Below are 72,089 nucleotides of genomic sequence, written 5' to 3'. Positions count from 1 at the left end.
GCACTTTCCCGGTGAGATCCACGACATTCGCCGGCGGCAGATTGCCGTTTAAATCAATTGTGCCTGAAATTCCGCCGGTGTTTCTCTCCATAGCTCAGTTGATTTGGTAATGAGTAGCAAAAAAAGCCCTAATTTTAGTTAAGCTTCTAATTTCCCGCGCTTTTTCCTGAATTTTATGTTTATTTATAGACCACTTCATATTAGCAAAGCTTGGAAATTGGAATATTATCTAGTTTCGAAAAGTATAAAATTGTGACCAGATATATATAGCCTGTTTGGCCAAACTTTTTTGGGGCCAAAATATTTTTTTTTTTTTTTTGCCAAAAGTGCTTTTGGTAAAAAAATTGAGTTTTTTGGCCAAATTTTTAGAAGGAAAAAAAAGTGTTTTTGAGGAGAAGCAGAAAAATGCAACTTCTCTCCAAAAGCACTTTTCTGAGAATCACTTTTGAAAAAAATACACTTAGAAGCAGTTTTTAAAAACTTGGCCAAACACTAATTACTGCTCAAAAGTGCTTTTCAAATAAATTAGCCAAATACAAACCGATTCTCACCACTTTTGAAAAAAATATTTTTCAAAATAAGCAGATTTTAGAAGGTTGGCCAAATATGATTTTTTGAGAAGGCAAGGTGGCGGAAAATACGGAGCAAGTGAGTAATTTTGTTTTTCCCCCTTTTTGGTACTTGGAAAAGAAAATGTAGTGAATAATTAATCTAATTACAATTAAGTGTATCATTATCAAATATCTCTCTTTGATTATCTTGCCCTAGTAAAATCTAAGAATTGGAGTGCTCAATTACCACTCTATGTTGGTGGGAAAAAAAGGAAAAGGAAAAATATTATGTCCCTCATATTCTCTGTACTACTTTGCAACTTGTAGATGATAATGTGTGCGTTTTATTTATTTATATTATATTAAAAGTACGAATGCCTTTAACGAAATGTCGTTCGTATTTTTAACCCTTTAAAAATAGATTTCATATTTGGTTAAATAGTGATTTCATAATTTTTTAATATTAAGAACTTTCTAATCAAATAATATTCTTTTACTAAATTCTTTCCTTATTTAAACTTTCTAAAATAACCATAATACGTTACTTTTCCTTATTTGAAGTTAACGAAAGTTCCATAATACATTCCAAGTTACTTTTTCTTATTTGAAATTATGTTTTTACTATCAAATCTAAATAAAATCCACACTTAGGGTTAGAAAATCACATCTATAAAAGAGCAATGAACGATAAAATTGAGTGTAGCCACAACACCCATAACTGTACTGCTTATCAAGTTATCAACTACATTGCTTTATCTATCTTTAAATTGGTTTGATTATCGGCTTGATATTAGACGCTATAATTTTATAAATTTGATTATGTATTCTTTGGTTTTGCTATAATTTGTGTGGTTTCCTATGTTCTATGTTATCTGTTGCTATAACTTGAATATTTTGTTTCGGCGAATATCATTCTTAATTTTTGCGTTGTGTTTCTAATTCCTAATAATTCATGGTGCTTTATCTATGTTTTTTATTTCATGTTTAGGTAATATTAATTTGAAAATAAATTGGGAATGTCAAGATAAAGAAATTATTTTTTGGGGATGAACTCTATTTTCTAGCAAAATAGAAGTTATGATGATTGGTGGATGTGAATCTTAAATTCTCTTCGTTAAAAACTAAATTTTTGCATTTTAGATTTTATCAGTATTAAACGTTGAGTTAAGATAAAATATTTTTCATACTCGTGGATTGTTATGGTTTAGTACAAAATATTTTTCATACTCGTGGATTGTTATGGTTTAGTACAAAATATTTTTCATACTCGTGGATTGTTATGGTTTAGTACTTTTAATTAAGAAATAAACTTTAGTTGGTGTTGCTTTAATGCCAGAAATATGCACTGCTCCATTTAAGTCTTGAAAATTTCTACTATTGTATCTTCGTCCATTCAGGTATGCCATACAATGCTATAATAACGCTTCATGCAGAATTACAATTCGTTTATGCTTGAATTAGTACTATTGTATTAGTTCGATAGTAATTTTAATATATTGCATTCATGGGTTGTTTAATCATTAGGAAAAAAGCGAAGTTAAAAATCAATCAACCTTAATTCTTCTCACATCAAAAAGTTTCTTCTCTAAGTACGCAGATTTTAAAGATTAAAAAGAACCTCACAAATTCAAATCTTTTGAAGGACCATTAAATAAAATGTTAAAAGAGTTTTAACTTATACGGAGTATTAGATCAAATAGCAAGATTTTTAATATAGTTAGGTCACTTTTATTAGGTTGCAGAATTCTACTTTTATGGAGTGTTACCTATAGATATCTTTTGGATGATCCAATAAAATAAAATTTCTTTAAACTCGGCGTATTCAAGTTAACTCATGTTAAAATTCTTTTGTGTGCAATTAATTTCAAGTTGTTGCCCGTGGTATTTTGGGTTTTAAAAATTTTTTATTCCATTTTTATGGATATGCAGGGTAAGTCCTTGAGATGTCGACATGCTTCGCTATGGCAGACCAGCTTTATTATTCGTAGAATCAGTTTGAAACTTTCTTACATGATTTCTTTGAGAAAACACATAATGGGCATAAACTAAAGTAGAAGTACCATTCTTAATGTGCAGAATATCTTCTAATATCTCACTCACTATTCATCTAATAGCCAATTTAATCAAAGTGCTGCAAGAAGCATATCTAGATGTAGAAGATCAATAATCTCTCCATTTTCAGTTTGATAAGTTTATTGCGTATGTCAGATATATTTATCATCCGATCTTGATATTTTTCGATTACTCTTTTAAAGAAATTTATACTCTTTTTTTAGAATTCGTTTGATTGTTTTGTACTTTTAGTTAAGTTATTAATGTGTACTTCTACCAAATAAATGTGCATTTCCTACAAATCTAATAGCAACTGATTGTATATAATCAAGTAGCCTCATAATATTTGAATTTCAGCATCCTATTGATTTGTTGTGTTATGACTTTTAAAATTTTGAATCCATTTAAAATGTCAATCACTTAGAGATTTTTCTTTGTAGGTTCGTTAATTAACTTCCTCTTTTTTTTGGCTTTGAAGTTATTATTACATTAAAAAATTTAAATTATACTGAATCGCTATCCTTCATTAATTATGTTAAAACTAGCCAACCTTAAACAAATAATCAAAATGCTTTTTGTTCTTCTTCTCCTAGACTTTTTGTACGCACAATCGCACATATATGAAGTATTTCATAAATATGTCGAGTAATTTTCTTTATAATTTTGTCAAGCGGAGAACGCACTCTTAAGGAGTGTATATTTTTTTTAACCTCAATAATAACATACTTATCTGAATATGATTTACAAGTAATTAAGACAATATGTGATAGTTGGAGATGAGACGTCTAAATGAAACTGACACTTGCAGAAAGAAGTTTTACGGCGCATTAAAAAATGTGGCTATAAGTATTGTCAATAGTTATCGTTATTAAAGTACCTATTTGTTAAGTCTGTGAATAAAAAAAGAAAGTCTCACGTGTAGAAACTTTATGAAGAAAAATTGGTAGAATGTCTATGATCTAGATTAGATATCCCAGATATTTAGTATAATTATTTTGATTTCGGTATTAGTCTTATGAGGAGTGTGTTAAAGAAAAATCTTTTGGGGCTTAAGTGTTTAGAACGGCTATGACTGTCGTGGTGTATTATGTTTGGTGCAAGAGAAATTAAAGGGTATTTCAAAATACAAAGAATGACTTTTGCTTCACCATAAAGCAAATTATTCAAGATGTGCATCGCCGAGGAGTTTTGAAGTGAAAGCTTTTCAACTGGCTGAAAAGGCTCAATTTCTATCCTATTTAACTGGCTTCATATCTTAGCAACATGTAGTGCTGGGTGTTGTTGATGGTTTCGACTAATACCAGGGCTTGATGGCCACTAATTAGTATTTTTATGTACTTACACCCAAAAATTTGATAATAAAATCTTTAATAAGACGATACACCAAATACCAAGAACATCATCTACAAAGTATGTAAGGTCAAATATAGCAACATAACATATTATTATATCATATAATGAAATACTTTTAATTATAGTATTATACCTAACACACCTAAATTTTTCAGTTTTATAGGTTATAGATCGCTTGAAATTCAACTATTTTTGTCAGTGTAATAACATTTATTTTTTTATTTAGATGAATGTTGCATCTGTCTTGACGTCAATTGCTATACGCATAATTCATTCTTATTCTATTTTCCATTTTTTTTTTTATTAACAAACACAAAATACTCGTACATCATAACTAGTTTACTAATAGGACACTCATAGTAATAACTAAATATTACATAATTTTACTGTCCTGGGATATGATATAATTGTGTTTTTCATTTACAGCTCAGGGTTTGTTGCTCACCTATTCCCATACACCATTGAGTGCGACACTTAGTTCTATAACTCTCCTGTTTTCTTCAAAACAGAATCTTGCAGCAGATAACCCTTTAATCCCTACTAATTAATTGATAATGTGGCTACTATTTGAATACAACAGAAGAGGGGAGCATAATGTCACGATCCAATTTAGGATCGTGACTGGCGAGCAAATGCTCCCAAGTAAGTCTCATCGGTATTTTACAGAAAATCGGATAGAGTTTTTTCTGTTTTTGGACTATCCAAAAAATTTTCGTGTCCCAAAATTAACAACCAACCATCCTAATATCAAACCAAATAATCGACAACTTATCAATTAACCAAAATAAGTCTCCACCATTACTAATCAACCCACTAACAACCAGAAATACTAATTTATCTCCAACTTTGATAATAAAAAACGATACTCAACATAAGACTATAATAACAAAAGAATACTCATGACACTAAAATATTGACTATGGAGCGACTCTAAGAGTTCAAAAAAAAACCATAACAATAAATAAAATCTCCGCCCACGCGAACAAGTACGAGGCTCACCAAGAACTATCAACATGTGCGCTCTAATTAACGAAATCCTCGCCCGCGTCAACTGTTGACTCTGTAAAAAAATTAGCAGGGAATAAGTCGCTAGCTCTCTGAGTAATAACACTTAACCACAACCGTTTTTATTGGGGACAAGTCAGAAAACATGCTAGTATCTCAAACAGAAATAACATAAAAATGCCCTTTCAGAAACAATAAATAATTTTCAGTCTCATCATGTTTTTCTTGTAGTATAATACAATTAACAATTCAGTAATAAGTTCGGTAACCACTGTATAATATCAATATTCACATTTGGGAGGTTTCAATGAACGGATCATGTAATCGGTATAACTGTGGACTTCTTCGCAAGAAGTCAAATATAACGGTAGTCCCTACTCGAGGAAAATCGGTAACGGTATGCTAGTTCTACCTTCCCACTAGCGAGGGTTATAACGCTAATCGGTAATTACAAGGTGCATCAGGTCTAACGAACCCGCCGTTAGCTACGGGATCCTTCAAAGTCTACTCCCATTTATACTTGTCTTTGTAACCATATATACTCATAGGAAAATAATTTAAAGCAATATAGGGCATGTCAGTTCTTATTAAATCATGTAATTTCATTTCGATAACAGTAAATTCAAGTAACGTTAAAACATATCTTATGACAACAAGAATATTTAAAACAATTGTAATCATGTTAAAAATCTATTCGGTATCATATCGAGTAAAAGACTTGTCCCATATGCAACTCAAAATAATCGGTAACATATTCATAATAAAAATTATGTATAAATCATGCAAGTTATGAAAACACAAATTGCGGTAAGATTATTACTCATAGTACTCGTGCCGAAATACCAAATGCTTCACCTCGAGCAATTCATACAACTTCCTCCAATCAATCTATAATTACATAATATCGATCTCATGTTAATTTCCTTGTTTAGGCTAAATCCATCACTAGTTTAGAATACCCAATCCCCCGAGTTTTATATTTAACTCTTAATTCGCCGAATTATAGTTACCCACATATGAGTAATTACTAATCTATCAACTCCAACCTATTGATATAATATACCGAGTTAATTTACAGAAAAGTCTCATGAATTTCTCCACATTTCCTTAGCTTTATCTTTCAAATTCTTAATCCAATTCCAAAATTATATATGTGATGACCCAAAATGCCATCTTTAAATTTAATAAGTAATTATGTATTCTAATACCTCGAAAAATATCATTTTTTATTCCTCGACTTGTGTGCGCAGTCCGTACAATTTTTCGAAGAGTTTTTATGTGAAAAATAGATTAAAATGTGAAATAGAGCTTTAAAAACTCAATTGAGTCCGAGATTTGAAATTTATAAATTCATATGGAATTAATTCCTATAATTCGTATTGAGTATATCAAATTGTTTATGAATAGATTTGAAGCTTTTGGAGACAAATTTAAAAGGAAAAATTGTGGTCGAGTAATTGATTGAAATTTGCAAAAGGAGGTAAGTGTCGTGGTTAACCTTGACTTGAGGGAATAGAACCCTTAAATTATTTGTTATGTGAAAAGCATGTGAACGACGTATAGACGAGGTGACAAGTGTCTATACGTCGTGAAATTAATTGTTTGCCTGCTTACTTGAAAAATCATAAATTATTTTAAATCATAAATTAATTATTATAATAATTATTTCTCTCCTATTCTTTGCCAAATATTAATTCTTGAATTCCTGCATTAATTGTTACATGCAATTTGAATTATGTGTTTTAATTGTTATTTGACATTTAGCATATTAAATATTAAACTGCCTATTTTCTCCCTGATTTTCATAATAATTTGTTATTTGTCATTGTTTGTTTCATAATTAAATCATAATTATTGTATGCTTGTTGTCTTATAATTTTATATTAATTGTTTCATTTATTGAGGAAATTTCTTCTATAAGAATTGATTGAAATGGATATATTGGAGGATCGGGTTGCACGCCGCAACAGACTTATTAAAAAGTCCATATTGGAGGATCGGGTTGCACGTCGCAACAGAATTATTAAAAAATCAATATTGGAGGATCGGGTTGTACGCCGCAACAGACTTATTAAAAAGTCTATATATACTTGATTGAAATACATATATGACAGACTTGATTAAAAGGAATATATTGGGAGAGCGGGTTGTACGTTGCAACAGAATTGAATGTGAATATATTGTGAGAGCGGGTCGCACGCTGCAACAGAATTGGTTGAAATAATAATGGATTATGACTGCTGAGTTGGCTTCAATTATTATAAATGAGTTACCTAATTTATTTCTATTATTTGTTGTTATTATTAATATTGCGTACAGGTTAATGTAACTAAACCGCCTTAGCCTCGTCACTACTTCGCCGAGGTTAGGCTCAGCACTTACCAGTACATGGGGTCGGTTGTACTGATACTATACTCTGCACTTCTTGTGCAGATTTTGGAGTTGGTCCCAACGGCGTACCAAAGACTTGCTCGGATTTCAGCTACCAGAGGAGACTTGAGGTATAACTGCATGGCGTCCGCAGTTCTGAAGTCCCCGTCTATTTTACTTTAGCTGTGTGTTTATTTTCAGACAGCTTTATTTTATTCAGACCTTTATTTGTATTTATTCTAGAAGCTCGTGCACTTGTGACACCAATTATAAGCTCTACAGAGTGTTTGCTAGAAAGCTTCTAAATATAACTGTCCAGAAATAAGAATAAACAGTGCAAAATAAAAACTTGAAGGTGACTCCGAAGCCTGCGAAGGCAGTAACAGGTTTACCTAGAGTCTCCACAGCAACGACCCGCACAACTACTAACGAACAATACCTAGATCTGCACAAAAATGTGCAGAAGTGTAGAATGACCACACCACAGTGGTGCCCAATAAGTATCAAGACTAACCTCAGTGGAGTAATGACGAGGTACAGTCGAGACACTCACTAGTCAAATAACCTGTGTCATACTAAAATAATCGAGAACAAATAGCAGTGATATAAACAATAAGGTAGCAAGAACACCACAATTATTACTCTGACAAATAAGAAAGAACACAAGTACAACTAATTAAACAAGTCTTTCACATAAGAACCCTTCAAATAAAATACCCTCCAAATATATATTTCTTTAAATAAGTATCCTTCGAATATAAAACTCTTTCAAATAAATATCTTTAAAAATATAATTCTTCAATTTGAAAGTCACCCTGTAACACCTCATTTTATAATCATCAAATACGGGTCTCAACCCACCTTTATATTTTCACGGCACCTCGTACCCATATTTCTATCACAACTGCACGGACTACTCACGTGCCAATAATATCAATGTATAAGGATCCACATGATTAATTTATTCCCAATAAGGTAAGTTTAAAATTTTTAAATCAAGTAGGAAATCAACAAAAGAATGAATTTATTTTAGAAATTATTTGGGCGGAGAAAATAATATTTCAATAAAAACGAAACACCTGATAGTTGCTGATTTGGATGTGAAACTTATAAGAAATAAAGCGTACAACAATCTCTTTTGTTTAAAATAACTTAACCTTAAAAATTAGTAAAAACTAGAAACACAAATCCTCATAGTCTCGTACAAGAGCCAAAGCCAACACATTACAACAAGGAATACAACCACACAATAAAATCAAATAATACATCACAGAAGAACACAAAAATTTACATATCACGAAAAAATAAAATAACCAAAGGCAAGTGCATCCATAGAAAAATATCAACAAAGGGCACTCCCGAGGTACCGCCTCATAGTCCCAAAAGTAAATATGCAAGACAGGGGGATCTCCCGGAATACCGTTCCGTAGTCCCAAAGTAAATATGCAGGGCAGGGGGATCTCCCGGAATACCGTTCCGTAGTCCCAAAGTAAATATGCAAGGCAGGGGGATCTTCCAGAATACCGTTCCATAGTCCCAAAGTAAATATGACTCCAACAACTGCACATCAAGTGCTCACATATCATAAATGGCTCATCAAGTGCTCAAATATTTCAACTTACTACGGAAACCAACAATACATCATTTTCCACAATAAGGAGCCCATGACTCGACTATAATGTGAACAAAAATCTTAACAAAAATACGCGGGAGTGAACAACTCAACAAAATAATATTTCACATAAATTCAAGGTGGCAATCACACCAAATCATCATATAAAAATAATTTCAACAAACATGGATCTAGGCATGACAAATAGAGGATTTAATAAGTGCCAATAATTTTCAACTTAATATATAAGGGCGTTTAAGGATTTTAATCAATGAAATTTGCACATATAAATCAAGTACGTACTCGTCACCTCGCGTACATGGTTTTCAATTTACACAATTTACATATAATACTCAATGCCTAAGGGGTATTTCCCCCACTCGAAGTACAAGACACTTACCTCAAACTGCGCTCAATCAGTCAAGTAGTATGTCATTTCCTTGATTTTTCTCACTCCGGTCGACTCGAATCTAATCATAATTAATTATATTCAATCAATACAAATTATAGGAATAAATTCCATATGAAAATATAAATTTTCTACAAAAATCCGAAATTTAACCCAAAAATCGCCTGTGGGGTCCACATCTCGGAACCCGACAAAAGTTATTAAATATGAACGCCTATTTCGATATAAGTTCAACCATACCAATTTTATCCAATTCCGATAACAACTCGACCTCCAAATCTTAAATTGAACCAAGAGGGGTTTCACAATTTTTTCAAATTAATTCACCGATTAAATGTTAAAAACAACAATGGATTCGGGTAATTTAACCAATATTGAGTTAAGAACACTTACCCCGTTATTTTCTCTGAAAATCTCCCAAAAATCGCCTCATCCCGAGCTCCAATCTGTCAAAAAAAGAAAATTGAGACTTCGTCCCATTTTCAGAACTTAAACTCACTGCCCAGGCTTTTCTTATTCGCGTTCGCGTGACCAGTGTCGCGTTCACGAAAGCCTGACCATGCACAGCATCGTGTTTGCGTTCAAGCTCTCGCGTTCGCGGTAGCCAACTGCCCTCCTTCCTCGCGTTCGCAGTCCAAGCTTCGCGTTCGCAAAGGGTTAATGGTTCAGGGTCCCGGCTCCCCTTCCTTCTTCGCGTTCGCGACCATTACGTCGCGTTCGCGGAAGCTTGACCAGACCTTGCCTCGCGTTCGTGTTCACTGCTTCGCGCTCGTGAAAGTCAAATCTAGCACCCCAAAAATTTCTTCTTCACGAACGCGGGACTTCCTTCGCGTTCGCGAAGAAGGAAACCACACACCAGAATCAGCAGTTCCAAAACAGCTCCAAATGATCCGAAACCACCCCGAAACACACCCGAGGCCCCCAGGACCTCAACTAATCATACCAACCAGTCCCATAACACTTTAAGAACTTGCTCGAGGCCTCAAATCACATCGAACAACATCAAAACGACGAATCGCACTTCAAATCAAAAATCTATGAACTTTGAACTTTCAAATTCTATATCTTGTGCCGAAACATGTCAAATCAATTCGGAATGACTTCAAATTTTGCACACAATTCATAAATGACATAACGAACCTATTCCAATTTCCAGAATCGAATTCCGTCCCCGATATCAAAAAATCAACCCCCCGGTCAAACTTTCCAAAAATTCATCTTTCGTCATTTCAAGCATAATTCCACTACAGACCTCCAAATACTTTTCCAGACACGCTCCTAAGTCCATAATCACCATACGAAGCTTTTGACAACATCAAAATTCCATTCCGGATTCGTTTGCTTAAAAGTCAACTCTTTCCATTTGAACTTCTAAATAAGAATTGTTCTTTTAATTTAATTCTGAATCTTCAGTAAATCAAACTCGACCACACCCACGGGTCATAATACATATTGCGAAGCTACTCGAGACCTTAAGTCACTGAATGAGGCGTACATTTTTAAAACGACAAGTCGGGTTGTTATAGTCTGGTATACATTTCCTTAGAATTGAGACATGAAACACTGGATGAATAAAGGACAACTCAGGAGGAAGTGCCAAACGATAAGCCACAGCTCCCACTCAGTCTAGTATCTCATACGGTCCTATAAACCTGGGGCTCAACTTGCCTCTTTTCCCAAACCGCATCACACCTTTCATATGGGAGACTCGCAGGAACACTTTGTCCCCAATTGTGAATGCTAAATCTCTTCTTCTCTTATCAGCATAAGACTTTTGTCTACTTTGAGCTGCAAGCAATCTCTGTCTGATCAATTGGACCTTGTCCATAGCTTTTTGTACTAGGTCGGGTCCCAATAAGTTAGTATCACCAGCTTCAAATCATCCGATAGGAGAACGATATCTTCTACCATACAATGCTTTGTATGGTGCCATTTGAATACTGGACTGGAAGCTATTGTTGTAAGAAAATTCAGCTAAAGGTAGATAAGCGTCCCAACTACCTCTAAACTCAAGAATGCAAGCTCTCAACATATCCTCCAAGATCTGTATAGTATGTTCAGACTGCCCGTCTGTCTGTGGATGAAATGCAGTGCTAAGATCTACTCGTGTACCCAATGTTTCTTGAAAATATTTCCAAAAGTGTGAGGTAAATTGTGATCCTCTATCAGAGATGATGGATATTGGAACTCCGTGAAGTCGGACAATTTTGTTCATAAATATCTGTACATACCTCACTCCGCCATATGTAGTCTTCACTGGCAAAAGGTGTGCTGATTTCGTCAGTCGATCTACAATCACCCATACAGATTCATAACCTCTTAAGGGTTCGTGGTAACCCGGTAACAAAATCCATAGTAATTCTTTCCCATTTCCACTTTGGAATCTCAATTTGTTGTAGTAGTCTTGCGGGTCGCTGATGCTCAGCCTTGACCTGCTGACAAGTCAAACAACTAGAAACAAAGTTAGCAACATCTTTCTTCATACCTTCCCACCAATAGAATTGCTTCAGGTCTTGGTACATTTTTGTGGATCCAGGATGTATGGTGTATTTAGAGTTGTGGGCTTCTTCAAGAATAGAATGTCTCAACCCATCTACGTCTGCTACACATAGCTTGTCCCCCATTCGAAGCACACCATCACTTTCAACAATCATATCCTTGCTTTTACCAGCTAAGGCCTCATCTCTGTATTTGCATAATCGCTCATCCTCATATTGGGTGGCCTTAATGCGCTCAACTAATGAAGACTTAGCCTGAGCACAAGCCAACAATGCCTCTGAATTTCCGACACTAAATCTGATATCTGTATCTTCTAGTCTCTGAATATCTTTGGCCAAAAGTCTCTTTGCAGGAGCTATATGTGCCAAACTCCCCATAGATTTTCTGCTCAATGCATCAGCCACCACATTGGCTTTTCCAGGATGATACAAAATAGAACAGTCATAGTATTTGAGTAGTTCCATTCATCAGCGTTGCCGAAGATTCAGATCTCTATGCTGAAAGATATACTTCAGACTTTTATGGTCAGTATAAATCTCACAAGTTTTGCCATATAGGTAATGCCTCCAAATTTTTAGAGCAAATACCACTGCAGCCATCTCCAAATCATTTGTAGGATAGTTTTGCTCATGCTTTTTCAATTGTCTCGAAGCATAAGCTATAACACGACCATTTTGCATGAGAACACATCCTAATCCCACCCTCGAGGTGTCACAGAATACTGTAAATCCTCCAGAACCTAATGGCAAGGCTAATATTGGTGCAGTTGTCAAACAGGTTTTGAGTTTTTGAAAGCTCTGCTCACATTCCTCCGTCCACTGAAACTTTACATTTTTCTGTGTTAGCTTAGTCAGTGGCGCTGCTATTCTGGAGAAATCCTGCACAAAATGCCTGTAATAGCCTGTTAAGCCTAAAAAGCTGCGAATCTCTATAGGAGAAGTAGGTCTGGGCCATTTCTGCATAGCTTCGGTCTTCTTAGGGTCTACCATAATTCCATCTTTGGATACCACATGCCCCAGAAATGATACTGAGTCTATCCAAAATTCACACTTCGAGAACTTAGCATAAAGCCGATGTTCTCGCAATGTCTGCAACACAGTCCTGAGATGATCCTCGTGTTCTCCTTGGCTACGAGAATATATCAGGATATCATCAATAAATACTATTACAAATCTATCCAGAAACGGCTTGAACACCCTATTCATTAAATCCATGAATGCAGCTGGAGCATTAGTCAGTCCGAAAGGCATCACAAGGAACTCATAGTGCTTGTATCGAGTTTTAAAAGTAGTCTTAGAAATATCTTCATCTTTGATTCTAAGCTGATGATAACCAGAACGGAGGTCAATCTTTGAAAAGTGGGCAGCTCCTTGTAACTGATCAAACATGTCATCTATACGAGGCAAAGGATATTTATTGCGTATTGTTATCTTGTTCAACTGCCTATAGTCAATGCATATTCTCAGGGATCCGTCTTTCTTCTTTACCAACAGTACTGGTGCACCCCATGGAGATATACTCGGTATGATAAAACCCTTATCTAACAAATCTTGCAGTTGTTGTTTTAGCTCCTTTAACTCTGTTGGTGCCATCCGATATGGCGGTATTGATATGGGTTGTGTGTCAGGTGGCAAATCAATACCAAAATCTATTTCTCGTACTGGAGGCAATCCTGGTAATTCCTCGGGAATTACATCAGAATATTCTCTCACTACTGATACATTTTCTATACTAACTGTTTCCTTTCTTGTGTCATTTACAATAGCTATGAGACCCAAGCAACCTTTCTTCAGCAGTCGTTGAGCCTTCATAAAAGATACAAATTTGCAATTCTCTGGAACCTGACCCCCTTTTAGAGCAAAACTAGGTTCGTTTGTTATCTCAAACTTGACTATCTTTGCATGACAATCGACGATAGCATAGCAGGAAGATAATCAATCCATTCCCATCAGCATGTCAAAGTCAATCATATCAAGTACAATAAGGTCAGCTAGAGTATCTCTACCATCAACCCGAATCTAACAAGCACGATACACGTATTCAGCTAATAGAGACTCTCCAACAGGAGTAGCAACTAGAAAAGGGTCATTCAATAGCTCAGGTTGTCTACTAAACCTCAAAGCAAAGTACGAGGACACATAGGAGTGAGTAGATCCCGGATCAATCAACGCAAGTGCATCAAATGAACAGACAGAAAGTCTACATGTAACCACAGCATTCGAGGCCTGAGCATCCTGCCTAGTAAATGCAAAAACTCTCGTCTGACCTCTACCAGCATTCCCGTGTCCTTGATTCATAGTAGCACGATCTCCAGCACCTCGACCTCTATTTCTTGTACTTATAGCACCTGAAGTATTACGAGTAGTCTGAGTAGGTGCAACTGACTGAATAGAAGCCTGGTTGAAATTTCTCGGAGGCTGAGGGCAATCCCTCAAGTGATGTCCCAACTGACTACACCGAAAGCACACTCGAGTTAGAATACGACATTGGCCCAAATGTGATCTACCACAGGTCTGGCAGACTGGAGTAGTGGCATATATCTGCCCAGAATTATGATGTCCAGAAGATGATGGTCCCCTATTACCCTGTCTGGAATGTGGTATGTATGTGGACTGTGAAGACGAGTGTGTTCCTGTCTGAGAACCCTGTTGTTGTTGTCCCTGATTTCCTGCTCTTCAATTTTCACTAAAACCGCCACCGAAAGACCCTCATGTCATGGCCTTTTTACGTAAATCACTAGTTGCACGCTCCTCAAGTCCCTTGGTTTCAATCTTTCTAGTAAGGTCGACTGCATCAGAGTAGGATAAAGTCTTCATCTGTGGGGCTACTACAGTGTATAGACGACCAACCAATCCATCAACAAACCTCAGAACTCGAGATTCTTCGGTAGGCACTAAGTAAGGGGCATATCTAGCCAACTTACAAAACTTGGTGTTATATATTGACACATCCATATCTGGAGTCTGAACCAATCTCTCAAAGTCTCTAGCATATTTTTGCATCAGGTTGTCCGGAAGAAAATGATTCATGAACAATTTAGTGAATTCGTCCCATGTCAGTGGTGCTGCTCCTGCTGGCCTTCCTAGCAATACAGTTTCATACCATGTGTTGGTCATATCCTCTAGTTTGTATGATGCGAGCTCTACAACTCTCTCACTAGAACATCCTAGAGCACGTAATGCCTTGAGTGTCCCATCCAAGAAACTTTGAGGATCTGCTGAATTATCAGAACCTGTGAATTTTGGTGATTTCAATTTCAGGAACTCTTATAGGGATACTTCCTTATTCCCGAAAGTCCGAGTCTGTGCAGGTGCTTGTGTCTGTAAAGTAGCCTGAGGAGCTGAACTTCCACCCTGAGTAGGCACCAATGCCTCTAACACATTCAATAATCTTGCCACTGCATCTGCAGGTAAGGCAACAATAGGCACAACAGTTGGCACTGGTGGTGGAGCGTCCTGAACTCCATGCCCTTGCACTTGATCTGGCATAGCAGCTTGGGGTTGACCCATGTTTCCAATTTCAGGTTGAGGGGCAATTTGTCTTCTAGTTTGATGAACGCCAACTTGACCGCCACCCCGGGTAGCACCACGTCCAGCAGATGAGGGTGTGCGTGTCCTAGCCATCTGCGAAAGAAATATTCCAAAGTCAATCTCAAGTTATCTTAACGCACGATCAAAGAATGAAAGAAGAGAAAATATTCCTAGATGTTCAGTAGCCTCAAGATCATAAGTATGGGCGCCTACATACCCATGAACAAGACTCTACTAAACATTGCTCCATGACTCGGGACTTAAATCCTAAGCTCTGATACCAACTTTGTCACGACCCAATTTAGGATCGTGACCAGCGCTTAGGAGCAAGTGCTCCCAAGTAAGCCTCATCGGTATTTTACAAAGAATCGGGCAGAGTTTTCCCTGTTTTGGACTATCTAAAAAGTTTTCCTGTCTCAAAATCAACAACCAACCATCCTAATATCAAACTAAATAATCGACAACTTATCAATTAACCAAAATAAGTCTCCACCATTACTAATCAATCCACTAACAACCAGAAATACTAATTTATCTCCAACTTTGATAATTAAAAACGATACTCAGCATAAGACTATAATAACAAAAGAATACTCATGACACTAAAATATTGACTATGGAGCGACTCTAAGAGTTCAAAGAAAGACCATAACAATAAATAAAATCTCCGGTCACACGAACAAGTGCGAGACTCACCAAGAACTATCAACCTAGGCGCTCTAATTAATGAAATCCTCGCCTGCGTCAACTGCTGTCTCTGTAAAAAAAAAAAATTAGCGGGGAATGAGTCGCTAGCTCAGTGAATAATAACACTTAACCACAACCGTTTTTATTGGGGACAAGTCAGAAAGCATGCTAGTATCTCACACAGAAATAACATAAAAATGCCCTTTCAGAAACAATAAATAATTTTCAGTCTCATCATGCTTTTCTTATAGTATAATACAATTAACAATTCAGTAATAAGTTCGGTAACCACTGTATAATATCAATATTCACATTTGGAAGGTTTCAATGAACGGATCATGTAATCGGTATAACTGTAGACTTCTTCGCAAGAAGTCAAATATAACGGTAGTCCCTACTCGAGGAAAATCGGTAACGTTATGCTAGTTCTACCTTCCCACAAGCGAGGGTTATAACGGTAATCGGTAATTACAAGGTGCACCAGGTCTAACGAACCCGCTGTTAGCTAACGGATCCTTCAAAGTCTACTCCCATTTATACTTGTCTTTGTATCCGTATATACTCATAGAAAAATATTTTAAAACAATATAGGGCATGTCGGTTCTTATCAAATCATGTAATTTCATTTCGATAACAGTAAATTCAAGTAACGGTAAAACATATCTTATGACAACAAGGATATTTAAAACAACTGTAATCATGTCAAAAATCTATTCGGTATCATATCGAGTAAAAGACTTGTCCCATATGCAACTCAAAATAATCGGTAACATATTCATAATAGAAATCATGTGTAAATCATGCAAGTTATGAAAACACAAATTGCGGTAAGATTACTACTCACAGTACTCGTGCCGAAATACCAAATGCTTCACCTCGAGCAATTCGTACAACTTCCTCCAATCAATCTATAATTACATAATATCGATCTCATGTTAATTTTCTTGTTTAGGCTAAATCCATCACTAGTTTAGAATACCCAATCCCCCAAGTTTTATATTTAACTCTTAATTCGCCGAATTATAGTTACCCATATATGAGTAATTACTAATCTATCAACTCCAACCTATTCATATAATATACCCAGTTAATTTAAGAAAAAGTCTCATGAATTTCTCCAAATTTTCTTAGCTTTATCTTTCAAATTCTTAATCCAATTCCAAAATTATATCTACTCAGCCCTATCAGAATTATGTATATAAAATTCCATTGTCTTAAAAGAGGAGAAATACATGTAACTACCTGGAGTGTAGTGCTGAAACCCAAGGAATTGTATGCGAAAGATGATATGAAACACGATCTTCGACGCTAAAGAAACACCCGAGACTCTCTTTCTTTTGTTTTTCCCGTCCGATGCTTTCTTCCTTTCCTTCTAGGGATTTTTCTTTCTTTTGTTTTTCTCGTTCAATGCTTTCTTCCTTTCCTTCTAGGAATTTTTCTTTTTTTCTTTTCTTCTGAAACCGTTGCTTCTGTCTGCGTTTCCCCTTCCCCTAATCCCCTTCCCCTAATCCCTTTCAATTTGGCAGATAGATGTTTGTTTTGATTTTTTTTTTTTTTCTAACCCTCGTAACTTGTGTCACGTTAATGGGCTAAGCCCACTTGTATTCTTTCTTCTTTTTGTTTTGTTTATTCAGTTTTTTTTTTTTTTTTTGTAGTTAGTTTCTTATAATTATTATTATTATTATTATGCTAATGACCAATACACCATTATAAAAAAAATATAGGGTATTACGCACAAGTACTTACATTTCTCCTACCATCCTAACATAACACACACACTTGCAACAGAAATATTTTTCTAATGCAAGTCACTGGAAGTAATTAGACAGCATTGTTTAACTCTCAGGATCAGAGAAATACACAGGGCTATCCAAATCGCCCATTTGTGCAGAAGCGAATGACTCAGAACTATCAACACTTGAGAGGGAGGAAGGCGATCCATCAGAGTCCGACATCCCTCCATCATGCATAATGAGGTGTTCATCATCAATCTCCGATGTATCTGATCCAGAACCACCTAGGAGAAGCTTGTTTATCGCTCCTTTTGCAGTTTCCGTGAACCATTCGTCCTCAGGTAGGGCACTGATAAAGAAAAGACATATTCAATGATGAGCATACGCCTAAGGAAGGTGAAAAGCAGTAAGCTAAGTGAACAAGGTATACCTTTGTGGATCTATGCCCCTGGCAGAAAACGTCCTGACTGCACGTGCAATTATGTCTGACGCTATTTGATGCACTTGCCTGGATGGATAGCCAGCAAATCGTGCAATTTCAACAGTGAAGTGCATGTCAAGAATTAACTGTCGAACAAAAAGTTGATATCAAGATAGGGAGAAGGTGTTATCATAACCTATAGAAAATCAAAATACTTGCTTAAAAAGGGAGTATTTCGTGTTGAATATCAGAAATCTGAATGTTAACATAGAAATACCCCGGTCTAAGACTAAGGTATCATTTTGGTATTTCACCAAAGTTAACGGCTAATGGGAGAATACTTTAAGGTCTTAACTGTTGAACTAACCAATTAACATCTTACACTGATTGGGCTAAACCGCTAAAGTAATAAGGGCATGGACAAGATACCCTCATTTTCAAACACCTATATACCCAGAGAGTTACTTTCAGAAAAAGGTAAGATATTAATCACTGTCCTATTCCCAACTACATATCCTTGAGAAATGTCCATTCAGGAATTTCTCTACAGTTGAGGACTTGAATCTGCAATAGAGCCATACAATTTATTCTGTTGTGCTACTCTTCATACAGAGTTCAAATTAAACAAAGTTATAACAGCTCCTACACACCATTCTGAATTGAATGAAAAACTCGGGAAGTAGGCTTGATGACAGGTGATAAGGAGGGGAAAAGTAAAGAAGAAATTGTGCTACACTGTATTATATTTGAGGTAGTACAGCTAAAGACAAGGTAGTAGATAAAACAAAATACCTGCTGCAAACCCAGCGGCTGCAGAGGAGCCGACTCATCCTCTAGAACACTCCAAAATTCTTGTTCATCAGACAACCATATTACCACAGTCTCAGTCAGCCGGGCAAGCAAAACCTTCTGTATCTTCTCTCTTCCTAGAAGAACATCTCCTGCCACAGTTGCTAATTGCTGCAGCTTACCAAATAATGCCTACATATTTGAACAGTGAAGTATTTTATAAGGTTCTCATTTAGCAGAAACTCTTGAAAGCACTCCAGAAAAAATTGCAGAACATTAGAACTTGGGCAGGTTGATAAGAACTGTCAAACAGTTCTAAATGACCATCAGAGAGACCACATAAATCTATGTTTTCAGAGCATAATGCTTCAAATTTCAAATCCCAGGGAGCACCCCCTGCTTGAGCTTTATAATAAAGCCTAACGAGCATCAGCTGAATAATTTGATGAATGGTTGTCTAATAAAAACAAAATAAAAAGATTCTCCTTATGTTGCTGCTATAAAGCAGTGATAGGTGACAAGCAGAAAAAACTGGAGCTGAAGGTTTTGAAAGTGGAGTTACATACTAACAGGAACATAAATGATGAACCAGAAACTCAATAGAAGAAGCATTAATTCACTTGGGATAAAGGAAAATTACACATTCAGTTCTTCCAATTCACAAAAAGGAAAACTAAATTAATCTCGCACCATTTTAGCGAAGGGGAAAAAGAAGTGAACAAACTAAAATGGGCAAAAGAATTAGCTAGGGTGTGCTATTCACAGCACGAATTAGTAAGGATCATTTTGGGAACTAGGACAAAAGGGAATTACAGTACCTGAAATGGCAATGAAGGAAGCGGATCGGTGTGCCAAATTGTATCTTCCCTGACACCACTCAAATAAATCTGTGCATCTAATCGTGCATCACCATCTCTTGAGTATATGAAATTAACAACATATTGTTGACAGAAATTATCTCTAAGTTTGTCCAGCGAATGCTGAAGTTGACGCCTCCAGTCCTTGAGCTCTACGGTATTGTTTGCGGCAGGCATCATATTTTCAGAACCCACTTCCTTGCTTTCATTTAGAACATTCCAAATTCTAGATACAACCATAGGCAATAGTTCCTCAGCAATGGTAAATGCAGTTCCCAATAGAGCAAGCTGCTCAGAGTCTGTTTCAGCTCTAAAAAGAACAGGTTCTTTCAGCTCTGTGAGATTGTCATCCTCAGAGAGTCCAGGTAGACCTTTAATCAATGCATCCACATACTTGTCAAAAAGATGTGAAATTCTGGTCAATATGTTAGCTCCAAAATGTAGAATGACTAACTGGGTGAGCTTCTCCACTATTTCCTGCAAAAGAGGAGAAAGTTGCTGAACAAATTATTATTAAGCCATCATTAAACGAAACAGACACCTGATGCACTGTTATTGTTCTTTTGTCCTTTTTCATATGTTGCAGTTCAAAGCAATCTCAAAAATCAATCTTTGCTCCTACTTGAGCAGTGAAAAATACTTGAGATATCTATTTAAGTGGCACAACATCGTAGGTCATCCTAATATTGCAGCTAGCAGAATCCAGCAGAAAGAGAAAGAAATCATGTGCCAAGAAAGAGAAAGAAATCACACACTTATTCATATATACTGCACTATTGTAAATAGTAGTTGCGCCACCATGCTGAATATGCAGCTATAAGTATGTTACATACAGGACATGGCTCTTTTTCTCCCTTCTTCACCTGCAAAGCAGAAAGGTTCTTTGACAGAGTGGCACTTCCATTTTTTATACTATTTTCTGCTCAAGAAATATTTGTTTTCTTGGACCAAGTAGACACTTTTTAGACCCCAAGGTTCTTCCTATTTCTGCTAATGAATCAAGTAGTTGAATATACAAGAGTGTGTGTGTGTGTGTGCGAGCGAGAGAAAGAGAGAGAGAGAGAGAGAGAGAGAAGGGGGGGGGGGGGGAGAGAGAAGAATGAAGAGAATAAAGCATCTGGATTTGATCTACCAGTCTCTCGACAGATTCAGCTGTCTAGAAAGGCCAATCATGGAGAGTTGACAAGACCATCAAGAAGATCTGGGTGATGATCCCTGCAGTTACTTTTTGGTGCTAGTGGAATGAAAGGAATCATAGATGTTTTTATGGGATCTCAACTCCAACTCACTCTCTTAAAGCTAGATGTCTGCTTAACCTTTTTTGCTGGACTAACTTAACTGTAATTAGCTCTGATCTATTTTTCGATTTTGTTAGTTCCCTAATGTTTTGACTGACACAATGTAAAGGGGCTAACAAACTAGTATTTTTGTGTTCTGGTGCTTTTGTTCTTCGGTAACTTTGCATCTTCTTGATGCCTTTTATTAATGAAACACCTTAGTTCATCTTTTAAAAAAAAAAAAAGGACAATCATGGAGGTCTATAAAAAGAACATTATAGGTTACAAATTGCTTAATATTCTTGCAAGAATACGCAAACCAATAAGCCAAGTTATGCAGAAGAACTTGCAATACAACTATAACAAGAGGAAGGAAGTCTTTATCGAGGGGAATCAGAAAACAAGGGGATGTAGGAAGGAGGGCAAATTGTGCAAACTAAAATGGCACTGTGCACTTCGTCAAGCTAAGTGCACTGAGATACAGTATTAACACGTAAGCAATCAGATGATCGGACATTAATAATAAGGATTGAGACCTTACTTTGACTACATATATGAATCTCATTCCACTTTCAACAAGCAGAGTATCAGATGTAGTTGCGAATGTAGATAAAGGAGATGCAAAGCGAGGTGATAAAGGCTTCCCTTCATCACTTGAAGCAAAATCAAGAACCGCTTTTCTGGCTCGTATGAAGTTCAACTCAAGGACTTCTTCCATATATGGGCGCAAAAGTACCAAGAGTAATTTCGATAGTTTAAGGCCCTGTTTCTCCAAGGCATTACAGTGATTAAGACTGGCCTGAGCACAAACACTTGCGGCATGTAAAGCAGGAGCTCCATCAGAAGGCGGTGCATGTTCTTTAACCAACCGTACAAAGTATTCAATTTCCCTTTCTGCCCACTGAATAATTCTGTTGCTATAAACAGGATTGTCACCAAACATCGTGCCGGATTCCTTAGTAGTCAAAGAAATGGTAGAGAATACAAGGTTAGACAATGTAGCCGAATAAGTCTCGGGATAACAAGGACAAAGGGGCAGGAAAGCCTCAATACTTTTCTGGAGACGAGATCTGTACGACTTAATAAGTAGCTGATGTGCCAAAGAACCTTTCCCGAGCTTAAGCAAACCAGACAAGGCCTTCTTAAGTTCGACAATACCAATTGAGGGTCGTTCTGTGATCTCAACCAGCTGATTCTCGAGCATCTTTTTTCTTTTAGACAAAGCAGACTTAAATAATGATGGTTCAGTAGATGAAGTGTCTCCTGAACTTTTCAGCTCAGGATGACTTCTTTCTTTAGCATCTATTGCCTCTATTGCTTCTTCAATCTTGTGCTCGGCTAGAAGAACATCAATATTCTCCAAGAATAACACGTTTTCATCTTCCATGGCATTCATGAGGGTATCACCATAATCAGAGCTTTGAAGACTTTCATTAGCTTCTTGGACATCACCACTAGCTCGGCTCCATTCATCCAGTTCTCTACATACACCATTCATGAGATCTTGAACAAGAATCCCCTGGGCTGATATATGCTTTCTAAGCTCATTGAGCTCATGTTCTGTTTCCACAACTTCCTCAGACAATCTACAATGACAACAACAGATTAGAAGTTAACCTTTGCACACATGTACCATAACATGGATTCAGTTACAGTTGTGTATCTGATAAGAGTGTATATAAGTATCTGATACGCTTTTGGCCAATCATTCAGTGTATTTTAAAGAATCTGCAGACAGGACCCATATCCAAGTTGCACCCGTTTGGCATGGGTATATCAAGGCAAATGAAAAACACATACTCCCTCCGTTTCAAAAAGAATGAACTTGTTTCCTTTTTAGTCAGTTTCAAAAAGAATGAACCCTTTCTAAATTTGGAAACAATGTAACTTTAAAATTCCCCTTTTACCCTAGATGAGATGATTTATAGCCACACAAATATCTATGGATTGTTTCAGACCACAAGTTTCAAAGTATTCTCTTTTTTCTTAGACTTCGTGCCCAGTCAAATAGGCATAAACTAATTGAAACGGAGGGAGTATAACATAGATCAGGAGATGATAAATTGAAGGTGATCAGTAGAAAAAAACAAGTACATAATGCATAAAGCAGCTCAATGCAAAAAATAGCCAGTAACGCAAAAAAGAACAGCTGGACATGCAATGTTCAGAACGCCTAAATGCAAGTAATCAGTCGACCTAAATCTATGGAGATTGTTAACACCATCCACATTATCATCTAGAGATGGTAAGTTGAACAGTTAGTAACTTTCTCTTTCAATGTGCTTTTGCATCTCTTCCTTGTGTTTTTGTCGATAAGAAACTATGTCGTGTAGCCTTCTCCAATATAAAGGATCCCATAATAATTAGGAACATAAGAAGAGCAATGTGATGCTAGCACGTAAAGCTTTCGTTATTGGTGTTAGCACCACTTCTGATCAAAATTGATAATGGAACCACTAGATTTTGTTAAATCCAACTGTTATTCTGTTAAATTAACTCTTATTATCCTTCTTTAAATATTTTTAAAAAAATATAACTAACGAACAAACAACAAAACAAAAAAAAAATAGAAGGTTACCTATAAGAAGGGAAACATGAAACAGGGGCCAAAGTGCATTTTTCCAATTAAATATTAGATATCTTCTAATTCTTTGCTTATAACCACTGTTTAGACTGATTTATCTCCCCACTTTCTGCTTCTTACCGTTTCTCCTTCCATGTTTGAGACACGTCATCGCACAACAAAAGTTCTCACTAATTAACCCCCCCCCCCCCCCAAACCAAAGAAACAAAAAACAAAGAGGGAGCTCTTAGAACCAATAGATGGAAAGACAAGTCTATTTCCTATACAGTTCTAAGCAAGGATTCTCAGTACAAGAGACTATATAACATCAAGAGAAAACTAATAAATAGTGCACACAGTTGGGTTGCTTTTGGTCCTTCTAGACATGGGAAATGTGTCCATGTGCTACCGACATGAACTCAATGTCAGACTCAAGTATGACTCCAAATACATAGACTAACAGATAGTTTTCATTACCTCCGAGCTGCGAAAGGATGCATTACACTATTTCACATCTCTTTGAGGTGGTAGTACCTGTATTTTACCTAAGATGATGCACGTTTACTCATCTAGTGCAAAGTTTTAAGATAGCTTTTTCTATTGTATCCGTGTAAGTTTTAAGTTTTCAACAGAATGGTAACCGCAGCTTCCATATGAAAGTCAGAAAACACGGTTTGTGAAGACGTCGCAAGAAATGATGAAACAGAATAATCTTCAACCCACTTTTGGTCTAGTAAAAGAGTTTCATCAACCAATACCTCAAGAAGGCCAAGCACTTTGTTCGGGTATTACCACACAAGTTCTCCACCGCATCCTTCAAATCCAAAAGCTCAAAGCAGATTTTCCTAATTCCCTGCACAACTCGGAACATTAAACTGGGTAACCACAATAAAAGACAAAAATGACGAATCAACAAGCACCCTGGAAATAGTGGAAAATATAGATTTCTTTGATTTCACATGTGAAAGAAAGCAAGACACCATCATATCCCAACTAGAGAAACTTAAACCACGGTCTAGAGACAACTATATTGCAGGGCTCCGAAATATATTCTCAGTAAATTCCAACACTAATTATCATTTCCCCCATGAGCTATTGGAAAATTAATGGAAACAGAAATGGAGAAAGGCAAGAAGCATAGCAGGACTACCTTCAAAACGTTCCTACTCAAGGAAATGGAGTATGCATATTTGGGAACAAAACAAAAATGCATGACCATAAAACTTCAGGAAGACGTAAGCCTAATATCAGACAGACTATTTCAACATTTCACAATAGCACCACAGTTTTACCTCCGGCACTCAAAAAATTAACCTAGAAAATCAAATTGAATTTGAACTCCCAAAATAAAAGTTCAGTTCCTCTTCAGCAAGCACAACTAGGCTTTTGCTTGAAATATGGACACCCCAAGAAACTAAACAAAATAAGAATTTCAAAAAATAAGGAGCACCTACAGAAACTCACAAATTTAGCTCAGAAAACAGATCAACCTCAAGAAAAGAATAAACAAACTTGCACGTTTCATCAAAGCACCAAAATTTAACTTCCAGCACTTGAAGTCCATGAAAACTAAAGAACACCCAGATGAGTAGTCACAAATTTGGTTCAGAATATTGATCAAAATTTAAAACACACACACACACAACGATAAGAGCAGTTGAATTTGCTAGCACACTTAATTTCTCAGCAATTAACCAAAATGGGGGTGAAACGGAAGTAGAGGAGAGAGAGAGAGAGAGAGTACTTTTTCAGTTTTGGATTGGTAAATGGAGTCGATCTTGGATTGGGGGGTCACACTTTCGATACATGGGAAATCATCTTCTTCTTCACTGCTTTCCATCCTCATTTTTCCTGTTACAGCGACAACAGACCCCCAAACTCCCAGTAGATTTTCCGCTTTGCAGCTGTTGAAAATGGGAAATGAAGAGAGATACAGAGTTCACTGGACTTCACTTGAAATCAGCATTCGAAATAAGTAGCCTTTCTACATGTGCGTGTTGAGGTTCCCCCTCTTTTTTTTTTTTCTTTTCTTTTTTTTTGTTTGGGGAAGAGGGGAGGAGGGAAGGCTTGCTTGCAAATGGAGATTTTGTGAAACAAAACTATGTTTAGCGCATACATAATTTATAATTGCCTATTATTTGCATTAACTTTACTTTATCTCCATTTGTGAAATAAAACTTACTCCCTCCGGTCCACCTTAAGGGTCTGTTTCGAAAGCCATCCGCTAATTGGAATTGGTATAATTACTAGGGTAGTAATAACACAGCCTAATAATTACAACGATTTGTTTGTTTGTTATAGCATAATTACATTGTAATTACAAGCGTGTTGTTTGGTTGCATAAGTTAATTACACAGTTAAATTAAATTTTAAATAAAATAATTATCAAAATTTAAAAGTTAATATAATAAATATATGTCTATAAATAATTTTTATAAGTATAAATAATATTAGATTTGATATTTAAGATGCATATTTTTTCTTCAATATACACTAATTAGTAATCATATATTTATAATTAATATTGTAAAAATGATTGATATATATTTCTAACTTAATAATAAATAGTTTAATTATTTATAACAACTAAAAACATACGTTTTGTAAGAACATCATGGAATGCATGTTTGATAAAATAAATTGATATTTATAAATATAATGTCATAACATTATGCAAATGTTTGACAAAATTATCTATCAATTCTAACTAAAAAATAAACAACATATAATGTGAAATAACAAGTTAATATTACTAAAACAAGTAAATTGGAACCATAAGTATAACACAATTTTAAAATCCCACCAAAAAAAATTACTTTAACATATGTCAGATTTCAACATAATAAAAATAATTTTCAATACAACTTTAGACTAGAAAATATAATAAGTTTATAATCTCATTCAATAACGTAGTTACGCAAAATAAAAAATAAAATAAATAAAACTTAGTATAATTAGCAACCAAAAAAAAAAAGACATGAAGAGAAACTCTCTCAAGAATTATCCCCTTCCCCCTGGATGGCCTCACCCCTATCCCCACAGGACCAACTATCACCATTGACACTAAAACCCCTAGACCCACCGGATAATATTTCAACTCCGATGGAAGTTGAATCAACTCCAAAAGAAAGGGTTAACACCTTTAAGGAAATGCTAGCGGACGAGAACTTGACAAAGTCAAGCACATACAATTATCAGTACCACCAACTAGAGACAACTCTAAATTCAACTCCGGATGATATAACCGGGCCCATCATTCCCAGCCAAGAACAAAAGAACAGACAACCGGGCCCATCATTCTCAACCAAGAACAAAAGAACAGACTCTACCGCCCATGGAACAAAAGAACAGACTCTACCGCCCATGGAACAAAAGAACAGACTGTACCACCCATGGCGTTTCTTATTAATCATCAAGATCTTTACAATTTAGATGGCAGTAGTATATTACGTATCTCAAACGATAACTCGATTCTAAAATAAAACGGGCAGCATTTCCCCTGATTTTACTGCTCCCTCAAGCCTACTATAGGTGAGATACAAACATAATACAATCAGCAACTCAAAACCAACCTAATTACATTCTGGGACCTTCAATACAACAAAACTCCCAAATATACTATAATACACCCAATCAACAAGTTATCAATTAGCTTGTAACTATAACGACGAGCGACCAACCTACTACACTACCACATGTGGCATTTATCCATGCATTTTTTATCCTTACAAACTCTATAAATCAGCAGCACAATAGACAATCCAAAGGCAACACAAAACAGCCCACAAAACAGTCCACTATATGTCAAATAACTCGAACTCACGGCTTTCGATCACCGTCCCGTGAGGTCTAACTATTACGAAATGAATTTGTCAAATTTTCTTGATATTTTAAAGCTTAAATACAGAAATTAGGAATTTTTATTAACTATTACATACATTCCAAAACTCAAACTACAAAGAAAAAGAGAGGCGATATAGCGATACTTACGTCGTAGGGATCGTTTTAATGTTATCGCTTTTTGATTTCGTGTCCGAGATGATAGTCTTGTTTGAAGCAATATTAGAGAGCTCAAGGACCGTTTATGGTGTCCTCTGGTCAAATTCTATGTAAAAATGAAGAGGGAGAGAGACGAGTTAAAAAAAATATATATCAACTTTGGAAAAGTCAAAAGGTGCTAGCTTGGCATCCTCTGATTCGCCCATCTTCCGAAGCTTATATCTTTTTATCCGGATATCGTATGAACAAACGGTTAAGAGCGTTGGAAACTAAATTCCAAGACCTTCAATTTGGTATATAATATATCCCAAAAAGACCTCATATATCACACGAAATTTATTTCTCCAAAAGCTTTGTTATAGGGCAAATTCTTAGTTGGTTTTTCCGCAACTTTAATATGATTTTTCCCAAATTTTATGTATTTTATCCAAACATCATATATAGTCATATTATAAATTTAAACTCATTTAAATCATGATTAACAATTCTCATATTCATTATACATTACCTTGGGACGCACAGGGTGTAACAATCTTCCCCCCTTAGAAACATTTGTTCTCGAATGTTAAACTCCCAGATATTTATAGAAATTTTGGCAGAGTCTCCTTTGTAATGGTATAACTATCAACCTGTTAGATAGAAAACCCAACAATACAAAGCCACACAGGTCCACAATCATCAATAACACCAATGGTCTCACATTACCAATGACAATAACTAACATAAGAATCAAGTACCATATACGTACCTAAGGTTGTGATGTCTCAGTCCGATCCTCCTCCGGAAGCGGAAACAAGTGTGGATACCTAGATTTCATGTCTTTTTCAGCTTCCCAAGTCATCTCCTCTATATTTTGTTCCTCCAAAGTATTTAACCGAAGATACGTCTTTAGTTCTCAATTTCCGAACCTGTTTATCTAGTATAGCAATGGGAGCTTCCTCATATGATAGATGCTCTGTGACCTGAATATCGTCAACTGGAACGACTCTAGAAATATCTCCAATACACTTGCGGAGCATAAACACGTGAAAAACTAGATGTACTGACTCTAAGTTGGAAGGCAAGTCTAACTCATATGCTACCTGGCCTACTCTGCGTATGATCTTATAAGGTCCAATGTACAGCAGGCTAAGCTTTCCTTTCTTACCGAATCTCATAACGCCTTTCATCGGTGATACCTTTAGGAATACCCAGTCATCTACCTGAAACTCCAAGTCTTGTCGTCGATTATCTGCATATGACTCCTAACGACTCTGAGCTGCTAATAGCCTATCCTGTATAAGCTTAATCTTCTCAACTGCCTGTTGTACCAACTTTGGTCCTACTAACTTAGTTTCCCCAACCTCGAACCATCCGATAGGTGACCTACACTTTCGTTCGTAAAGAGCTTCGTATGGAGCCATCTGAATGCTGGAATGATAACTATTATTATATGTGAACTCAATAAGTGGAAGATGATCATCCCAGTTACCCCTGAAGTCCATCACACAAGCCCATAGCATATCCTCTAGTGTCTGAATAGTACACTCAGCCTGACCGTCTGTTTGGGGATGAAATGTTGTACTAAGAATTATTTGAGTCCCCAATCCTTTTTTGAAGGACCTCCAGAAATTGGCTGTAAATTGAGCACCTCTATCTGAGATAATAGATATAGGGACACCATGAAGTCGTACTATCTCTTTAATGTAAATCCTTGCATAATCCTCTGCTGAATACGTAGTCCTGAGAGGCAGAAAATGGGATGATTTTGAAAGTCTATCAATAATAACCCAAATAGAATTGAACTTACGATGGGTACGAGGTAAGCCTATGATGAAATCCATGTTAATCATTTCTCATTTCCAAGTCGGAATCTCTATAGCCTGCAATAATCCACCGGGTTTCTGATGCTCAATCTTAACTTGCTGACAATTTGGGTACTGAGCAACAAACTCTGCTATATCCTTCTTCATTCCGTCCCACCAGTATATTCACATGATATCATGATACATCTTCGTCGCTTCTGGATGAATGGAATAACGAGAATAGTGAGCTTCACCCATAACGTGCTGGCGCAACCCTGCTACATTAGGAACACATAATCGACCTCAGTATCTGAGGACTCCATCTCCTGTAATCTCCGATGGTGTCTTCTCCTTTTGAGGGGTTGTATCTCTGTAGTGAGCTAGCACAAGATCTTCATACTAGCATTCCTTCACTTCAGTTACTGGAGAGGATGTTGCCGTGTCCTGAATAGTAACTCCGGTACCACCTGAATCTAATAATCGAACACTAAGATTAGCTAGCTGATGAATCTCACAAGCTATCTCACTCTTCTCTGGTTGTAAATATGATAAGCTACCCATAGATCTACGGCTGAGGGCGTCGGCTACTACATTCGCCTTTCCTGGATGGTATAAAATATCAACATCATAGTCTTTTAGTAGCTCCAACCATCGCCTCTGATGTAAATTCAATTCCTTTTGCTTGAATATATACTGAAGGCTCTTATGATCCGTATAGATATCAACATGAATGCCATACAAATAGTGCCTCCACATCTTTAGTGCATGAATCACCACGGCTAACTCTAAATCATGGGTCGGGTAATTCTTCTCGTGGTTTCTTAGTTGTCTAGAAGCATAAGCGATAACCTTACCATGCTGCATCAATACACAACCCCAATCCAACGCCTGAAGTGTCACAATAGATAGCATAACCATCAGTCCCTTCTAGAAGTGTCAGAACCGGTGTTGAAGTTAATCTGTCCTTCAATGCCTGGAAATTCCGCTCACAAGCATCAGTCCACTGAAACTTGGTTGCCTTTTGAGTCAACTTTGTCAATGGTGCTAAAAGGGAAGAAAACCCCTCTACAAATCTCCTGTAATAACCTACCAAACCCAGGAAGCTATGAACCTCTATCGGTGTCGTGGGTCTAGGCCAAGTCTTCACTGACCAAGGAAGGCTACAAAATTCAACCAGAATTCACATTTAGAGAATTTTGCATACAACTTCCTTTCTTATAGATCTCTGAGCACAGTACGCAAATGATCTACATGCTCAGCCTCTGAACGAGAATAAACCAAAATATCATCGATAAATACAATCACGAACAAATCTAGAAAGGGTCTAAACATACGGTTCATCAAGTCCATGAATACCGCTGGGGTATTAGTCAAATCGAATGACATTAACACGAAACTCAAAGTGTCCGTATCTGGTCCTGAATGTTGTCTTTGGAATATCCTTCTCTCTATCCCTTACCTGATGGTACCCCGACCTCAAGTATATCTTTGAGAAACACCTGGCACCCTGCAACTGATCAAATAAATCATCAATCCTCGGGAGTGGGTACTTATTCTTGATCGTCACCTTATTCAACTGTCTGTAGTCAATACACATCCGCAAGGAACCATCTTTCTTTCTCACAAATAACACAGATACTCCCTATGGTGATGTATTAGGTCTGATAAAGCCTTTTTCAAGCAAATCCCCCAGTTGTTCTTTCAACTCTCTCAGCTCTGCATGTGCCATTCTATAAGGAGGAATAGATATCGGCTGAGTGTCTGGTAATGTGTCAATAGCAAACTCAATCTCCCACTCTGGAAGAAGGCCTGGAAGCTCATCGGGAAACTCATTCACCACCCGAATAGATTGAAGGGTCGGTGACTCTGCTTTCACATCATGTATTCGAACTAAGTGATAAATATAGCCCTTTCTGATCATCTTCCTTGCCTTGAGATAGGAAATAAACCTACATCTCGGTGATGCAGTATTACCTTTCCACTCTAGAGCTGGCTCCCCTGGAAACTGGAACCGAACCATCTTTGATCTACAATCAACTTTAGCATAACAAGAATCCAACCAATCCATACCCATTATAACATCAAATTCTACCATATCTAGCTCAATCAGGTCCGCTACTATAGAACGACTAAGAACTCCTACTATATAATCACTATATACCCGTCTAGCTATCACTGGATCCCCAACAAGTGTATACATCTCAAAAGGTTTAATCAACTCAGGTTCTATCCCAAACTTGCTAGCAACCAACAGAGTGACATACGATAAGGTGGAACCTGGATCAATCAATGCATATACATCATATGAAGAGACTAATAATATACCTGTAACAACATCAGGTGACGACTCCTGATCATGTCGACCCGCTAATGCATAAATGCGGTTCTGAGGACCACTAGAGCTAGATGATCCACTTCTGCCTCTACCATGACCGGCTGGTGCCTCTGATACCTTGCCCGGGGGGCGTACTGATGATGACAAACCAACTATAGATCCCGCTGGCTGAACTATACCTGCACCACCTCTCGTCGGATAATCTCTCATAACGTGGCCTGGATAACCACAAGTATAACAAACACCCAACCCCACAAGGCACTGCCTGACATGATGCTTACTACACTGAGCACATCGTGGCAAGGGTGGCCTTATTTGACTTGACTCACCCCTATATTGAGAACGGGAGGCCCTGGATCTTTGACTGGGCCCTGAATATGTGGAACGATCAAATCTCCTACCGGAAAACTGAGGGGGTGCACTAGCTGATGGCTGAGATGGATACCTCGAATACTGTTGTCTCTGACCACCTCGAAACTCACCAAAAGGACCTGAAGATCTCGCTCTCTTACTCTGGCCCCTACCATGCTCACGATCGGCCCTCTGCTTCTGATTACGCTCCTCTACACCCTGAGCGTATGCCTGAATATGAGAAATATCAATGCCTGGATGAAGTGAGACCGACATACAGTCATTGAGCAGGTGCGGCTCCAACCACATCACGAGCCGGTGAACCCGATCCTCAATCTTAGCTACAATAGTGGGAGCATACCTAGCCAAAGAATCAAACTGAAGGTTGTACTCCCGAACACTCATATTACCCTGTCGAAGGGTCAAAAACCTATCAACTCTGGCCCGTCTAAGCTCTGGTGGCAAATAATGACGAAGAAAAGCCTCTGTAAAATCCTGCCATAGTGCTAGAAGGGCATCCTCACCTCTGGACAACTCCCAAGACTCGTACCAATTAATTGCAACATCCTGAAGTCTATAGGAAGCTAGCTCAACTAACTCAGTCGCAGTGGCCTTCATTACCCTCAAAGTTCTCTGTATCCTATCGATAAATACCTAAGGATCCTCGTTTGGATCCGCTCTCGTGAATATCGGAGGGTCCAAATTAATGAAATCATGAACCCTCGCACTAATGTCCCTATCTGTATGACCAATACCTACCTCCTAGCGCCGAGCGTGTGCGGCCACTAATTAAGTCAATATCTGAATATCATCTCTCATCTCCTGACCTGGTGCATTTGGATGAGGAGCTGGGGGTACTTGAGCGGGTGCTGGAGCTGGTCCCCCTCGGATCTCCTCTAGAGAGGGCAGGGTATGTGAAGTCTGAGATGGATTCTCACTATGCGACTCTTCCCGAGACTTGGTAACTCGTGGCACTCTACTTGTAGTCTCATCATCCACGGACTTGCCCTTCTGGGCGGCTGTAGCCTTCTTGGGCATCGCTGAAAACATAACATGTTGTTAGGAAAATGAATTCTTATATCGCACGATCTAAGATAAGAAAGAAAAGTAACCATCCTAAATATCTTGTAGCCTCTTGTCTATAAGTGTGGTGCACAACACACCCATAAACAAGACTCTACTAGATACGGTCTGTAGACAACCCTAGGACAGAACTGCTCGGATACCACTTTTGTCACGACCCAAACCGATGGGCTGTGACGAGTGCCCGAGTTCTACCTATCGAACACCCCTAAGCATTCGTCGAAGATATAAACATGAAATAAGTATAGGACATGCATAAAGTCTGGAAATAAACTACTAATTCATATGAACAACCAACGTGAAAAAAACATGCCCAAAAGACATATATATATATATACGGAATACGGTAGGGCTAGCCGACAAGGCCACATACTATCTAACTATACATGATTGTCTACAGACCTCTATTAGAATGTATAACTATATAAAGGACGGGACTGGGCCCCGTCGTACCCATATATGTATGCAAACACATCGTACCAAAACTCAAAGCAGCTCCGGATTAAATGGAGCACACAAACTCTCGCTGATCAAGGATTCTAAGAAGGGGGATCATCAGCCTATCTACCTGCACCTGCGGACATGAAACGCAGCATCCCCAGGCAAAAAGGGACGTCAGTACGAATAATGTACTGAGTATGTAAAGTATAAAATCAGTACATAAAAGACATAGATAAAACATGGGGTAAAGAATTCCACCTGTGAGTCTAAATAACTTTGTGAATCCTGAAACATTTATAATGTCATGAACGTGCATATAAATGTCATATCATGCATAGGTATAGGTGTACATAACATCATCAAGCCTCTGAGGGCATCCCATCATATCATCTCGGCCATTGTGGGCAAATCATCAATGTATACCAGTTGATCAGGTGGTGGTGCATATATAACGCCTTAACATTTTCCCATATTCCATATACATATAATATACGCGTATATAACGCCTTGTGGTCATGGGTCAATGTACATGTATAAATGCATGAAATGCATAAGAAATAAGTTAATAAGATTTGTCGAATATCATAAAATTAATATGCCTTTCGGACAAACTTTATCAAATACGTATTTTTCTGAGACCCATGAATAGAGGATATAATAATAATTCACATGGAAAATCAAGAATATAGACACCCCTAGTATCTCTATGAATAGAGTCATTTATGAAAGTTGCGTATTTTGCTCATTTCGTTTGTATCATTTGGATCATGCCAAAAAGAAAGAAGGGATAGCCTTAACATACCTCAAGTCGTCAATTCAACTCAACTACAAGCTTATGACAACTAGCGTGCCAACCTTATAACAAAGAAATACATGTACAATTTAGATGGCGGTAGTATATTATGTATCTCAAACGACAACTCGATTCTAAAATAAAACGGGCAGCATTTCCCCTGATTTTGCTGCTCCCTCAAGCCTATTATATGCGAGATACAAACATAATACAATCAGCAACTCAAAACCAACCTAATTACAATACGGGACCTTCAATACAACAAAATTCCCAAATATACCATAATAGACCCAATCAACAAGTTATCAATTAGCCTATAACTACGACGACGAGCGACCAACCTACTACCCTACCACATGTGGCGTTTATCCACGCCCTTTTTATCCTTCCAAACTCCATAAATCAGCAGCACAATAGACAACCCAAAGGCAACACAAAACAGTCCACTATAAGTCAAATAACTCGAACTCACGGCTTCCGATCACCGTCCTGTGAGGTCTAACTATTAGGAAACGAATTTGTCAACTTTTCTTGATATTTTAAAGCTTAAATACAGAAATTAGGAATTTTTATTAACTATTAAATACATTCCAAAACTCAAACTACAAATAAAAAGAGAGGCAGTATAGCAAAACTTACGTCGTAGGGATCATTTTAATGTTATCGCTTCTTGATTTCGTGTCCGAGATGATAGTCTTGTTTGAAGCAATATTAGAGAGCTCAAGGACCATTTATGGTGTCCTCTGGTCAGATGCTATGTAAAAATGAAGAGAGAGAGAGAGAGAGAGAGAGAGAGAGAGAGAGAGAGAGAGAGAGAGAGAGAAAGAGAGAGAGAGAAAGATGAGTTAAAAAAAATATAACAACTTTTGAAAAATCAAAAGGTGCTAGCTTGGCACTCTCTGATTCGCCCATCTTCCGATACTTATATCTTTTTATCCGGATATCGTATGAATGAACGGTTAAGAGCATTGGAAACTAAATTCCAAGATCTTCAATTTGGTATATAATATATCCCAAAAATACCTCATATAGCACACGAAATTTATTTCTCAAAAAGCTCTGTATAGGGCAAATTCTTAGTTGGTTTTTCCACAACTTTAATCCGATTTTTTTCAAACTTTATGTGTTTTATCAAAACATCATATATAGTCATATTATCACTTTAAACTAATTTAAATCATGATTAATAAGTCTCATATTCATTATACGTCACCTTGGGACGCACAAGGTATAACACTCGGCACGTGCCCCCTCACTTACATACCTAACGCATCGCACGCGGCCCAATGGGTAAAACACGCACCCATTTTGGGTATGGAAAATACCCCCAATGAAATTCCAAATATGATACCCCCCGATTCTAACACAAATCACATTCTGGGGTCCATCATTGGGGCTACACCTGATCTCTCTAACAACACCACTAACACAGTGCAAAGGGAGAAAAATTTAAATAATCCATCTCACTCTCCCTCTCACACTATAACCAACATTGTGTCCCATCATCACTCCCTTTCTACTGATTTGACTGACGTTGTCGCCTCTTAAAGATTTCTAATGATGAGAAATCTTTATGCACGGAAACCCAACAGAGAGGACCCTTGCTTAAAGGGAAATGAGGGCACAACTGAAAAGGTAAACTTCACTACCTTTATAGACAATAACAATGGAGGGGAAATAAAACAACCCAAAAAATAGCAGTAACATGCAGGACCAAAGGGAGGACCCAAATCTGATAAGGGTTTCATCTACCCCACTCCACATGGATCACATTCCAACCTCATGGTTGGATATGGCACTGCAGGGTATTATTTTTTCCTTAAACTTCTCGATAGGGACAATACCTATATCAGTGGTAATCCAAAACCCACACTACTTGGCCAAACTGGTCACAGCTAGCCTGAACCATGCCTTGCTGAATTATGGGCACCAACTGTGGCTGGCAACTCTCATGCAAGCCCAGTTTGCACTGAGCCAGCAAACAATGACAACAGATCAGTTGAGTCTTATCATGCAACAAATAAGCCACACACCCCCTTCTTCCCAGTAGTCTCTCTAGAAGAGGATATCCCCAGCCCATCCTTCTCCCCATGGACACCAATGATGACAAGGACCCCATCTCCAAAGATAAGGTCAGAAAATGTCCACCAGCAACTAGAAGCCACCAACATAGAATTAGAGAAAATGATAGCAAGGCTAGGAGTGCCAAAGACCAAAGCGATGCTTCTACAACAGGAGGAACCAATAGAGTTCAGAGGGTCTGGGGGAGAAATATTTATCGTACTATGACCAAGAAGCATGGTAATGTATGGAGTAAGCCTAAGATCAGCCTTAGAGTCAAACTCAGGGGACTCAACTGTAAACCTAAAACCAGTAATGGCCCAGTTAACTCCTCAAAATCATCTGGGGATGGAGAACACATAGAGCCCAATAGTGAAGGGGAAATCTAAATGCTTGAAAAGGAAGCCACAAACCAACCCAATGTTACTGATGAATTTCATAATCTGGAATGCTAGAGGGGCTAACAATGGGGAATTTAGGAGACATTGTGCAGAGTGGTTAGGATGCATAAGCCTTCCATGCTGGTCCTATTGGAAACAAGGATGACTGAGCATAAACACCTCATTTAGGAGTTGGGATTCATATGAAAAATTCAAAACCTTGTTGTGGGCCTGTCAGGAGGCATTATCATTATGTGCAAAGATGACATGCTAAAGATTGATGAAGTCTCCACCACTCCCCAGGGAATCAATGTCATGGTCAAGGTAATTTCCTCTTCCACCTCTTGGCTTTTCACTGTTATTTATGCCAGCAACACTTATGCTAACAGAAGGGCCCTATGGGATCAGCTTAAAAACTATTTCTGATGGTTACATGGGGAGCTGGCTACTAGGGGGACTTCAATGAAGTCTTAAGGGCAAGAGATAAATAGGGGGGAAACTGCATCTCTGTCCCAAGAGCTCACCTATTCTCGTACTGCCTGAACCACTATAAGCTCATTGTCTTAGGTTTTAAGGGGAGTAAATACACTTGGACAAGCATGAAATATAGGAATAGGAGTCATTTAATCCTTGAAAGATTAGATATGTGCTTTACCAATGATGAATGGATCAAGGATTACCCTTCCAATAATGTGAGCCACCTCCCTTGAACACACTCTGATCACTGTCCTATGTTGATCAGCTTGTGGCCCAATGCTCTCAATAAAACCTCCAAACCTTTTAGATTTGAACCCATGTGGTGTGGTCACCCATCTTTCACCAACATTGTTCAGCAGGCTTATGATGGATGTGGTAGCCTCGAAAGGGTCAATGCCCAGTTCCAGGAACAGGTGATGATATGTAATAGGATTGTGTTTGGTAATATATTTCATAAGAAGATGCACATTATGGCCAGACTTGGGGGTATCCAGAAATCTAATGCCTACCCCTTCCTAGAGGGCCAACTTCTGGAGGAATATTCCTATTCTCAAGTGTGAAGATGTATTTTGGAAAACTAAGTCTGGGATCAACTGGCTGATGGAGAGTGATGCTAATACTAGATTCTTCCATACTTCAACGCTCAATAGGAGAATAAGGAACAAAATCATGGCCCTGCAGGATGATGTAGGGAACTGGATTGATGGACAACAGGAAATTTAGGACACCATTTACCACTACTACTCCAAGCTGTTCACCACAGAACATATAGACTCCTTCACTCCCTAGAAGAGCATAGTATATGATGCCCCCACTCTATCCAGTAGGGAGAAAACTACTGTGAGTGCTCCCCTTAGGAGTAGTGAAATAAAGGTGGTCATGTTCTCTTTCAAACCCACTAAGGCCCCTGGACCTGATGGTCTGCACCCCCTCTTTTACCAAAGATACTGGAATATCCTGGAGAGCAAAGTGACTCAGTTCTGTAACCAGTCATTTAACACCCTAGAAATGAATTCTGAAGTTAATACAACCTACTTATGCCCGATCCCAAAGTGTGCCATCCATAATCCTTAAGAATTTCAGACATATTGGGCTATGCAATATTATGTACAAGCTCATTACCAAAATAATTGTCAATAGAATCAAGCCAGTCCTTCCTTCCATCATTGGCCTAGGTCAGGCCAGTTTTCTGTCCAACAGAAGGGCCAGTGTTAATGCCATCATAGTTCAGGAATACATCAGTCACTTTACCAAGATAAAAGGAAAGAATGCTAACATGATCCTCAAAATTGATCTAGAAAAGGCATTTGACAGACTATAATGGTCCTTCATCAGAGACATATTGGTGTCCTTTGTATTTCCTCACAATATGACCAAATTAATCATATCATGCATTTCTTCAAGTTTTATTTCTGTCTTGGTAAATGGGGGTAGGACTGATTTCTTTCAGCCTAGTAGGGGTATCAGACAGGGAGACCCTATGTCACCTTACATTTTCATAATGTGTATGGAAAGGTTATCAGGGAGCACTGAGACTTAGGTGCATCAAGGGGATTGGTTTCCCATCAAAATCAACCACCTGGGCCTAAAATCTCACATCTTTTCTTTGCTGATTACCTAACTCTGTTTTCTAGGGCAAACACCAAGAATTGTGCCACAATCATGGATACTCTACACCATTTTAGTAGCTTATCTCGCCAAAAGGCCAATACCATAAGTCCAAAAGTTATCTTCTCCAATAACTGCCAACATGATACCATAGATAGCTTAGCAAGGACTTTGAATATCAAGCCTAGCTCTTCCTTTGGGAAATACTTAGGCTTTCCAATTTTTTATAAGACTTCCAGTTCATCATAGATAGCAAGGTTGGAAAACTAAATTCATGAACATGGCCGGGAAAACTACTTTAGCTAAGTCATCACTGGGATGCATTCCTTGCCATGTCATGTAGTACATTAGGTTACCTGCTCAGGTGTGCAACCAAATAGATAGGATTCAGAGGAATTTCATATGGGGAACCACTGTTGAGAAGAAGAAAATGCATCTGATTAAGTGAGGCATCATTACTAAGCCTAGAGAAACATGGAGTCTTGGTGTGCATAAAGTTGACCTTAGGAATACTGCCAGCCATGCTAGTTTGGCTTGGAGGATGTATAGCAACCTTCAGGCCCTGTGGGCCAGATTATTGTTCCACAAACACTGCAATAGCAATCACCCTGGCAGGCACATTGCCTCAAAAACTTGGACTAGCATCAGAAATAAGTGAAAAGTATGCAGAGATGCTAATAGGTGGATAGTGCATAAAGGTGATAGAATCTACCTCTATAATGACATATGGATCCAAAACTTAGAACTCATTAGATCTTTAATCAGTGGCCCCCTTAACGGGGGAGAGGAGAACATAACTCTGGCCATATGTCTTCTAAATGGCCAGTTCATCCCCAGCAGGCTTCCCTTCAACATTCCTGGCAGTATCCTTGCTAGTATAAACTCCATAATTTATAATGCTAACCCACTTAGTATAGACAAAATGGTGTGAAACATGACCCATAATTGTTTATTCTCCACTAAATCTGCCTATGCAATGATCTTTGACCAATCTGAAGATATGCACCATAGTCCAGGCCTGAAGTTTACTTGGATTTGAAAAAACAAGGTGCCTAACAAGATAAAATACTTCATGTGGTTGCTAACTCATGATAGACTCCTCACTACAAAGCACCTGCAAAATAAAGGGATCAATATGAATCCAAGGTGCTTCTTTTGTGACAAAGAGGATGAATCAATAGAGCATGTCATAGTTAGCTGTAAGAATGCCAAACATTTTTGGGACAACCTATCCCACATGAGCTTAAATAACCGTAGAATCAACTCAAAAATACTATCCACAACAAAAAATTCAACTCACTCCTCAAATGGGGAGAGTTGATTCCTTTCTGCCTATGGGAGATTTGGCTAACCAGAAACAACAATTACTTCAATGGAAAGAGAGAGTATGTCTCCTATAAAAATGTCATAGCAAAAGCTGTCAAGTTCATCCATGTGGTTGGGGATAATAATGACATCACTATAAATGTTCTATATGTCAAGTGGCATCCTCCAAGGAGAGGCCACAACAAACTCAATACAGATAGGGCAACTCTTCAAAATGCCCTTACAGGGGGAGTATGAGGAGTAATCTGAAACAACAATGGGGATTGGGTGTTGAGATTCATGGGAAAAATAAATTATACCAATACTCTTCACTCTTAACTAATAGCTCTAATGCAGGGACTAAAAATGGTTGTATCGAACAACTTCACACCATTGGAGATTAACATAGACTCAACAGAGGTAATACACGGTATCAATAAAGGCAATATGATTTATGAGGCTATTGTATGTGAATGCAGGTCACTCCTAACAACACTGGACATCCACCAATAAACCATAGCTACAAGGAAACCAACATGATGGCGGACAAGCTGGCCAAGGAAGCAAGCAAGATGAATTAAGCAAGAACAAACTTTTTGGTAGTTCCTCCGGTGTTTGCCAATGAAACAATATGGACAGACATCCTAGGAACTATTTTGGAAAGAAAAATAAGGGGTTGTAATATTTATAATGTAGCAGTAGACTACACTCTTTTTGTGGAGGCTGAGACCTCCCCGAATGTGACTGTATATATATTTATACAAATATCTAGTCAACCAAAAAAAATAAGAAATAAAATATATGAGCAATTACATGATATCACACAAGAAGTATAGGTAGAAAAATAAAAGATAAATAATGTATAAAGAAAATATATTTTAAAATAAAATATAAATTAAAAAGTAAAAATAAAATAAAAAGAAATTAAAATAATGGAAATAAAAAGTTATAAAGAAAATAAATTAAAATTAAAAACAAAAAAGAAAGAAATTAAAAAGTAACCTTGTAATTATACAGTGTAATTACCACCAATTCTCACCTCCCCCTTAAGAATGCCAAACTGTGTAATTATACCCAATTACACCCAAATCCAATTCCTAGGTGGCTTTCCAAACACGTTCTAAGTGATTTTTTTGCTCTTTTCACATATATTAAGAAATTTACCTTTTAGCATTAATTAATAATAAAATTGACCATATTAACCTTAATTTGCTTATTGGAAATATAACAAACTACTCCTACACTCTTTATTCCAATGACAACTTTGGAAAGAAAAGTTAATTTCTTCTTGATATTTGAAAAAATCAAACCACAAAAAAAGCCAAAAAATCACTTAAAGTGGACCGGAGTGGTAGTATTTAATATCCTATGATCATCTTCTTCAAATTTATTAAATTGCGTTGATAAAGACCCAAAAAAACAAAAAAAGTCAAATTAGACATAAATGATACAAGCTAAAAAAATTGATGATTAGAGCTAAATTTCTAAGATGGGAGCAGAACGGCAAAAATAAAAAGTGGCTCCACGAGAAGTATTATGGTAGCATAAAACGAGTTGAATCTGAAAAAATAATAAAGAATCGGTGTACATTTAAGTGCAATTTAATGTATTTATACAATATAGTTTGCTTACAAAAAACAATAAAAAGGGAACCTTTATGTAAATTTTGAAACTATAACAAATTGAGAAGAGAAGAACAAGATGGATGAATGGGATCAATAGCTGATAGTTATGCATTTTCTTTATTGAAAGGTTAAGTCTGCCTATAGCTAAGATATTTAAGTTTTTATTTAAATGTGAATAATTTCTCAGCTCTTATTTTTATTTTTATGAATTTATTAAATAAACCCAAAGAAAATCCAATACCACAAAGGCATGTATAAGAATAGTGCTGAATAAGGTGTATTAGTAATGCAAGGATTAGTAATGCATGGTTTAGTAATGCAAGCATTAATTATGTAGAATTTATATTTTATCCATTGTTTGGTGTGGTGTATTAAGGGGTCGTTTGGTTGCCGGTTAGAGTTATGCAGGTATTAGTTATACATGTATTAATTATGCAAGAATATGTAATGCAGTGATAAGTTATGCATGTATTAGTTATGCAGGGATAGTTATGCAAGGTTGAGTTGTGTTGTGATTAGTTATGCGTGAATTAGTTATGCGGTTGTTATATAAGAATTAGTAATATAAATGTAATATGAGTGTTATTTATTATTAACTTACTTTATTTTATTAAAATTGTTAGTATAGTTTAAATATATATTTTTAAACAAAAAAATACAAGTTTGAATAAAGGGTATTCTTGTCATTTTATGTTTTAATACAAGTATTACTAGTACATGTATAAGTTATTCCACCTTCTACCTGCATAAATAATACATAGATTCCCTCCTAACTTATACATGTATTAGTTATGCGGAAAAGAAAAACATGAACTAAATATTGTATTAGCAATGCTACATTTTATGTGGAAAAGAGGAAAAAATAACCAAACATTGTATAACTTATGCTAGCTTCTACTTGGATATTATTTATTCCCCTTCTTTTAACCAAACAATGTATAAAGTTATCTTAGTTTTAATACATGGATAATTCCTCTCTAACCGGCTACCAAACGACCCCTAAAAGTTAAAATGCATTGCATCATTTAAATAAAATTAGTTGTTTACAAAAATGCCCTCCATATTGTTTGACTTTAAGGATAATTTTATCTTTAACCATGCTAATGCATGCATTAATAGCCTTGATATTACTAATACCATGATTTGCTATGCATTAGCTATACATAGGATAATACCAAATAGAGTGTATAACTAATGTCTGTATTAGTTATACATAATTTGAAAAAATGTATCAAACAAGGTATTACTAATACACAAAACTAATGCATGCATTATTTTCTCTAATACACTCTACCAAACGACCTCGACAATAAGTTACGTATTCACTTTCTTCCAAAATAAAACACATTGGAGGGAGGGGAGAAGGAAATGATATGCTAACTATGATTATGATGAATTAACCAAAATTATGATGAGTTAACTTAGCCACCTTTAGAAATTAGGGTAAAGCTAACTAAAATTATTCCTATTTATCTTTCAAAGATCAGTAGACAACCCAATTTCTTCTAAATTTTCACTAAAATTACCCGAAGTTTCGACCACAATAATACAGTTCATTGATAATGTTAAGTAAAATTCATATTAATGTTACAACAGTGCCAAGATTGACAAAGTACTTGTGAAGATATACATAACAGATAAGGAAAGCACTTCCACTGATAATAAGATAGTGGAACAATTGCAGACAACTTAAGAGGGGAAGAATAATAAACTTAATATGTTATTGTTCCCCAGTCTTCAGAAACTTGCATTCTATTTAGTGTTTAGTTGAAGAATTAGCATTCACATTGCGGCGTCAAGGAAAGCATCAGAGACATCAAGTTCCACGTTCAGATTTCTGGCTGAAGGCAATCCTGCAACCACTTCATCTTCGATTTCACATTCGTTTGTTCCTCTTCTGATCTTAAAGTAACCATCCTGCCATGAACACAAATATACATTTCAGAAGAAGGATGTACGCTCTGCTCAATTAGCACGTCTTCAAGAAGTAGCATTCACCCCCTCCCCCCAAAACCCAAACCAAACCCAAGAATGCGCATATATAAAGTACAAGAGACATATACTGAACATTATGAGTCAAGTGTGTGAACTCTGATTTTGATAGGGAAAAGCTACGGTTTTAAAACATTTTAGTAATTTTCCCCGAGGAAGAATCGACTTTTTTTCGTTCAAGTAAGCTATGGAAAGGAAAAGGATTAGTTCTAGACATACATCACCCCAGCCTCTGTTCCACTGATTGGCAAGAAGCTGCAAAGCCGAAAAAAGATGATCAAATTTAAAAAAGGACGAAATGGTTTTGAAGATATAATGGCACAATTCGAAGATATCAACAAACCCAATAGTCCTCTCCATCCTCGGAGGTTCCCCATCCGATGAGTTTAACAGCATGGCCTCCCATTATATCACCAGTTACATGCTTGTAAACTCCAGACTTGTAGTGAGCGAAATCCTGTGCTCAAAAATAAGCTTGTCATTCAGTATAGGAAGGGCATATGTATCAAAGTAGGAGATAATAACAGATAGAATAAAGAAAATAATTCAAGTCAACAAATCCTAATTTCACCAGAAAAGATCACCATGCCGAGGCAAATGAAAGAACATAAGCAGCCTACTACTGAAGCATGTACCACACTTGACAAACAGTACATGTGTGCACAAATATCCCAGACTAGGATATTAGTACATTCAAACAATGAACCTTAGATATTACTCGTAGTACATTTTAACATACTATTGAACTTCCAACTGGTACTTCTTCATTGTGATAGACATAATTATTCTGGAAGACTAAACGACTACAGATCACAAATTGGCATAATAATTCCACAAACATGGTTGATGGTAATACTAGGATTTAGAAAGGTAGACTTGGTGACCAAAACTTATTTTGATCTCTGTATAAAAGTTAATCGACAATAATTTGACAGTTAACCAAAGAAAGAGAGTAATTTCAATTATATTTTGTTATTTCATTCATTTCAGCCAGGCAGTATATAATGTCTTCATGTACGCTTTCTAAAGAATTCTCAAAAATACATTTAGAATACAGTACTAATAATATTTAACTAAAGTTTCTCAATGTATATTAGAGTTAGCCAGGAAGAAGCCTACGCAAGCTAACAACATCATAGGGTAGATACTGAATTGCGTTGTGATTCGTGTTTGGGATCGAGGCTCAGTTGTCATTGCTCTTTTAAAGGTACACGCAACATCCAACTTTATATCTAATATCATATAGTACGAATTGTATCTCAAAATTCAGTATCATAACTTTACTCTCCTTCCTCAATCATTCTTACCTCGTAAACAGTAAAAGAGACCTCAACTGGTCCATTCTTGTACACTTCTGTCATGATACTGTGTGGATCGGAGCTGATCATGTATGCATTGACGCCAAAATGCTTGGACCTACTCCAGAGTAAATTCTGTTTAACGCACTTCCTGTGACACTTTGGGGTGGGATATGCAGGTTCACATCCAGGGTGGGAACATCCCTCGTTATCAAAGTAAGGGTCACACTGCCAGAATAAATTTTATTAGTCAGTTGAGAATAAGGATCCACAATATCATTTTGAGTGGTGTATAAGGATCCAAAGTATCTGAAAGCTGTAATCTTTCTGAAGTCCAATAAGTCAAGAACAAAACCATATACCTCATCTGTGACCACACCCTTGCGGACAAAGTACTTCCAAGCTTGTAACGGATATCCACCATCACAACCATCCCCACATAAAAAGCCACAGCATGCTAAGAGATCATTTGCTGACAGAGAGATATTCTGCCTCACGTCAAATTTGAATCATCAGTGACAATAACTAGAATAAACCTTGCAAGTATTCACATTAAGAAATGAATTTACCAAGCCATAATGAATACAGAAACGATCGGACAATGATTCAACAGCACCAAAAGCCCAACAAGAACCACAGTGTCCCTGAAATACAAACGATCAGATTATTAGAGTACCTGGAAGAGAAATTTGCAAATTTAGGGAGAAATACATAGGAGTGATACTAGAACCAAGATAATTCACCTGATCTGCGCCGCAAAATAGTACCGGTGCATGACATCAAAAGATGGAAAGCATTAGCACCCCACTATAGGACAATAGCACTAAATCAAGCACAAAAATAATAAACTAACCAAGAATTCTCCCAATAGTGCTACAGTTAGGCCAAGCCACTCGTGCGTCAAACTCTTGTGGCAACTCCAAAAGTTTTGGATGAGTTAAAATAGGAATGCCCTTTAAATCACCCTTTCTTGTGGGCTTAACTCCAAGAAGGCGCTTAAACTGGGAAACCTGTGAATGAAAGGTAACATATTCATGAAAAGAGCGGTGAAGGATGTATCATTGCACAAAAGAAAGTGCAACGCAGTTTGTCCAAACAAAATATACAGCTTTATGGAAATCTCACCGTGAAATTTGAGAATCGAGGGTTCAGTGCAGCTTTCCATCCAGCTTTTTCATTTTCATTAACCTGTTTAATGATTGCGTCCTGTATGCCCATTCAAAAAAAGTCTCTCGCCTTTTAGTAAGAACAGAGTACAATGTGACAGTATTATCTTCTCTATCATGAAGGTCTTACCTGAAGGATTGCGGATTCCGCTTTAGCTTGGGATATTGGTTGTTCTGCAACAACCTGCTTGCCATTCAAAAAAAAATGATTACTGTTACCTACGCATATTTTATTTTGGATTTGAAGATAAACCTACATCTATGTTCCCTCTTTCTACCATTCAATAGTATTGTTCCTTTGTCAAGCGCTCAATTAACTTATACAGTGTGCAGAAAAAGAGAGGATCGGATTGAACATTTCAGCTATGGAACATTTTTGCTTCTTACTTGGGACGTAGGCAGGATAAGGGCAGTTGAATCAAATTAGAGATTTCTGCTAAAGAACTCATTTTTCCTTCTATAATAATATGCATAAGCTTGGTGAGTAGATTACCATCTATTGGAGCTTCATCCATATACACATTAAATGCGGGATTTTATTAGGTTTGTTGTAGTTCTTGTAGTATTACACCATCCACACCACCACCACCCCCAAAAAAAACCTCCGCACTGTCAACCCAACATATTTCCACTACATATAGGTTCCAGGCAACATCTGCAAAAACGAAACTATTACCCTCCCCCCAAAGAAAAAAACAAACTCAAGCAGAACTCCTCCTCATGTATTGCAGGCAACATAAACTGAAGCTTCAAGAAACATTTAAAAGATTTCCCTTTTTGGAGTACATTAGTTAATCAACTAATTTATCATCATGATTACCAAGATTAAGCTAACCCAAAAGCTAAAAAAATGGAAGAAAGCAAAACAAGTCAAGAAAAACACAATAGATGGGGCTTTGATCTGCTACAATCACTCAATCCATCTATTCATCTAAAGCTATATAAACCACACCAACCAGCCAAAAACACAAATTATGAAGAATCAAGGATCGAACCTGCAAAACAACGATAGAGGCACCAATCAAAAGCAAGAGAGCGGCTAAGGACATGTGATTCATCGCCATATTTGGCTTTTCTCTGGAGTTCTCCAATTGTGGTGTGAAGATGCAGGAACTCCCAGAAATATATAGATACAGGAAAAGATAGATCAATTATTGGCCCATCTCTTTTGACGTATAATAAAAGTTTATAACTTTATCAACTAGAGAGATGATTATTATTGATCCACTTTAGGATATTTTGAATTAAAGAATTGGATCAATATTGGCCCTCCCCAAGTTCTGCCAAACTTAGGTGTACATGTTTAGAACCACGTGTGGTTTTGTTATTGGATATTTGGATGTAAGAGAGTACAATAATTTTGTAATTTCAAGATAGATTAACGATTGAGATCTCTTATCATGTGTTTGGCCGAATTAGAAAAGAGATTCCTTCAAGTTGGAGTCCGTTTTTTATATTATTCCTTTGAAATGAAACTACCCACTTGCTGTTCAATATTTATTGAAAGAATGGGTGATATTTTGTTTTTTTATAAAATAAAATATATGATATAGAAAAGGTAATGTAGAGGGTCTCGTTTAATTTTTAAAAAATTATTTAAATTTTTTGAATATTTAACTAGGTTAAAAGATATGAATATCCAATTAGTTGAGATTACTTATGAGTTTATTTATTTGCATTTAATGAAAATATGAATCTTAATCATTCAAATTTTTGTCATTGATTATGTTTGTTTCTTAAATCTTAATCATTAAGTGCATTTATTTTTTCTATTAACAATTACTTAATGATACTAAATAAATATTCAGATGTATAATATGGTTTTAATATTATTAAAATGTTATCTACTCAAGAATTTCGTCGAACAAGGTATTTGACAACTACTCTATCCACTTTGATCGCTATCTACCATCATTCACTACTTACAACCATCATCTTTAATCACCGCCACGACCATAACCACCACTGTCATTAGCCATTATTTACAATATAACACTAATCACAACTATCAACCACCACTAGTCACCATGACAATCATCACCATCAGCCACCATCATATATAACTAGCCACTACTATTAGTCGTCGCCTCTATTATCTAGCATCATCATCAACCACAATTAACAGTCGCCATCACCAACAACCATCATCAACCATCACCATTAAGTACTATTATCAGCCACCATCATAACGAGCTACTAACCACAAATTCACCGAATGTCATCCAACTTATCATTTATTTCATAAAAGTCACTTATCTATTTTTCATCACTTAAAAGTCACTCAACTTTACCTTTGTAACTTAAAAGTCATTCTAGTTCAAAATCTATAAAATATCCAATAAAAAATATGACATGGCATTACATTTAATTAACAAATCTAACAATAATGCCACATAAGCTTAAATAGACCATATCTAAGTTAGACTCATTTCTTCCTCAGCCCGATTTCGGTTGGTTTTTTGAATATTAGTTTTAATTTATTTTATATGAAAAACCGACCGATTTCGGTCGATTTCTTAAAAAATAAATTTCGCGGGATTCTAAAATAGTTTCCCACATTTTTGTGCAAAAAAAAAAAAACGACCAAAGTCGGCCGGTTTCGTAAAAAAAATTAAAAATTAAAATATTTTGGAAAACCGACCGACTTCGTTCGGTTTTTCGCGGTCGGTTTTGGCCGAATTTTTAGTAGTGAACTTCTACTATGCAATTTCATTGTGGGTATTTCTTACCAATATTTTAACTTTAATGGAATAGTAATTTATGAAAATAGATTCTTATTAGCTTGTTGTTCTTGTCTGTTAGTGGTACATTTATATGTTATGTGAGATTGAAGTCGGTCAGTTTTTCAAAATATTTTATTTTTTAATTTTTTTTTACGAAACCGACCGACTTCGGTTGTTTTTTTTTTTTGCGCAAAAATGCAGGAAACTATTTTAGAATCTCGCGATATTTTTTAAGAAACCGACCGAAATCGGGCGGTTTTTCATATAAAATAAATTAAAACTAATATTCAAAAAACCGACTGAAATCGGGCTGAGCAAGAAATGAGTCTAACTTAGATATGGTCTATTTAAGCTTATGTGGCATTATTGTTAGATTTGTTAATTAAATGTAATGCCATGTCATATTTTTTATTGGATATTTTATAGATTTTGAACTAGAATGACTTTTAAGTTACATAGGTAAAGTTGAGTGACTTTTAAGTGATGAAAAATAGATAAGTGACTTTTATGAAATAAATAATAAGTTGGATGATCATGAGTGAAATTAACCCGCCATCAATTACCACCACCGTTAACCATTACCACAACCAACTACTATGGAAATTTATTTTTTTAATATTTGTTTTGATGTAATATTAAATTAATTCGTATTTTATTGAATTTAATATTTATTATTTTTCAATAATGGAAAATTTATACATTCTCATGTTGAGAAAACAAACTATCTTAATTATTTAATATTCGAATTTTATTGCAACATATTAATATTTAGATGCGTATCCAGACTAGGTCATTTTAAATTCAATGAAATAAGTGGGGCCCAAGAGTCTTTGAATTGGTAAGAGATTTTGTATGTTTATAGAAAATATCGAGGATTTCCAGTTTTAGATGCTTAAATTATATAATATTGGACTAAGATGGAACTAAATCAGAGTGGCATAAAGGTGAAGATTCATATAATTGACCACAGCTAGTCAGCTAGGCTCAAATTAAGACGTAGTAATTTTTGCTGGTTGTCAGATTATGAAAACATGCATCTTTCAAAACTCCTAAACTAGAAAAGCACAAAAAATTGATAAGGTGAGGAATATTTCGCAGTTTGTACACATAAAATATGTTTTTGTCTCTTTTTTAAAATTTTATAAAATTCTTATAGATAGAAAATTTTCATGTCTGTATTCGACTTACCTTTTGATTGTTTTACCTTTTCAAATATAACCAAAGGTTGTATTATAAGGAGTAAGTAGTAATCTAGTCAACAGAATATAAGCGGTGCATACCTCTTAACTAGCAAATTGAAAAAGAAAATCCAGAAGTCTTGACAAACAAGAGAATTACCATTTTAATTTATGTTTTTCTCTAAATTTGGGACAAAGTTGTTAAAGAAAATTGTGTAAATTGTGGGGACAACTTGAATGCATTGCGGGCATGCCCACTGATTAAGCTCGGAGGACTTAATTATTACTCCTAACAAATAAAATTATTCTTAAGTCATAAAACTGAAAACTGAAATTAACAATATAACTGAAAGGCGACTATTGGAACAAGTGTTGATTATGAATTATACAGATAATTAAATCGACGAGATAAATATGCTAGTGCATTAGGGTTGAAGAAGTAGCCTTTTACATTGAGGCATCAAGGAAAGCATCAGATACATCATCAAGTTCCACATTCAGATTTTTTGCAGAAGGCAATCCAGCCACCACATTATGTTCAATGCCACACTCATTTGTTCCTCTTCTGATCTTGAAGTAACCATCCTGTCATATTGGAGATATACATTCATTTAGAGAAGAAGCTACTTTAACTTCTGTGCATTAAAATAGTATACAATTTATTTGCATCATTAGGTTAAATGACATACGACGGCATGTAACTCTCTATAGTAATCCTAAATGAGTAACTTCAAAAAATGCAGTAAATAACTTGCCTTAACTGGTTAAAATATAAAAGGGGCAGTCTGGTGCACAAGGCATCCCGCGTTCACGCAGGGTCCTGGGAAGGGCCGTAGCCCCAAGGGGTATGATGTAGACAGCCTACCCAAATGCAAGCATTAGTGGCTGCTTCCACGGCTCGAACCCGTGACCAATAGGTCACACAGAGATAACTTTACCAGTTGAAATATAGTGCAAAAATTGTTTACGTTGTTAGTTTATATAAGTTGAAATCCATTTATTGATGTGCCAGTTAGTGCATCAACAACAAGAAGCTAGCATGCCTATGTCTAAGGACTTTTTGCTCATATATGAAAACATAGGGATGAATTTAAGGACATACATCACCCCAGCCTCTGTTCCAAGAATTTGCGATAAGCTGCAGATGATATATAAGGTGATTAGATTTTGACAAAAAGATATGCTTTTAAATAGAAAACAGGACACCAGAACTTGAACACATCTACATACCCAATAGTCCTCTCCCTGTTCACTAGTTCCCCATCCGATAAGCTTAACAGCATGGCCTCCCATACTTTGACCTGTTACGTGCTTGTAAACTCCTGACTTGTAGTGAGCAAAATCCTGTGATTGACAAAAAAAAAATAAAAAAAATTGACTCATTGGTTAGAGGAAAGCATTGCTGAGAAAAAGAGATGATAACAGTTATGATCAAAGACAACAAACAAAATCTAAACAAATCTACTTGCACCGAGAAAGAGATGATGCAGTTTTACGACAACAGGTAACTTCTGATATTGTCTTGTGGTTAGCATTAAATATCTCATTTACAGATATTAGTTTGCAAGTAAATCTCGGGCAAACATAAATTGGGAAGGTACATCGGTAGTTAAAGTTTCTCAATTATCATAACAGTTACACTATAGGTCACCTAAAAATAATTACATGTATCTCATTTTGGGATAGGTAGGCAACCACATATAAGGTTACCAGCTCAGATAATGTCATGTACGGAAAGCTGTATCAAATAGTTTTAGGATCAGAACTTAACATTCTTCCTTATCGTCATTACCTCGTACACTGTAAACGAGACCTCAACTGGTCCATTTTTGTAAATTTCTGTCATGATACTGTAGGGATCACGGTGGATTCTGTATGCATTGACACCATAATGCTTTGATTTCCCCCATAGTAGGTTCTCCTTCACACACTTCCTCTGGCACTTTGGGGTGGGATATCCTGGTTCACAACCCGGGTGCGAACATCCCTCATTATCAAAGTAAGGGTCACACTGCAAGAATAAAAACAACTTTATTAGTGATTGATCATAAAGATCCACGGTAACTAATGGTTTTACTGAAAGCTGTAATCTCTTTTGAGGTGAAAATAAGACAACATTTACCTCTTCTGTGACCACACCCCTACGGATAAAGTATCGCCATGCTGATATAGGATATCCACCATCACAACCGGATCCACATAAAAAGCCACAGCATGCTAGCAGATCATTTACAGACAGAGAGATATTCTGCATTACACATTAAAAGTTAACATTAGTGACATTAACTATAGTGAAAACTTCACAAGCATTTTGTGCTAATATAAGATAGTTTCCACGTGCTTGGCCCATGAGAAAGAATCAGGGCTCGCACATGAGAGAGTATGCTGAAGATATATAAATAAGTAAATAAAAATGCGTCATCTAAAGCTTTTAAATGAGGTGGTCACACAGTTCAACAGAATTTACCAAGTTGTGATGGATACAGAAACGATCAGACAACGATTCAACAGCACCAAAAGCCCAACAAGAACCGCAATGTCCCTGATCTGTGATGCAAATTTGTCCCAGTGATTGATGTGCAAAGACGGAAAGCATTAGGATCACTATCATAGAATTATAATTCAATAGTAGTAAGCAAGAACAAGAAGAAACTGACCCAGAATTCTTCCGATAGTGCTACATTGAGGCCAAGCTTTTCGTGCATCAAACTCTTTTGGTAGCTCCGAAAGTTTAGGATGAGTTAGAAGTGGAATTCCCTCCAAATCACCTTCTCGTGCGGGCTTAACTCCAAGAAGGCGCTTAAATTGTGAAACCTGTGAATACCAAAGATGGACATAATTATAAATGCATGTTTTCAGTGTATAGCAACAAAATAAGCAACTGTTGTTGATGGTTAGAGAAAGCGCTAAGATATATGATGATCTGACCGTGAAATTCGAGAATTGAGGGTTGAATGCAGCTTTCCATCCAGCTTTGGCATTTTCATTAACCTCTTTGATGATAGATTCCTACACGATCATCCAAAAAGCGCTCTTAAGTTTTAAATTTGAAGCAACAAGGGCACTAACATCTTCTTTAATCATGAACAGAAGAATATACCTTAAGGATTGCAGACTCAACTTTAGCTTCAGATATTGGCTTCTCTGCAACAACCTGCTTTCCATAAGAACACATCAATTCTATTCATCAATAGACAAGCTAAAAGCTTTTAGGAAACAGAGTTGAAACTCCAGGAACAAAAGTATGACACAGTGGGTCACAAACGCAGAACTAAAGGTTTCACTTTAATCAAGATGAAACACTTCCACAATTTTTATTTTCAACATTATAATACTATTAACCTGGAAAATTAATTAAAAATTTGTAGCAAATGCATCATATGTCTAAAGCACTATAACGTAGAGGAAGAATCATAGAGCAAAGCAGAAACTGTAACTAGTCCATTGTTTTTCGTCCATTTTCTGCCCTTTCTGTATTTCTTTGTGAAGCAATACTTCCTCTCATGTTATATATAGAAACATGTAAGTTAACTAACACATAAGTAATTTGCATCAAACCATATATTTAACTGCAGGAACATGTCTATACTTCTCTTTTCTCATTCTCACTAGGTAATGAGAAAATTATTAAAATTTACTTCTACTCATGATTTCAAGTCAACGCTTAACTAAAGCATAGGATGTCCTAAATACCCAATAATCTTTGATCTTTCTGAAGAAATACGAAAAGGGTAATCCATATAAATTGTAAAATCATCAAAAGCTATTAAACCAATACGCTAAATCCACCTAAACAAAATCATCAATTCAATAGGCAAGGACTACCCATAATTAGAAATACTCCTACTGTAGAAAGGTTCAAAGAATGAAGAAGCAAACCTGCAATACAAGGATAAAGAAAGCACCCAAAAGCAAAGGAGTTGCTAAAGACTTCAGAGTCAAGGCCATCTTTGCTTCTTTTTTTAGCTTTCCAGTTGTGGTGTGGAAATGGAGGAAACTCAAAGGTATATATAGATAGATGAAAAAAGAAAAAGGAGATGATAACAATCAATTATTGGCCCATTCTCTTGACATATAAAAATGATGGCTTTATCAAACGGAAGATGATGGCTACTGGTGGTTTTATAAGATATTTTGAATAGTTTTGTATTGAAGAATTTAATCAAGTTAGTCCGTTTAACCTTTCCCAAAAGTCTGTTTCAAGTTGGAACGTTAGGTATTCTAGTTGGACTATTTTACAAGCAATATTGCATTCTCCTTTTTTGTTTTTTTGTTTGGTTAACAGAAAATTTTAAGTCTCATGCAAGTCATGTGAGATTGCTTGGGAAACACATCATAGGGTGACAATTTGAGCCCAAATCCGTCCAAAGTTGGGTAATCAATGATCCGCCAACCCGTTCAAGGTTGGGGTGGTCATTGATTCGTCTATTTGTTGAACTCATCTAAAGTTAAACTGATTTTTGTCCAAATTGATCAATGAGTAACTTTGCTAAAATATCGTTAAAATAATTTTTTTGTTTGATATATTATATATGACCATACAAAAGAAAAATATCTTATTTGATTATTAAACAATATATAAGAAAATAATACATATTAATTAAAGCTTGGTAAGAATTGAGTGGTTTGGATTATGATCTAAATTTTAGCCCAACTTGACCTAATCAACTTGCTTTATGATCCGCTCGTTTATTGACTCAGTCCATTTTGACCCGCCCAAAATCAACTCAACCCGTCCATTGACATACGTAAGTGAGAGTACACGGACCTTTATATGTTCACCATAGTCGATATTGCCCTTAATAGATGTTAATGTCTCTAAGCTTCCGTTAATCATTCGATTAAAATGCATATTTATCTTAATTGTGCCAAATATGCTCAATAATTAATAGAGGAACTAAAACTAGAATAATATAATAACTCAAGGGTTAAAAAGACCTAGTTTTGCAAAAACGAAATGGATATTATAGTAAAAATTAGCATATCACTCTAAATTGACTTAGAAACCAAAGCCACCCGATCTTTAATTTGATGGCATGCCCCGATCTTTTCTTTGTAAAACTATTAATTTATCTTCTATTTAGTGGTTTAGTAAACTCTTAGAAAAATGTAACAAAGCTGAATAAACAATTTGAAAAGATAATGTAAAAAGAAAGTGAAATGGAATGTAAAAATAAATTACATTAAGCCAAAACATATTATTTTTGGTACATTAACCCAAAGTATATTTGAACATTGGACTGAATATTGTCCATTCCAATTTTAAAGTCAATATCGTGAAAATTCTGAGGAGTAACATCAAGTTTTGCTTTTGTAATTTTTAGATGTGACACACCGAAGAGGTTGTATTATAACATTATAGAATTTGATTAAGTCACGTTTCTTCGTTTCCAAGGGCAGTGATATACAAAAATTCAACAATTTTCTTTATGATTTTATTTTCTGTTTCCCTTGGTGTGTAGTGGAAACGTGAGTCAGGTGTACATACCTTGGCGAATCAAAAAGCAACGCGTGTTACCTTTTTTTATCTCTTTTCCACTGTAATCTACTTTTTCCCTGTCCCCCTTTTTAACACTTTGCTAATGCTGCTGATTTTATAAAGACTTAAACTCTTTCTGGGAAACCGTACTTACACAGGTAATCCAAAGGGCCCATTTTTGAATTGCACAGCTAATTAAACCCATGAGATGAAGATGTAATTTAATGAAGTTTTGGTCCCCAGTCTCGTATATTTTGCTAGTATATACTATATAGTGTCTAGTTGAAGAAGTTGCATTTACAGTGAGGCATCAATTTAGCATCAGAGACATCATTCAAGTTCCATATTTAGATTTTTGGCTGAGGAATAGTTTAATAACATCATTGCTTTATTTAAAGGACGGAAAGCAAAAGGTAAAATTTGAAATAATTGGATTGTTGATTTTATTTTAGTTTCCTTTTTTAATTTTAGTGCATTACCAGTTAGTATTACTTAATTGTACTAAAGTTATTTCAATTTGAATGCAAACATAACATGTAACCTTGACCGACTGATCTTATATAGTTTTTAATGAATTAAGTGATTACAGATTTGAGCAAAAAGAGAAAATTTTAGTGAGTTTGTGAAACTAAAGACAAACTACTGGGAGTTGCCTTAAAAAGGAATGATGGGAAATTGGAATATACTAGAGTACAATTTTATTATGATTGTTATTAAAAAAAATGCACAAATATTACGCACACTCAATAATTACTTATTTGAAACAGTCATCTTGAGATTCAAGGCAATAATTTCATATACTTGTCCCCACTTAATGCACACTAATATATGTGAAATCTTATGCAAAATATACATGTGCATAACGCATAAGTTAGAACAGAATTTTATTAGGAGTCGCATTTGTTAGGAGCACTTAATCTCTAATGTAGGATTTTTCGGTGCAAATCCGAATTTTCCAATGCAAGTACTGGACAACCAAAAAAAAATATGCGAAAAAGAAAAAAAAACAAATATTATGCTCTCCTTGCTTTGTTGCATACACTAGATACGAATGATAAGTATTTTTCATCATTCCAGTGTAGCTCATCTGTCATTTGTTACGACAGTTTTTTAGATTATATACTAGAGCTTGACGTTTTCATAATTTCCTAGGCCAGATCTCGATCCGATTACACCTATTTTTTTTTAAAAAAGAATTTGTCATTATAATTTTAAACAATTGTCATTGTTATTTTTTGCTTCATTTAGGAAATGATACGGCAGAAACGTGATTCAGATGTACAAATTTCGTTCACAAATGAGTGTGGTACGTGCCATAGCGAATATCGAGAGCAACATGTACCCCTATCAAGAAAAAAAAAAAATCGTAACTAGTGGGAATTGAACCTATGACCTTTCAAAGATTTTGAATCCCTTAACCACTAAGCTACACTTTTGAACTATGTCAAGAGGGTTCAAAACTTAATATACAAAGGTAAAAAAACAGATTTTACCTTATATATACATTGTAATTTTTCGGCGAAGGGGATTCGGATGAACTCCTTCCGCCCCCCTAAATCCGACCCTGGTGTGGCTCATACAGCCGACACTAGTTGTGTAAGGCCTCTTTGTTGTCTCGCGTTTTGTGGACTCAGAGAGACAAGCTAATTAAAATGTTTGTCTCTCAATTTAAAGGAGTTCTATGTAGACACGGCTGCAGGCGTTGGCAATCTTTTATGGTTCTAAACCCAATCTATACAATCATATGCAGGAACAATCAACAGTTAGCTCTAGCAAAATTAAATAGGCCAATAAACTACATATAATTTTGCATTAATACAAAATATAGGTATACCATAATTCATCATTCATAATCAACACTGCTGGAATGAGGTTGACCTTGTCCAAAGGCAAAAGGAAAATAATAACTTGGAAATTTTACATCTATAAAGCTAAAAGAAAGACCAACACGCAAAATTTAATCAAGGTGATTTCATCAATTGAAGAAACAAAACTTCATGGGGGCGAAAGGAAGCTCAAACCTCAGATTTCAAGGCCAGAGCAGTATACAAGAAAACCGCTAAGCACAAATTCATCAATTGTCAGCTCTCTCACTGGGTGCAACATCTGCTGAACTGTAAGCAGCATCAGCTGAGGTGGTGTCCATGTCATTAAGACCCAACTCCTCGTTTTGCTCCCACGATCTTACGTACTCTTCAACTGCAGTAATAATGCAACATATATGTTCAAAAATGAGCAAAATTTAGCATGCCTAGCAAAATCTATTGTCAATTAAAGGAGGTGTGTAAAAGATAGAGAACAAATATCCACATACTCAGGTATCTTCTTTATCCTTCCAACAGAAATCAAAGAAGCACTACTCCAGTGGAAAACGGATGAGGGGACATTTTGGCAAAAATAATAACTACACCATTCAATTCTGATTATAGAGCAAATGACTCGTTTATCTGAGGTTCTTTCTCCTTCTCTCTCTTCTTTTAAGGCGCACCATCTTTTTTCCTGTGTGTGTAGCGGACGGGGAAGGGGGGGGGGGTGCTTGATTTTTACCGGCCAAAAACACGAAATCCAGTATAAACTTTACAAATAGGTAGGATAGAACGAAGATGAAAGATGACCTCATGTATTAAGCTAAAAGCATGAAATTTTACCAGCCATACTTGTTTCCCATCGAAATTTCACAATACACACGTCTTGCATGAACTACTCCGGAGCTGTAAATCTTACTTACATGTTAACTGTTTGTCATCCTTGACATCATCGGTTGCAGGTGCAACAAAAGAATTTGAAAGTGCATCGTCGATGATCAATGTCCACGGTTGTCCCAAGCTCAAAAGCTGTTGAATGTTTGAAATGCAAACAAAAAATATATTAAATAAAAAAAGTTGGAATGGAGTTATATAGAGGAAAATTGCAAGAGGTCTTGTATTTGAAAATACAAATTGTATCTTCAAATTTCAGTCATGGACCAAAAATGGTTACATCCACCTAAAATAGCTCCTCCGACAAAAGCTAGAGGTAATTGTCGAATATTGGTAAATTATTTTCCATTAATGAATTCGTAGAACGGAACCAGGTGATTCACATCTCATAATCTTGAATAGATATGAAATTCTTAGTAGAGAAATCACAGATAAGCTTAAACAATATCTGAAATAGCAATTAAGAGGTATCTGATATACCTTGTCTAGTCTTGCTCGGAAATCCAACCACTTGCTCTTCCTGTCTTCATCAAGACTGTCTCCAAATGTGAATCCATGTACTCTCTCAAGACCTACATTTAAAACAAAAAGTTCATTCAAGAGGATGTTTAAATGACAGAAATTTAAGAAAAAACAAATACAGATACCACAAACGAATAGGTCATTACGATTGAACAGGACAATTAAATAGCCCATGTAGTATTTCACGAGTTAAGATATTGATTAGACAAATGCCATTTGACACAAAAATTTTAAGGTTAACAGATGCAAAATAAATGAAAGAAGAAATCAGAAACATGTAAAGAGTCTTAAAAACGACGACTGTAGATTCACAGACGTTCAACTAAAGCTCGACCTTGGATGAGTTTGACAAGTATGCCTCATTGAAATGACAAGTATGCCTCATTGAAATATTCAATGTACTGAATATGCATTCGCAGATATTGTTGTCCAAGAAATTGAAACAAGGAAAGGGATAAGAAAACAAGGAAAAAGAAGATACTCACTTTCGCTAATTTTTGTGATTAGACCCTCAACTGTCGTCACCATTCCACCCAAAGTGCCGCTAGCAAGCTCTAACTCAAGCTCAGGAATTTCCACTCCAGCACTATCAGACTGCAAAGAAACATAGTGGGTGGAACTGTTAAATGGCTCCAAGCCATTAGAAACAATTTTCCTATTTGTAACATGCGTAATATCAAGCAAATTCAAGACAATTAGGGCTCAATGGTTAGGATGAAGGTATATATGATAAACATAGAAGAAATGCATCCAGAAAGATGTAAACGTCAACTGTCAAGTAGAACTAGTTAAGGACAGCTTCTTCAACAACCCTCCGAATTGCAGCAATTTGGCACTTTCTACTTGTAATATAATTTTTTTTTTTTTGGGGGGTTGTGAAGTTTAGTTGGCAAACTTGGTTGGACCTTCTAATTTGTTTTGTGTAGCTGAAGAAAATTGAAGTTTCAGACATGCATATTCTCCCAGCTCAGAGAAGAGGGAAGCCAGATTTTTAAAAGTCAAGCAAGAGATGAGTGCATTTTAGTGAAGGTATATTGCAAAATACATGTCATAATGTTTTTATCCATTAACTTAACTGTCTATTCCGGTTAACTGTCTCTTTTCGTGAAGGAATAGATTCTGGTCCAGAACAGTCCCAAATCTGTTACAGGCTCTATACCAGTTAAAAGACTAAACAAAGGCCCTGCACTCAGCTAGAAAGTTCAGTCAACGTTAATTTCGAGATGTATCAGACATAAATACGAAAGTGAACAGAAATACTAGACTCCTTTCAAATCTTTTTTATGCATCAGATGAAGATGCCTGCTCTTGAACATGATATTGATGCTGTCCTCTAATTCCATTTCTTATTCTCTTTATTATTTATTTGATAGGGCATTTCTTAATCTCTTTATTAAATTATGAGCGGCTTGGTTGAATCCAATCAGTACTAAAGCAGAGACTTCAGAACAAAACCACTAATATAAGAAGAAAGGAAATGGACAAAAATCCTGAATAACCCTAGTCAAGACAACAGAGGAATGGCGCATATAACTAATGGGCCTCTGCAAGAAAACTACAAAGTGGAACAAGTAGCAGCTGCAAATAAGAAGATGAAGGTTAGAAGAAATAGCAGTGCAGAAAGTGGACTCTGCTGCACTGATGGCAAGGTATGGGGTGCTTTTCTAGTCTGTTTTTTTTTTTTTTTTTGGGGGGGGGGGGGGGGATAACAGTAATGTGCGCACCTCGACTATTCTACCGGGTACCTACTACCTCTCATCAACCCAGGGACTAGGTAACTCTGCTCACCAAGGTTTAGGTAGATGGGCAGGAATCACCTAATATTTTTATCTCGGCTGGAATTTGAACCCGGTCAGCAAAGTTCTCATCGACTTCATTGCCCATTAGGCCACACCCTTGCCCTTGGGTGCCAGGGTGCTTTGCTAGTCTTAATGTCGTGAAAAAACAATTCTCTTTGACCTGATGTTGGAATGTAGGAAGTTGATGTTGTTTGTTCTTTAGTTTTTTGACTTTTTCTTTGCCAGCCAACATGTTTTTTTTTTTTGCTTTTACTTGCGGCTATCTAAAAACAAGTCTTATAATCTTGGGTCATAAGCATGAAATGTATTCCATTTTCAGATACTGTGTCATCCTTGTTCTTCAAGCATGCTCTCAAATGCTGTATCAATCAATCCGCAAGGGAAAAAAATGTTTTTAATGGAAAGTCCCAACTTCCAGACAAGAAAAATCAAATCTTGGCATTCATGCCAACAGGCTGGATACTTTACATCATTGCACAACTTTGCTTTTACTAATCATGATCTTCTCTATCTTTTTAAAGGTAGGGGTAAGGTCTGCGTATACACTACCCGCCCCAAACCCCACTTGTGGAAATACACTGGGTTTATTGTTGTTGCTGTAATCATGATCTTCAAAGTTTGAGAAGTACATGTTACATGTGAAAGCAGCATGTAAATGTGCTATCTATAGTCAAATATAACAGACTAAATAGAAAAGTTATTAAACAGGATTAAGATCCAAAGAACGGCAACGACAGAGAATCAACCCGTCTGCTGAGACATTCCGTCGAAGTTTGCACCTCTAGCCATTATGTGGGTGATATGGAAAGAGAGAAATAGCAGATTTTGAAGGGGGTGAGCTAGACGTTGTAGAGTTGCAAAATAGTGTTTTTTTTCTCTAGTTTATTTTTGGTGTACCTATGAGGTGTCTATTTGTATAGGTGATTTGGTTTCCTTTGTTGAGAACCATATTTTGATGTAGGTTCTCTTTATTCTTGTCAAATATAAGCTTTGGACCCCGAAATGATAAAACCATTTTTGATTGGACAAAAACTGAAAACGATCAGTCGACCTGGGTCTATGAATTTATTGAATTCCCCGAATTTTAGGTGGAATGGGGATTGTAAATATTATATCACCATGGGAGAGTTTAAAATTAATAATGTTAACTATTCCATTTTTCACGCAAACAATTGACCTTTGAAATATTCCAAATTGAATGGCAAAATGACATGAAGAGAAACATGTAGATGAGGTATATCCATCAATATTTGATTGAAGATCCCTTCGATGACTTATCGGTAGGGGCTGACAAACTGGAAAAAATTGGAATATAGAAGAATGACTTTACTTTTTTTATATAAAATATCCCGCTTTTCAGCAGGTTGTTTTCTACTTAAAATCGCTTTTGGATTTCTTTTTGGCAAAACGGCCTCGTAGCCACTTAAACTTGTATCGATTTTCCATCCCGGTAAACAAACTTTTATCTTTCCCATTTGAACACCTCAACTCAATAAAATAAGTACTACTAAATACCTCTAACCATTGACCAAGCCTATGTGACAATAATATAAGTGATGTGGCAATAGTGTGTGCATATCACGCAAATTGTAAAAATAATAGAAAATAAAAACTTTTACAAATACTCATCCGACACCCCATTCTCTTTACTACTCTTTTTTCTGCCCCCCCCCCCCTCTTTTATTTTCCCCCACATCACGTGGTCCTTTCTTCTTCTTTCCTTTTTTTATCTCCATTAAATTAAAAGCTTCCAAGCTCTTCACAGTACAACAGTGAAGCATCCATTTTCCATAAAAATGCTTCGAATAAATCAATGGGTTGGCTCCCTGTGTCTCCTTCCCATTAAAACTGCTGAAAAGATACCCAAAAAGACACCATCCTTGGGAATCAAAATAGACAACCATTTTTCTTCATTAAAAGCTTCACTGAGAAAAATTAAAATGAAAATCATCTTTAGTTTTTTCTTGTCTTAGGGATTATTCGCGACAAATAAAAAATTTCGGCCTTTCAATGGTGACTCGTTGAGGAAATGGCTGATTTTACTGATTTAGGAGGTCTTTTGAGAAGAGAGTTTTGAGATGAAGAGAATTAAAAAAATTAAGGATGGCCGAGTGTTGAATATGGTGGAATGGTGGTGGAGTTGCAGGAGCTTTGACTACTACTACTACTACTACTAAGAAGACAAAAATTGATTATTTTAAAGAGAAAGAGAAAGCAAATAAATAAAAAATCTGGTAAAATGAATTTTTTTTTAAAAGTGGAACCCACAACTTACATGTGTCAAAGAATAAAGGCTTAGTATGTGACGTGTCAATCATGTCACAGAGAGTGAAGAACACGTTCAGTCGGATGTGTTTATTAGTATTCAGTTCATCAAGGTGTCCAAATGGAAAAAATGAAAGTTTATATACCGGGATGGCAAACTGGTGCAAATTTAAGTGGCTACGAGGTCGTTTTGCCTTACTTTTTTTAACAAGGGCTACCAAAACATATATCTGTGAATAGATAGCATTCTGCTAGAGAGAAGGCACAAAAGCACGGTCAGCAACGACGAATCTTTTATGGTAAAGAGATCCATTTTTCAAGTTCGTTATAACGGGCAAGAGGCTGAGATGGTTCGGGCATGTTAAGAGGAGAAGTATAGAAGCCCTAGTTAGAAGGTGCGAGCGGTTAGCCTCGGTGGGTAGCAGGAGGGGTAGAGGTAGGGTTAAGAAGTCTTGGGGAGAGGTTATTAGGCGAGACATGGCGTAGCTGGAGCTGACTGAGGACATGGCCCTAGACAGGAGGGTGTGGAGGTCAAAGATTAGGGTAGAAGGTTCGTAGGTAGTCAAGTGTTTCTCTTTGTCTTAATTAGTATTAGTATGATATCTTTTATCCATAAATGGCTATTACTACCTAGAGTTTGACTGCATTCTTGGATTCAATCTTATTTCATCTTGTTGTTATTCCTACTTGTTGCAATTACCTTTTCTTTTCAGTCGTTCTCTAGCCGAGGGTCTATCGGAAACAGCCTTTCTGCCCTTCCAGGGGTAGGGGTAAGGCTGCGTTACCCACCCCACTTGTGGGAAACTAGTGGGTTTGTTGTTGTTGTTATAACTGGTAGGTCCTACAAAGGATCGGACTGATGAAGCATACAACACTTGAATTTAAAAAAAAAAAAAAGAATAGGAAAAAGCCACCTATCGGAATCGAACCGATGACCATCGCACTACAAATGCGATGCTCTAACCATGCGTAGTATTTGACTAAACTATTGGAATATTAGTTATTAACTATTAAATACTATTATTTTGAATATTCTAGAATAAGGCCAAGGTCCCAGATCGAGTCAGCCAGCGAGTTCGAACTGTTCGTTAAACTATTTTTTTATTTTATCCAATATTCCATTTATTCATTCAATTCACGGTCACAAGGGGCCGAAAGGACTTCTAGCCTATTCTCCCTTATAGTAGGGAAATGAAATATATCTTTAGTCTCACAAAGATGCAATTTCAATGAATTGTCATTTACTGATCTCGTCTTTTATGGAATTCCTCTCTATAAAGTTGGCAGTATGAGAGCAATTCTAAAAGTAAAATTAAATGTTGCTCCTACAAGGGAATTGCAGAATGAATGAGAGATCACCAAAATAAATAAATAAATAAAGTAAAATTGGATAACAAATAATTAGCAAGTATTTCTGTCAAATATAGGCAGGAGAGTTATACCTTAATCACATCACGGCTCAAGTCTTTAATGTTTTCCACATGAAGCTTAATTTTCTTTCCCTTATCAGATATAGGACCACCAGGTTTCAGCTGCAAAGACGAGTATAATCTCATCATTACTATAAATTTCATAAGCTATTCTTTTCTAGCACGTGACAATGATTACCTCAGAGTTGCGATAACCACAAGCATCACAAGAGGATGCCATAACTATTACTTCTTGAAAGTATGGAATATCTTTATGTGGTTAAGTTCAACAAGTACCATAGAAGCAGAATAGCTTGCAGCAGATGACAGTCGATATTCTTACAAAAAAATGCTAAATCACAAAGATAAATTAATTAAAGCCAAAACTACAGAAAAAGCACCGCCATGCACCAACTGGAACTCTGTCTTGGGAAAAAAAAAAACTAAAACTGGGAGCCAATTAATTCTTTATGTTGACAAAATTATGCAACTCCATTAAAGAGAATTAAAAAATCACAATACAGTTTTCCATGATGAAAAAGACATCAATTAAATCTCTTTACTTACATCTAATCATTCTAAAGAAGCTGACGGTCTTGGTACAAAGTCCCATCTAGATTATTTAACTTTTTTAGGTTGTCTCTCTGTTACGGAGATTTAATAACAGAGAGGGGTTGCTCTAGTGGTGAGCACCCTTCACTTCCAACCAAGAGGTTGTGAGTTCGAGTCACCCCAAGAGCAAGGTGGGGAGTTCTTGGAGGGAAGGAGCCGAGGGTCTATCGGAAACAGCCTCTCTACCCCATGGTAGGGGTAAGGTCTGCGTACACACTACCCTCCCCAGACCCCACTAGAGGGATTATACTGGGTTGTTGTTGTTGTTGTAGACATGCAGGGATCCTCCAAGAACTGAAATTATTAGCTATAACATTAAATCATTTAAGCTCATACAATTGTCAATGATTGCAACACCACATGATAAATTAAGAGGCAGATGCCCTGATAGAACTAAATAAATTTGTAACAAATATAAATAAACAAATGGACAACAAATGCAACTGTTAATATTTCCCTTCAATTATGTGGCAAGGGACTGTGTGGGGTGGAAGTGAGAAATCATGGGGTTATCTATTGTGTAAATGTAGAAAAGGATACTGGTAATAAACATTCTACAGTCACAACTCGCAGCGCATGCTCCACAAGTTGATGGAAACATCATCACCTGTCAAAAATAGGAAGCTATCACAAAGAAATTTAAAGGGGACAGATATAAATGCAAGTAACCACTGCAGGATACCTCTTCAGGAGCTGAATATCGAAATAGAGCTTCAGCTATTTCTGCACTGTTACCCTGAGCAATAGCCTGACGTCCTGCTCTCGCTCCAACTGATCCATGTGGTTCCTTTAGCAGGTGATGAGGAACATTATTTATCCCCTCAGTTGATACCTCATCCCTTTGTCCTCCAACCTGTGATGGGTCCGCAAGATACCCTAAAGCTGCCTGTTGTTCAGGAGTTCGCTCATAGAATGTGATTTTCAATGAGGGATCAGGAGATGGAGCTAGCCTGTGAGATAGGCATTCACCTGAGCATAAGACTAACAATAATAGAACGGAGCAAAGTGAAGCAAAGATAAGCCTACTTGTATGTTTCTTAAAACTACATATTAACAAAGGCGCTTTTGAAGTGAAATGGACCTACTTATACTTTTTTACCGCCATACTAAAAATTGCAGTTTGGGAATGAAATGGACACGAAAAGAGCAGATTGGATAGAGATTAGCAAAGATAAGCCAACTCATTTTTTAAACCACATATTAACAAAGGTGCTTTGAAGTGAAATGGACCTACTTATACTTTTTTTAACTGTCATACTAGCAAATGCAGTTTTGAGATGAAATGGACATGAAAGAGCACATTGGATACAGCGGATTCATATAGCCAACCTGCATTGAGCCATAGTTCAATAATTGATTGATCAATGAACAAAGATAGTTTGCATAAGGCAGCAAAAGATCAGTCACATTACAACCTAAACTCAACTTTTAGATGAAGAAGTTATTAAGTGTAAAAGGTTGCACCTCAAACTTTTGTATTTTATGTGATTTGGGTCTTGTGCAGAATTTTGAATCTGGCTCAGCATACTTACTTTAGTTTTAGGTTTTGTACCCGCGACATGGAAGACATGGGATAACAATAACAGTACCACTTAAACAAGTCTATCATCTAGCAAGTACTGTACTAATTATCTACTTGATTTTTATTTTGTACTGTAATGTTACCCAGTTCGAACATTTGCTTCACACACTACTGTACAATAATGGGGCCGTAATTCACTTCCTCGCTTTTACGTGAGTTACAATTGTTCTTTGAAGTAAAAGATAATTTTTTTAATAACAACCATAAATTGTTAACCAAAAGGTCCAAAACATGCAACAAAATAAATATGGAACAAAATCTTGATCAGAAAGTAAAAAAGAGACAGCACTATACCGCAATTCAATTTAGATGTTTGAGTCGTATTTGTGTTTTTTTTTTCTTCTAACGCTTGATTGCAGTCATTTCTTCATCTGTATTGATGGTATATTTTATGCCTATATATGCACATGTGGTAATGCTTTTCGTTTTTGGAAGACTAACGGCTAGTTCCTAATTTACACTCCAAAGTAATTTGGTTCTACTCATCCACGGAAAGTTCAGAAATTTCAGGTCATAGCAACCAACATAGTGCTAGTGCCCGTGACTAAACCATGATATATCATCTTTTATACAGCACTATTTTTCCATTATAGGCATGAATCTCTCCAATATATAACTAGATAGGGCAACAGCAGAAACTTTCTATCATATAAAATGAGTCACTTACGGGTTCTCAATAAAGCTGTTACCAGCAGGATCATCAAGAATGAAAGTAAAGGATGAATCTCCTGAAGCACAAGCTCTCAGTTTTATCAAGAACCGATCTATTGCTTCAGCCATCTGGGGATCCACTTTCTGCAAACGCCATGAGATGGAAATATCAGAACACGAAAAATATAGAAGAAAGAAAAGACAAGACCAATGTGCGTGAGCCTCTAAACCAAAAGTAAAACTCCACCTTCCGTTCATCTTGAAGGGCCTCCAAACCGTCGGCAGCTCGAACCAGTATGCCTTCTATCTGTAATGCATCGCAGAGAGGATCTATTAGAACAAGAGGCAAACAATTAAGTATTTCTTCCCTTTCTAAGGTGTGCTGTATTTGCAGCTGGGGAAACAAACAACCACTGGTCCTATTTCCTTGTCTTTTGAATCCCCAACAAAACCATAAACTCCAAATCCTAGCCCAGAACTATTAGGATGTAAAAGAAAAATCTTAAAGACAAGAATGAAGGTTTCTGGACGACTCGTGCCTAAATTCTTTTTAGTAGAACATTGTTACAAAAGCACAAAACAACGATTTAATCATCAGGATAATTTTCTGAATAGAGGCAAGCTAGTAAAAGGGCAGATACCGTTGACAATGATCCACGCTGAGCTTCGGGGGGGATCTCAAAATCCAGTTCAGGGATCTGCACAGCACAGCCATAACTTGATAAGCAAGCTATTTTTTTCGAGTTACACTTTTACATGTTCTTGATTGCCACATCTTTAATAATCAGTTGTGTACAAGCATCCATCTAAAAGATGCATTATCTTCTATTCGTGTATCTGGTTACAACGGAATCAAACATGGAAATTTAATAGATTTACTTACAGTGTACATGTCGAAACCCTAACAAGTTACAAGAGAGGTTAATAAAGTACCTTGATGGTAGCACTTTCAGACTTCACAACTGTTCTGTCGAGCATCTGCAGTTTGAAAATACCAGTAATTCAACACTTGCGCAGAGTTAAACTAAAAGTTATCTTTACCTTAAAACACCCCAGGACACACAACATTCTTTATTCCATAAAAATATGCATAAAGCAATCTGAAATAGATAAAAACCAGAGGCTTCAAAGAAAGCAACATCTTGAATAATCATGCATTTTTGTAGTTACTGCTGTTTGTCCCTATCAACAATTCCATTAGCGAATTTGAACACATTGTTAGGATTGCTTAAGTGCCTTTTCTTGGTTGTGTGTAGCACTTCCAGAAAGAAAATTCTTAAAGATTAAGTCTTAGATAAAGAATAAGTCTGCTCATCCAGCATATAGTATCTGTATCAGGTTTATATTATTAAGGATAACTGAATAATGGCTCGAGAAGAGCACGTCTACAAGTAGATAGGGGGAAGCCAATGAACTACTTACTATCCTCTCATATTTTCCTCTGAAAGGAAGGTCTCTACTCCAAACTACATTCTTCCACACAAAACATTGGTAGATAAACTAGATTTTCTCCTCCTTAGTAAGAGCCAACTTAGTTCCAGTTACCAACTCTGATGATCTTGAGCTAGGAAGAAACAAGTGTTAGGTATGTTCTAGATTCCAAGCAATTCCCCATCCAGGTCAAAGCAAATCACGGATTAACTATTCCAAATTCTCTTTGAAAAGGGATATTGCACAATTCTACCCACAATTTTCAAAAACGACATCAACCAATCTACCTTTCATGGGATCAAACTGATTTCTCTTGCAACTCGTGAAATAGCATAGACTCTCTACAGCGGATGGCCCAGGTTTACATCCCAGCATGAGCGAGGACTAATAGCGCTGTATGAATGCAAAGACCTAGTCTTTTTACAATTCTATTCCCTTTTAGTAGGAAAGAGCATGTAGAAAAGAAGCAGCAAAGTGGAATAACCTAGCTACATGGTTGAAAAACATGAATGTTATCCATAGAACTGTCTAAAACAAAGACCCTAAACACAATTGGCTTCACAGTGCAAAGCATGTCAAATCACTAATTAAAATTAAAAGAATGACATTGGAAACAGAAGAAGAATGACAAAAGTATCACAAAAACATCACGAGAGAACAACTACCCCCTTATTCCAGAGGCCATTGCAACATAGGCAACTGCTTACCCCCTATTTTATCTCAACTTCAATGTTTCAATTCTAGATGGCTCAACGATTTTGATCAAGTCTACTAGCTCTCTAGCACTGGCAAGAAAGTTTTTTCTCACAAATTAAAAAGAGAATCAAGTATGCAACTACGCACTGTATAGCAACCACAAGACATTATGCTACTTCAATAACTACCTGAGAACTTCGTGGAGAAAGGATAGTCCATGTTCAATGAAAAATGCAATAGAACTACCGAGTTTATTGCATATAGCAACTTAGTACATTATCTACCAGCAAATAGTACATTATCTACCAGCATATAGCAACGTCAACAGATGCAATAGAGTTTCATCTTGAAATCCTAACTCGTGGCAATACCTTTTGATCACCAGATGGAACATGCAAGCTATAGCAACATCCTCGAGGCTGAATCTCACCAGCGAACTCCACTTCATTATTTCTTCAGAAAGGGAATGAAAAGGCAGAAAAACAGGGTAAGGTAGGTAATTGGGCTGAAAGTTACTCCAACTTCTAATGTCTTCGGGAATGAAACGCCTTACCTTTCACCACAATGGGGACAGTCAAATGCTGACAATAATATCTGGAAGAATATTTAGTTTCCCTTTAGAATAACAATCATTGATGAAAAATAGAGAAGGTGAAAACAAGAGTCGCACACAAACTACAATTTTCAATTTTTCAAGAAGCTATTACTTCTACACCACATTCTGGAGTTTTTTTGGGTTTTTCAAATATCAACAAAATACTGGTAATAATAGTGCTTGTTAAGGATTAGACCTTGATTATGTGAAATGAAATCAATACTAGACAATAACAATATGTCTTACTGATCAGAATTATCTTCTTATTTGTATTATTCAATTCTAGAAAAATATTGACCAATCAAAACTCTGGTTTAGGTTGAAACCTAAACATCTTTTTACTTACAACTATAAGCTAGGCACCAACCTAAACATCTTTTTCTTACAACTATAAGCTAGGCACCACCTCAAAAAAGAGAGGAAGGAAGCCAAGTACCTTCCTAAAATGTGGAATCAGTGTTAAGAGAAACCTTGTTGTACCCTGTCAAAAGAAACAATAAGATCCTTAGACAAAGAGCAGTATTATATAAAGCTAAAAAAACAATAGAATTTTCACTAAAGTAGCTCTAACGAAACTTGCAAAAGGGGAAGGGGAGCTTAATGCACCACGATTTATTACCAAAAGGCAAACTTTATAGAATATAATGGATAAATTATGTACTAAAAGTAAAGAGACGAACCAACGCGTATGCATTCTTCAATTCAGTATATTTTCATGTTATCAACCTTTTATCATTCTCTTACAGAAAATTCAAGAAGAAGAAAGCTACTGCACTGTTTCTCCTTTCCCAGACTAACCCAAAAAAGAAAAGACTTGAACAAACACAAAATCTACTCAAAGCTGTAACTTTATAGCAAAGACAGAGCAAATAATAATCCATGTAAAGCAAATTAACCAACGCTCTTCAGCTAAAAGCAAATTTACCGCGCTCTTCAGCTAAAAGCAAATTTACCGTGTTTAAAGAAGAAGAAAAAAAGATTGCATTTTTTTCCTGAAATAACACAAAAATAAACAAGAAAAAGCACTTTTCCAAATACACAAAATAAAAAGAAACAAAAAGAAGAAAGAAGGTTTTCGTACATTGTCACCACAGCGCATACAGAGGCTTTCAACGACATAGAGAGGAGTATCAATCTCAACATCATCTCCGGCGGCTGTTACTGCTTCCACCACCGACCGAACATCCATTATCTGTTCCTTAGCCCCCGTCATTCTCTAATAAAAATAATCAAATGTTGAGACAAAAATAATCAAAAGCATTTCCAATCAACCTTCTCTTAAACTTTAAGGTTCTTGCTAGTGGTGGCGAGGTACGAGATGGGCACATTCACACGGTAATTGTAAAGAAGAACAAGAACAAATAGATATAAAGGCATAGAAGAAGATAATGTACAAGACGTCTTAACTCAGTGGTAGAACGCGTGGCTTTTAATCATGTGGTCTTGGGTTCAATCCCCACAGACGGCGGTTATTTTTATGCCTTGTAACATTTTTTTTCCATTTTGAAAATTCCAGACGTGACGAAAATATTTTACTAAAACTTGGAACAAATTTAGGGGTCGTTTAGTAATGTATAAGTTAGTAATGCATATATTATTTCGTATTCACTGTTTAGTATGGTATATTAAAATGCATTGCATAATTTTAAGAAAACTAGTTTCAGAGTGCGTGTACGTTATCTTAACGAGTTAAATTTTAAAATATCACATAAATATTATATAAAAAAATTATGTCTCATGTATGTGTAAGGTAGAAGTTGACGAATAAATTTATGTTTCTAAAAAGGATGATTGTTGATCCTATTTAGGTAACTCAATAATATAAGAAATACATCCTTATAGAAGTCCTCGATTGTCTCGATCAATTTATGTAACCTAAAATTTATTTTAGTTTTATAATTTTATTACTTAATTTCTAAGGTTATCATGCTTTCTTTTTAGTATTAGTACACATATCCTTGAAGATTAAGAGTTTTTTTCTTTTTTGAAAAACTATATATTCATATGTTAATTATAGAAGATATAAAATAGGATCAACTAAC

The 72,089-nt window shown here is 36.4% G+C and overlaps 5 protein-coding genes across 5 annotated transcripts in view; all 5 read right to left on the bottom strand.

Moving 5' to 3' along the window:
• LOC107784016 (uncharacterized) overlaps positions 1-222 on the bottom strand; it is a 2,346-nt gene extending 2,124 nt beyond the window's left edge. The window contains exon 1 of the mRNA XM_016605066.2: positions 1-222. This exon is cut by the window's left edge and continues 72 nt beyond it. Coding sequence (XP_016460552.1) covers positions 1-91 — 91 coding nt within the window. The 5' untranslated portion in view covers positions 92-222.
• Positions 223-17,775: 17,553 nt separating this feature from the next.
• On the bottom strand, positions 17,776-25,804 carry LOC107784018 (exocyst complex component EXO84C). Its single transcript, XM_016605067.2, has 7 exons — positions 25,453-25,804; positions 24,467-24,561; positions 21,687-22,731; positions 19,830-20,345; positions 19,015-19,203; positions 18,232-18,368; positions 17,776-18,150 (listed from the first exon to the last, which is right to left on the bottom strand). Exons 1-7 carry the CDS (start codon positions 25,552-25,554, stop codon positions 17,904-17,906), a joined length of 2,331 nt encoding a protein of 776 aa, XP_016460553.1. The 5' UTR covers positions 25,555-25,804; the 3' UTR covers positions 17,776-17,903.
• A 17,678-nt stretch (positions 25,805-43,482) lies between these two features.
• Positions 43,483-47,702, bottom strand: LOC107783298 (cathepsin B-like protease 3). The gene is made up of 11 exons (XM_016604271.2): positions 47,402-47,702; positions 46,537-46,590; positions 46,366-46,446; positions 46,094-46,250; positions 45,984-45,988; positions 45,810-45,884; positions 45,603-45,728; positions 45,250-45,468; positions 44,286-44,399; positions 44,162-44,197; positions 43,483-43,867 (listed from the first exon to the last, which is right to left on the bottom strand). Exons 1-11 carry the CDS (start codon positions 47,468-47,470, stop codon positions 43,733-43,735), a joined length of 1,071 nt encoding a protein of 356 aa, XP_016459757.2. The 5' UTR covers positions 47,471-47,702; the 3' UTR covers positions 43,483-43,732.
• Positions 47,703-50,623: 2,921 nt separating this feature from the next.
• Positions 50,624-54,402, bottom strand: LOC107783297 (cathepsin B-like protease 2). Its single transcript, XM_016604270.2, has 10 exons — positions 54,187-54,402; positions 53,408-53,461; positions 53,236-53,316; positions 52,965-53,121; positions 52,775-52,854; positions 52,430-52,555; positions 52,100-52,318; positions 51,538-51,651; positions 51,410-51,445; positions 50,624-50,892 (listed from the first exon to the last, which is right to left on the bottom strand). Exons 1-10 carry the CDS (start codon positions 54,253-54,255, stop codon positions 50,755-50,757), a joined length of 1,074 nt encoding a protein of 357 aa, XP_016459756.1. The 5' UTR covers positions 54,256-54,402; the 3' UTR covers positions 50,624-50,754.
• Positions 54,403-57,571: 3,169 nt separating this feature from the next.
• Positions 57,572-71,383, bottom strand: LOC107783296 (uncharacterized). The gene is made up of 16 exons (XM_016604269.2): positions 71,129-71,383; positions 70,484-70,528; positions 70,006-70,046; positions 69,824-69,905; positions 68,259-68,303; positions 67,967-68,023; positions 67,573-67,632; positions 67,342-67,469; positions 65,775-66,042; positions 65,633-65,699; positions 64,680-64,750; positions 64,514-64,603; positions 59,493-59,601; positions 58,966-59,057; positions 58,515-58,620; positions 57,572-57,985 (listed from the first exon to the last, which is right to left on the bottom strand). The coding sequence occupies exons 1-16, from the start codon at positions 71,258-71,260 to the stop codon at positions 57,861-57,863; spliced, it is 1,518 nt and encodes a 505-aa protein (XP_016459755.2). The 5' UTR covers positions 71,261-71,383; the 3' UTR covers positions 57,572-57,860.
• Positions 71,384-72,089: the final 706 nt, after the last annotated feature.

The sequence above is a fragment of the Nicotiana tabacum genome, chromosome 17 (assembly GCF_000715075.1).
Source record: "Nicotiana tabacum cultivar K326 chromosome 17, ASM71507v2, whole genome shotgun sequence".
Lineage (NCBI taxonomy): Eukaryota > Viridiplantae > Streptophyta > Magnoliopsida > Solanales > Solanaceae > Nicotiana > Nicotiana tabacum.
Note: the sequence above shows the minus strand (reverse complement) of the source record. Positions and strands in the feature narration are given on the sequence as shown.

Coding starts and splice junctions, on each gene's coding strand:
- LOC107784018 (XM_016605067.2), bottom strand. CDS start 25,554: ATGAGGATGGAAAGCAGTGAAGAAGAAGATGATTTCCCATGTATCGAA. Junction 19,204..19,829: donor TTCCTTCATTGCCATTTCAG/GTACTGTAATTC, acceptor TCAAATATGTAG/GCATTATTTGGTAAGCTGCA. Junction 18,369..19,014: donor AGCCGCTGGGTTTGCAGCAG/GTATTTTGTTTT, acceptor TTTGTTCGACAG/TTAATTCTTGACATGCACTT.
- LOC107783298 (XM_016604271.2), bottom strand. CDS start 47,470: ATGGCGATGAATCACATGTCCTTAGCCGCTCTCTTGCTTTTGATTGGT. Junction 46,591..47,401: donor CCTCTATCGTTGTTTTGCAG/GTTCGATCCTTG, acceptor AATGGCAAGCAG/GTTGTTGCAGAACAACCAAT. Junction 44,400..45,249: donor TCTCTTTTACTGTTTACGAG/GTAAGAATGATT, acceptor TTTTGAGCACAG/GATTTCGCTCACTACAAGTC.
- LOC107783297 (XM_016604270.2), bottom strand. CDS start 54,255: ATGGCCTTGACTCTGAAGTCTTTAGCAACTCCTTTGCTTTTGGGTGCT. Junction 53,317..53,407: donor TTGAGTCTGCAATCCTTAAG/GTATATTCTTCT, acceptor ATGATCGTGTAG/GAATCTATCATCAAAGAGGT. Junction 52,319..52,429: donor GGGGTGTGGTCACAGAAGAG/GTAAATGTTGTC, acceptor TTATTCTTGCAG/TGTGACCCTTACTTTGATAA.
- LOC107783296 (XM_016604269.2), bottom strand. CDS start 71,260: ATGACGGGGGCTAAGGAACAGATAATGGATGTTCGGTCGGTGGTGGAA. Junction 64,604..64,679: donor GTGGTTATCGCAACTCTGAG/GTAATCATTGTC, acceptor TCGTCTTTGCAG/CTGAAACCTGGTGGTCCTAT. Junction 58,621..58,965: donor TCCGAGCAAGACTAGACAAG/GTATATCAGATA, acceptor AACATTCAACAG/CTTTTGAGCTTGGGACAACC.